This window comes from Rana temporaria, chromosome 2 (assembly GCF_905171775.1).
Source record: "Rana temporaria chromosome 2, aRanTem1.1, whole genome shotgun sequence".
NCBI classification, from domain to species: domain Eukaryota; kingdom Metazoa; phylum Chordata; class Amphibia; order Anura; family Ranidae; genus Rana; species Rana temporaria.
Window position 1 is genome coordinate 391,958,372 of NC_053490.1, and position 72,089 is coordinate 392,030,460.

A 72,089-nucleotide genomic window follows, 5' to 3' on the forward strand; every position below is an offset into this window, starting at 1 on the left:
AGTCTTATGTTATAAATAGATGGCGTTGGGCACTTGTATGGGTTATGCCCCAGTTGAAGAGCTCTGCCGCTCGAAACATGTCGGGTACATAGCTCATATGCTACTTGCTCATTACGCCATATTTTACTTGTGATCACTTGTACTCGTCTTTCACTGGGCTTGTACTTTTTTATCTATTTTATATATTTTTATCCAGTTTTTTGTCTATTTTGGCTTTTATTTTCTATGCCTAATAAAGGCTTGTTTTGGGATTAACCGCACTATGTGAGTACGTTTTCCCTTACATGGTTTCTACGTTTGGCCTGCATATCATACTCTTTCATCTGAGAACCACACCTGCACGAGCTGTCTCCTCTCATTGGATTGGACCCGTCCTGGCGGATTAAAGGCCGGCACATCAAACAGCTTCCCCACTGACATCACGGCTGCCTAGGAGCTCGTACATGCGTGTTTGACATACCGTCGCTGACGTGTATGTCCACACTTTCCGGTAAGAGTACCCATCTTTATACTTGTTTATTTGGATACTATTATGGATTGCCGATGAGGTTCCAACTGCTTATTAAGAACATCTGAGTTCCATACCTGAGAAGATCACAACATCTTCCATTCCTCTACAGTCATTTGGTCTTTTCCACAAAGAACTTCTGACCAACTCCAAAAAAAGGAAATACATTGCATATATATATTTCTTTGGACTGTATAGGCCATTTTGACCTTGGACTATCACATTTACATTTTGGAGTTACACGTTTAAATTATATGGACTTCATCTGAGGTTCTTATTATCATTTATTTTTGTGTTCCCTCACTTATCACGGTGTGTTCACATTACACATTATCCAGCTAGATCTCACTTTCTAGCTGCCTTTCAGGTTATTTACCTGTCACATTACTTGGGGGTGTGTCCCCCTTTTTTGTGTTTTTTTATTTTTTCTTTGATTTTTCACTGAATTTTGATTATTTACCATATTTTTTGATTCATTTCACTGAATATTCAGCGCTGCACTTTTTCTTTTTTATTCTTTGTACACAATATTGTCTTTTGTTGGTGCTAGCTGCTACTGGTTTACAATATTTACAGTTAGCGCAACTTTTTTCCTCATTTTATATTAATGCTTGCCACTTATATTAGTGGTTGTTAAGCCACTACAATAAAAACATCCCACCCCCTCTGTAACATAATGTTATGTGTCCCTGTGTCTGTGTTATATAAAAAAGCTGCCAATCTGTTCCCATATCAGAGCATCTTCCGGCACTCACGTGACTTCTCTGGTCTTTCCTTTGCCCGGCTGACATCTATATCGGGCGGGGCCGAGCACTCCCGCTGACATCAGCCGGGGAGGAGGGTAGGAGAGAGAGCCATGGAGTCACGTGAGTGCCGGGAGAAGCTCTGATATAAGTGTAGCGGTGCACTCTGGGCACAAGTTCAAAAGATCCACACATCACCTTGTCTGACCCTCCATTCATCCAGCTGTCACACTTCCATTTCTTTAGACACAATGAAGAGTCACTTGCTTTACCTTGCAGTATTTTTATTATTGTAGCGCTATCCCGAAGGAGCCGCTGGTTGATTTGGGATCTACTCTCTTTTGGCTCAGCTCACCCCTGTTTAACTAGCTCAAACCCTCCCTTGACACGTCAGAAGTCTGGTAAGTGGGATATTGTGACCTCTGCTGGGCTGGGGTCACAATAGCAAGCATACAATATGCAGTGACAATATAACAATGAATTACCTGCTGTTATGTTACGGTCCCTCCAGACAAGAAAATACACTCCACACAGTGAATATATTTAAATATAAGGAAGTAAGTTTACTGTATAGAAACTTAAGGAAGACAAGCATAGGTTTTAGACATAAACACAACTGGCAAGTAATGACTCAGTCTGATTCGCAAGGGCTCTTGCAAGAATCAGCAATTAATGTAAATAAGCGATATTTAAACCTAGGAATAGTACCATTCATCTAAACTAAACAGGCTCGCGAGCGCCCCCTAGCGGGCAGTTCTACAGAGCAGTCAATATCCGCGTTGCGGCCGGTTGGTGCACATTAAAATTATAATCCACGGGTGACAATTAATGAAAAGAACTACGTAACAAAATGTCTAGGACAGCAGAACATTGGTGAATTGATCGCTCGTCAGTGTCAATCACTTCTATGAAACACTGAGACAATTTAACTGGGTCTCTACGTTTCGGCTGAGGACCCCACATGTGTCTGTGGCCTGTGAGATGGCACTAGGTGTCTGTACTAAACAGAGAGTCAGAAGTTGAGCATGTGCTCTCTCACCTGACAGGCCGATCCGATCTGAGTTCTTCTCAGAAGGTGTGTTGATAAATCACTGCTCCACAGCACAAGGATCCTGGATGAGGGTTCTCCACTGTTTCAGTTGCCAGCTGGGTTGCCTCTCCGATCTCCGGGAACACAGGCTGGATGCTGAAGTCTTGCTTCCTTCCGGATGGCTGGTCTCTCAGTGAATTTAGGCCCAGACTTCTGGCCTAGCAGCACGGATGTGCTCTTCAGCAGCTCTCCCAGGAGAAGAGTGCATGTCCTGTGAGAGAGAAGTTAGCCCCTCCCTTTCCTTAAATAACTTCCCATGTCCGTTCTGACTGGCTGAGTGGAGTTGTCACGCGCTCCAATAACACAGGGCATTGTGAGAAGTGTAGTCTGTTTCTCCTAAGAGTCAATGGAGTCTATATCTCATGCTAATTGTAGTCCCATAATGCATAACTTTCACAACAATGTCTAACATATTTAAAAAATGTGAATGTAAGTCCAGCGGAGACGACGTCGTAAGGCTCTGACAGGATGACCCCGCTACATTATAAAAAGGGATTTCTTGGGTAGAGTTGGGTAAGGGTGTGATGACATGGGATGGCCATAGAAATTAGCACTTAGTAGATTAAATTCTGATGATAAGGCACAGCAAAGATTGTATTTTTAGTGAACTGCGTCACTGCAGACTATTGCTCCCTTCATGCTGCCCTGTTTAGAATAAGTCACTCTGAATGACTGGTGTGGTGATGAACAGTTATCCAAATGCCAGCCCTCTGTCTGGAAGGTATCTAGGACTACTAGGCCCAAATAGTCCAGTGTAATATCCTGTGTAGGACTGACCATGCAACATCCCGTCTAAGACACCCCCTTGTGACTTTCAGTTACTAGGGGCAACAGCAGATATTCTCAAGCCTCCTCTGGTCCCATCACTTCCTGTCATGTACCCACTGACCTGTTCCATGGTCCCCGATCCATGGAAGGGACATGGTTCAAACGCACAGCCCAGTAGTAACAGTTCCATGTTCCTTTCTCTTAGTATTGAATTCCTCCTAGGCGGTGTTGAAGAAAGGTGGTCCTCCATCAGGAGTTTCTCCTCAGCACCTGGTAGGTCCGCAGGCCTGGGGTCCCTCACACAGAGACTACTGCTCCATCTTCTTCTCTCTCACGACTCCCCCCCAGAGGCATGTTACCTCAACTTATATAGCAGGCCCACCTCCTGCCATCCCTAGTTGGGGATTGACAGAGCTGCCACACAAGCTGCCTTTCACTCAGAGACTCCAGCTCCACCCCCCTTCCAGAAGATTCTCCCAAAGGCAGGGGAGAAGTTCCAGAGCCTGAGCTCAGGTGGCCACACCCACTGCTACTCTGACACTCCCAGTCCCAGATCAAAACAACCAGGCCTAGCATAAGGCATAGACCTGACTGGATTTTGCCTGCACTGATAGTTTAAAACAAATAAACACTATTTTAGCACATACCAAAAGGTAGTGGGCGCTACACTAGGTATAATCAACAACTTTTTTATATAACACAGACACTGGGACACATAAAATTATGTTACAGAGGGGATGGGATGTTTTTATTGTACTTATGATAGCATCAGGAGGGGAAGAGGCAGACACTGACACAGAGCAGAAAGCCAGGGAGGGGAGGAAGAGGAGATCAGAAGAGGACAGAGCAGGGCTGCAGATGACAGAGATCACAATGTCAGGGTTTAGCAGCCATGATAAACTGTGGTCAGTTTACAGGGGAAAATGTATAGCCAGGCAGGATCAGCCAGGTTTTTTAGATGATAGAAGGGGCTGAATTACACAGTACAATCACTGTACTGTTGTTCATGCTTTAAGGGAACATGATGTTTTTTTTTTTTAGGGTAATAAACACTTTAAAGAGGAACTTTTTTATATTTTTTTCATCTTTCCATCTATTAAATCCTCTTCCCTTGTTGTTTTAAGTTTGGATAGTAAAACATTTTTTTTTTCTGCCAGCCCACTTCCTGCCAGCCCACTTCCTGTTTCTTGTCTGGAAAAAATCCTAGGCTTATGACCTCATGCACAGCTCTCTCTCTCTCACTTTCGTGAGAGTTTGCCAGGAAGGGAGGGGGGATGAGTCATAAGAGGGCCAATGAGAGCTGCAGAGCTGAAGGTGTGTCTGTGTACCTCTGCGTGTTTGTGTAAATCCAGGAAGTGAACAGGCAGCAGCTTCAGCTGCCCACAGTTAAAATGGCTGCAGCCAGACTCAGTGGAGGGAGACATATGGAGCATATTTGGCAAGTACAAAATCACGGTATATATAAAATAATATGCAAAGTGGTTGGAGGGAAGCTTCACAATGGCAAAGATGCTTTTATTGCAAATTATGTGAGCAGACTGCAGTTCCTCTTTAAGCACAATATACATATTGTATTTAGTCATTTTAAAAACTAACTTAATTGGAACATCCACGTGGGATTGGAAGTAACTCTCATCATGATGCGTTAACCGGAAAATGATTCCGCTTCCTCAGAAGTATGAATGAAGTATTTATTATTTTATAATCGTAATCATACGCTAGAACAATGCTGTCAAGTGCCTCAGGTGCAAGTGTCAGGACAGTGCCAAGGAAAAACAACAAGACTTAACCATATGAAGACCATGGACAGTCCATAGGATTTCTGGACCTAAGTATCAAGGGCATGCTGGATAGGCATGGCCTTAATGAGCCCTATACATATCATTGAGCCTCCACTGTTGCCATAAGTGCCGGTTCACACTACAGCGACATGAAAGTCGGCACAACTTTGCCAGGCAACTTGAGGCAACTTCGAGGCAACTTCAAGTCGCCTCCAATACAGGCAACTTTGCCAGTGGCCAATCAAATAATAATCAGTTTGCCATATTATTGAAGTGGCGCAATCCGGGGGCTCCTACTTTGGGCTTCTGGAAATGCCTAGTTAATTCTATGATGCCATATTATATATAAGTCAACGTATTTATCGAGGGGGTGCAGAAAGAAGTTTGATAAGGTGTGGCAGGCGTGGTATAACTCGGATTTGACTGTGGGTTGATGCCTGTCATTGGGAACGGCTGACTGTGGATAGATTTGCATGAGTATTGCTTTACGTTATTCAGTTGGGTTGGAAATAAGGAAGTCTCACCATGGAATCGGGAGCAGGTGGGGGTTGTGGGGTGGATATTGTTCCCGATACTTCATGGAGTTGGAGGAGGGAGTGCTGAGCTGTGTGGGGGGGGGGGGGGGGGGTTTACTGTTTGTTCTATTGTTAGTTAGGCAGCGTCTCTGTTAGATAGATGAACGTTTTTGGTGCTTTTACATGTATAATGGGCCATGTTGGCCTTTTTTCGGCTCAGTGATATACCGGGCCGGCTGCTGTTTTGTTTTTTCTATGTGCCTTTTAAATTAAATTAAATAAAAATTATTTTGCAAAAAAAAAACAATTATCAGCTCTGTGGAAGGGAGGGGTTTGCCTGAGAAAACTATTTTCTCTTCCTGTAAAGTTGCTTCAGTTAAGACAGTGATCCAACTTTGGAGGCGACTTCCATTGAAATCAATGGGTACAAGTCGCCTAGAAGTTGCCTTGAAGTAGCACAGGAACTTTTTCTGAAGTCGGAGCGACTTCAGTAGTGTGCATTAAGATGGCTCTCATTCACTTTAATATAATTTTTCATGTCGCGCGACTTGGGGCGACACAAGTCGGATCCCAAGTCACGGTAGGGTGAACGGGCACTTAGGGGTAATAAGCACCAGTAAACAAAAATAAACATGTCAGCTCTAAATCCCTCAAAGGGGAGAGGTTTTTTAAGAAGGCATTAAAAAATGGCAACACATGATTAGTTCATAATGTTCTAATGTGGTGGGCAGGATATATAAGGTGTTTTGTTATTGCGATTGGGGTTTCCCTCTGCATGTGGTTTTGATGTATATTTAGAATGTTTTTCAAGTGGAAAAAAATATATAACGATTTAATACTATAGTCTTTTGTTGTTCATTCTGAGGTTGTGAGCACCCCTAAAAGTCCCACATTTCCCACATTTATCTATATTTATGCTTGTTGACCTTACTTTAGGATGTGGTGCCTGTAATACCCACTCATACTCATTTCTAAAGCGTATATTACTCTGATCCTTCCTCCTCTTGTCTTTCCTTGGCACTGTCCCTTCGCTCACCCCCTGAGACACTTGGCAGCACTGTTCCAGCTTATTATTACATTTATGAAATAATATATACCTCATTCATAATCCTGAGGAAGCAGAATAATTTTCCGGGAAATGCGTCACATTGGGAGCTTCTTCTTCTTCTACCAGCTGGATGTCCCAATTATGTTATTATAATGACTAATCACAATATGTATACAATACTTAAGGATTAATATATGATACAAGATTATAGAGACTATGGAGACTGGTAGTGTGACTATACTGTCTGAATGAGGTCACTAGCTATCAAAGAGAAATCTGAACATTTCTGTTAAATAATTATATCAACAGTATGTTTTATACCCAGTTATAAATAAATAGCGAAGTTTAAACAATACATGTTGTTGAGTACCTTGAAAGTCCAGTCCTTTTTGTTTTCCTCCTATTGCCGTAGGATTTTTAAGATGCGGCACCTAGTGTCATACCAGCCCTTGTCTTGGTAATTTTTACCTACAGGTAAGCCTATAATAAGGCTTACCTGTAGGTAAAATTAATATATCCTAAACATGCACCATTATCGTTAAGATATCGTTATGATATTCACCCTGCATGCAGTCAGTGTGTCAGGTCCGGCATTCCTTGCTGGAATTTCAGAGCTTTGTGCTGTATCCAAGGGCTCCCATGCACATGAGCATGAGGAACATCATTACGGCTCTGGCCAATCAAATAGCCAGAGCTCGCAAACCGGGAAGAAAGATGGGGAACATGTCAGCCCCCCCAGCTGTGACTTTGCAGCGTGGGAGGGCTTTGTTCCAAGGTGAGTATTTCATAATGTGCTAGTATGCCATGCAGACACGTTGCAGGCGCGTGCTATGCTGCACGTACGCCCAAGCTTAGCTGTGAGGTTAACTCCCTCACAGCCAGAAAGTTCCAAATACACGACACTCTTCGCTCTTTAGTAAATCGCTACTCACGATTTCCGTTGCCAGAGGTAACAGCCGATAATCCCGGACGAGCCCCCACGTGTAGCGCTACCCCCGCAGGAGCTGCTGGTTGTTAAAAATCATTGAGCGAATGTCCAGTCCAAAAAATATGGTTTTCTCAATGCTTTATTTCCAGGCCCAACACGGCCAACATCAACATGAAGGTTGATGAAGAAAGAGAGAACTTTGCAGTATCAGGCCTGCATATGAACCGAGCAATCCTGCTCTTAGTAGTAGTAATTTCAGTTTGTCGCCACTCTAGCCAGAGTGGGTGAAGTGCCCCCGGACAGACTCCTGCCACAAGCCTGGCAGCCGAAGTGTCACTTTAGGTTGCTGGGAGGAACAGGCCTCTGCCACAGACCTGGCTCTAGGGCCTCTGCCACAGGCCTAGTACTTGAATGAGCCAAACGGATTGAGCGAATCCTCCCAGTAAATTAGGTCAGGGTCACCGGGTGACAGTTGAAATGTACCTGTCAATATCCCAGTCACCAGATCCCCGATGGTTCGTTCAAGCCCTGTTGGACAACCTGCCTCCGGGTTCTCCTCAAGCCGACCCCCCATCGAACGGCACACAGCCTGGGATCTCCTCAATAGAGAACAGCAGTCAGGAGTTGCCTCGTGGAACGTATCTTTGCACTTTAAACACACACATTCACCATGGCACACGGACAATGCATGCATGCACACCACTGTGGTCCCTAGCTCACACACACCACATCCACCTCACATTGGTTTAGCCCAAGTCCACCGTGCAGGACTTGGGAGCAGCAATGCCACGCCAAGGCCCCAATGATGTTGCTGTCCATTCATGCCACATTCACACGTTCGTGGGGATAACCTCTCCCTGATGAACTGAGGTGACACGCCTTGCTGGCAGGAATGTCACCCACACATACACACACTCACACACCAGTCACCCTGTAGCAGCACCGGGCAAACCCTGCCCCTGCAAACGGGGTGTCCGGGCACCACTTCTGCACTCCTCACCGTGTGCAGTAAAAAAAAGAAAAAAAATAGGGATCATGCCCTTACCGGAGGTTGGCACATACCTCTGTACACGTCCAACAAAAAAAAAATAATAAAGCTCATAATCTGAGCAAAAAAAAAAAGAGAGCAGTCATTTGCCCTCTCGTGGGCCAGGCCTGGTGCCACGGGTACGGCTCCTCAATTGTCTGGGGGAAGCCTCGGGTGGGGGGGGGGGGGGGGGCATCAGGAGGAGGTTCATCCCCTGGTCTGTCACTCCTGGCAGATGTTGGCTGCATGCCTTCCAACGCAACGGCAATGCGGGTGAGGACAGATTTAGTTTCCGCCTGCATCCGCAGCAGGCGGGTGGTGGTCTGCCGCTGGTGGTGCCTGTTCTGCCTTCCCTCCGCCTCGATGGCAGCAGTGTTGGCCTGTACAGCCACTCCAAGGCTCTTCACCTCCGCCACGAGGCCTGCTGCTGTGGCCTGCAGCTCCCCAATTGCCCTGGTATGACGCTCCAGGCTGGCCTGCACAATCGAGCCATGGTCCCCAGATGGTGAGGGACCCCCTGCCACCATGTGGTGACGCATGGCCTCAAGGGTCTGGGCTTGGTCACCCATGCATATCACCATGGCAGCACAGTTTGCGCTCACATCCTGCAGGCAGTCAGAGATCGAGCTGGTCTGCTCAGCCTGCTGTGTGAGGCACTGCTGCATAGCGGCTGTGGTGCCCTGCGCAGCCACTGTGCAATCAGCCTGGGTCTTGGCTGAGGAGGCCAGGCTGTCTGCCACACGGTGCAGGTCACAGGCTAGAGCACCCATGTGGCGTGTCTGCCTTGCCTGCTTCCACGCCATCCCTTCTTGGAGGGATTCGAGTACGCCCCTGGTCTTCCTCAATGCCTTCCTGGGGGATGGCGAGGCATGTGTCCGTCTGGACGGGGTAGCCCAGGAGGGGGTTCCCCTGGATAGGGTAGCCCTGGAGGGGGTTCCCCTGGATGGGGTAGCCCTGGAGGGGGTTCCCCTGGATGGGGTAGCCCTGGAGGGGGTTCCCCTGGATGGGGTAGCCCTGGAGGGGGTTCCCCTGGATGGGGTTGAGGTCTGTGAGGGTCCGGGGAAGGTGGAAGCCTCCTCAAAATAGAGGCATTACTCCTGGTGGAGATCCACCGGCTCCTCCTCTACTACCTCTAGAGGAGAGGTGTGGGCACTCCCCTCCACCGCTGTCTCCTGGCTTCCCAGGGGGTCAGGCTGAGGCAGATGTTCCGGGGATGGCGTGGGTCGGACACCGGCAGATGACGGCCCAGCTCCCTCCAGCACATCTGTGGATGACACAAAGCATTCACATGTTGGTGGACCCACACACTTGTCACATATTCCCTTCCACCCCCTCACATGCTACACACCGGATGGGGGATAAAACACACTTACCTGTCCTCAAGTCCTGCTCACTGGAGTCAAAGCCCTCCAGGCCCTCCATCTGCTCCCGCTCCAGACAGCTGGCGATCACCATCTCCTCAGCTGTCAACCTCAGAGATGAAGCAAGTCTGCCTCCCGTGCCCCTGAGGTGCCTCCTCACCTTGGCCAGCTTCTCCCTGACCCGCCGTCTCATGTCATTAATCTTTTTTATAATGTCCTTAGAGGTCCTGGTCTCATGCCCAAGGGCATTGACCTCCAGGGTGATCTTCTCGTAGATCTCCTTCTTCCGTGCCTTGCTGGTCGTGGCACTCTGTGCGCCATGGAGGTAGGTATCATACTGGCCTATTGCAGAGGTCAGGATCGCTTTCTCTTCTGATGAGAAGTTTTTCTTCCTCCTCTCCCTATCCACCTCAACATCAGACATGGCTGCGCAAAAGTACTGTGCTCCAGGGGAAAACAAGCAAACTGGTGTACTTTTGCGCTGGACGGGCGTATGGCTGGGCGTATTTATGTGCTTGGCGTAAGTCGGTGGGCCGGCGTAAGCCGGTGGGCCAGTGTATCTAAGGAAGTTTCGCCGGCATAGTTGTGAGCATGTGCATAGGGGTGCTGGGCATTTGTCCGCGTCACGGCGCATGCGCCGTTCATGATACGCCGGGCATAAAACATTGCACCACGCTCGGACCTTCATTTGCATGGGGTCACACCCACTTCCACCTACGCCGGTCTGCGCCTTCGAAATCCACGCCACGCCGACACAGCTTTGGGAGCACTGGCTTCCTGAATTCCATGCTTGCCTCTTTGCGCTGCGTCGGCGTAGCGTAAAGAAGATATGCTACGGCGGCATAAATATGCGCCGATGTCTGTGAATCCGGGCCAGTAAGTTTATGTCTACACATGGCTATAAGTTTAGGTCTATGGTAGTCCCCATAATGAGGACAGTGTAGGAAATTACTATATGGATTTAGTAAGTTACCCGAAGAGACTCCAGACCTTATTGAACATGTTGACCCCATTTTTCAAATTTTAAGCATTCATAATTATTGACTTATTCCTTATCTTCAAATGTAGCCTTGCATAAGGACATAGAGAAAGAAAGACTGTACCATTTATACCAGGGGTAGGCAACCTTGGCCCTCTAGCTGTGGTGAAAATCCCATGCCTGTGATTGTCAGGGTCTTGCAATGTCTCATGGGACTTGTAGTTTCAAAACAGCTGGAGGGCCGAGGTTGCTTACCCCTGATTTATACCAATAGTTCTCCCAGAAATGATCAAAGCTAGTCTGCTTCTGGGGGAACCTGTTTCCTATATATTTGTGTCCTGACCAAAACAAAGGCAGTCTCAGAATTCAGGGAATTTGTTAGAAATGTTAATATTCCCTTTTTTTATCATGACCAGTGTACTCGAGATATTCCCAACCTTCCATTTTTAACCCCCCATTAACCCCTTTCTTATCTCCCTTTCTATACCCTTCCTCTAACCATACCCCCTTCATACATAATAACAATAATAATAGACCACACCAGAGTTGGAGTATAAATGGCCATAACAGCCTTTTTATTAAAGTGGTAGTAAACTCTGTACTACCACTTTCACTTACAGGTAAGCCTATAATAAGGCTTACCTGTGAGTATAAAGAACATCTCCTAAACCTGTATGGTTTAGGAGATATTCCCCTCACAATGCCGCCCGACCTTGCCGGACAGAAGTTTCCTGCGTGCATGCGCGGGAGTGACGTCATCGCCGCTCCAGCCAATCACAGCGCTGGAGCGGCGATACTCGGAAGACACGCCGAGGCAAGATGACATCTCCCAGGTAAGTTCCCCTAACCTCGTTCCAAGGTAAGTGTTTCATAATGAGCTAGTATGCGGTACTAGCTCATTATGGCTTTTGCTTTTCAGGTATGAACAAAAATAAATAAAACAGCAGCGACTTTACTACCGCTTTAACCAATAATATAAAAACTCCAAATATTAAGATAACTTTAATCAAAATAACTTTCCATTAACATGTATTCACATTTTAAATCACAATTTCTTAAACTCCCAGTCTGTTGGTCTCTGATGGCACCCCAAAACTGTCACACTTCCCACTACTGCAGGACCATAATTGCACCAAACCAGGCCTCCAGCCGTGTCACCAGCTCGGAGACAACCCCCTCCCGCAGTGCAACCATAACCATATTCCAGCAGACACGGTTCCACTGGAATACAACAGAGGGGCACATACCACCGATGAGCCCCCCACCATTTCCATGACCTCTGATTTTGCCACCGTCATAGAGCAAAGACACCGCCACAGCCAACTAAGGGGAACCCCCTTACCCTTAGGGGCCCCTCCACACCCGCAGGGCACGCTGAATCCCATCCTGTAAGCCCTGCGCCCACAAATCAATCCCCACTGACGACAAATGCACCCCATCCCCATCAAGGTACAATCCCACGTTTACCTTCAACTCCAAGTGCCGTATCACCAAACTCCCTTTACTGGCCACGAACCGCCCAATCACCTTATTCACCCTCACTTTCGCCTTGTTGAGTCTGTCCACTGACCTTGCCATCCGCCAGTTAGTTCGGGCAACAATGTCGGACCACACTATCAACGTCTTGGGGAAAGCCTTCTGCAACGTCAGAAAGTCTGACTTTACAGCCGCTATCAGATACCCAATGGATCTGACCCCCAAGTCATTCACTCCCGCATGTAAAACCAGCACTTTGGGGGCGGTCTGTCTAACCGTGCGTACCGATATGCTTCCGGTACCACCCTGCTCCAAACCATCCCTGGGATTCCCATCCACCTAATGCAAGCCTCCTGCCTCGGGATCCCCAGTTGCCTGCCGTCCGACCTAGCGTCTGCCCTCTTGTCCCCCAAAAGACATACGAATGCCCAAGAATCCAGACGAGGCCCGATTGACCTCCATCTGAAACAAAACACAGAAACAAAGTAGAACCAATACCCAATGATCCAAATCAACTGTGACAACCCCCCCACCCCCTTTACTGATAGTACCCCATAACGACAGTTCCCCACAACAGAATTGATGACCACACCCCGCCCATTAAATGGGGGCACACGTAAGTACAAAACCTCCTGGATTTCCACCTCCCAATCCGTTTTATCGCCGCTTCATCCAACCCGCACCTGGCAGCCTCCGTGGCCGCCCCAATGCGGAAGGAGTGGGAAGTGAACTGTGTACCATCGAGGCCAGCCGCCCCGAGGCACTTGCGAAAAACGGCCACAAATTGAAACCTGGACAAAAAGGACCCATCCCCATGTAGCAGGAAAGGCTCCCCCCGACAGGTCGCACCTCCAAAAATTCCCTCGCTGCCCTCACCGGGCAAACTGCTGCCCCCGGCAACGTAAACAACAGAATCTCCACCCCCTTACCCTTCTGATCCGTTTTTGACCGACGTAACACCACACTGTTGTCGAAGAGGCCCACATCTCCCACCGCCAGGCCCCCCCCACCCTCCGAGATGGACTCACTAGCTCCCCACTCGAAAAAAGCGCACCTCGTAACCTGATGAACACACACCACCCAACTGCCCATTAATCGCCTGTAAAATCACGAACGAAACCGGCCTCCTCGTATCCCCGTGAGGATGAACCTTCCGATACCCTTTCAGCACCTGACGCACCCAAAAATCCTTTGTAAAATCGGGCAGGCCTCGCAGCTTGAACCAAAAGGCCAAACCCGCCAGCTTCCGCTCTATTAACGACACTGAACCTCCGTCCTCATATGCCTGGAAACTTCTTTAATTAAAAAGAAGTCAAATGCGCTTTTGGGGAACCCTGTCCCATGTGATAAACTCCAATCTTGCAGTCAGTTTGATGATACATATACCAGGGAGAGAGACCATAATAGTGTGATACCTTTTATTAAAAACTTAATAGATAAAAACTTTAGCCAAATGGCTGCTCACCGGATCAGGTGCCACAATCCCGGCACTGAGGCTGTAGGCATGTCATATGTCAGGTAGAACAAAGAGGGTCTCCGTTGCGGTGTGCTGTAGCAGCGTTACTTGCGAAGCGGCGTGCGTGTCAGCGCCGACAACCAACAGACCCGGAAGTGCGTCGTACGTGAACGGTGTACGCCTCGACGTACGTTTCGTAAGATTTACGTCATCAGGAGCCTGCCGCGGCTCCAAGGCAACCTCCCAAAGCCAACCCGGGCAGGGATGCCCCTCCTTGTCCTCTGCCGGCGCCCGTTCCCTGAATCTGTCCCACTAAAACCGAGACAGGGAATCAGCCAAAGTGTTATCAACTCCCGGTATATGCACCGCATACAGGAAAACGTTCAACTGTAAGCAACGCAAACCAAGGTGGCGCAGTAATCAAATCACCGGCTGAGACGACGCAGAGACCCGATTATTAACTTGGACCACCCCCATGTTGTCACAATTTAACCTAATCTTTAAGTTCTTACACGCCAATCCCCATAGCTCCATAGCCAGGACCACTGGAAATAGTTCCAACAAGACCAGGTTACCAAGCAACCCTGCCTCCCCCCAAGAATTTGGCCAAGCCTCTGCGCTCCACTGCCCCTGAAAAAAGGCCCCATAACCCGTCGAACCAGCCGCATCCGTAACCAGCTCCAAATCAAAGTTGCTCACTGGTCCCCCCATCCAGTCCGACCGCCCATTGTAACTCTCCAGAAACGTATGCCAGACCTGTAGATCAGCCATATGTTCCCTAGTGATTCGAATGAAGTGGGTAGGAGCCTGCGGTAGCTGCCAACAGTCATTGGCAAAAAAACCTGCCCATCGGAATGATCCGACACGCAAAGTTCAGCTTACTCAATAGGGATTGTAGCCCCCAAAGCTGCACCTTCCAGGGCCCCATCAAGACCCTAATCTCACTCCGCAACGCCTCCACTTTGTCCATTGACAGTCTACACTCCATGACTTCGGAATTAATCACTATGCCCAAAAAAACTCAGCTTCGTTGTTGGACCATCCGTCTTGTCCCCAGCCAACGGGACCCCAAACCTACCCGCAATGTGCTGCAACGTGGCTAAGAGAATCGCACACAAATTGGAGGCAGGCGGCCCAACAAACAGAAAATCATCGAGGTAGTGGATCACCGAATCCACGCCCGACACGTCCTGAACGACCCATTCCAGGAACGAGCTACATTTTTCGAACATGGCGCAGGAAATGGAGCAACCGATGGGAAGACAACAATCCACATAGAATGCCCCCTCCCATGAGCACAACAACAGCCAAAAACTGTCCGGGTGTACTGGCAGTAACCAGAAAGCCGTCTGGATGTCCGATTTGGCCATGAGCGTGCCCCACCCATAACGCCATACCCACTACACCGCTGCATCAAATGACGTATAAGACACCGTGCATGCCTCCGGATCAATTGAATCGTTAACCGACCCACCTTTTGGAAACGAGAGGTGGTGAATAAGGCAAAACTTATTCGGTTCCTTCTTAGGCACCGCCCCCAGTAGAGACACCACCAGGTCCCGCAACGGCTTTTTGTGGAAAGGCCCACCCATGCGTCCCAATGCCACTTCCTTCGCCAATTTTTCCAAAACCACCCCTGTATTCCCCAGTGCAGACCGCAAGTTCCGTGCCACAGGTGACACCACTTTCAGGGAGCACGGTATTCTAAAACCCACATAAAACCCTGCAGACAGCAAGCCTGACGCCTCCCTGTCCGGATACCTATTTAGGAAAAAACGCATCCTTTCCTCCCTCACCGGCTGTGATACATTTGCCTATATGTCTCAGTTTACTGCTCCCTGCTAGCCATGTCTGTATCGGTAGAAAGGAATTTCATGTGTGATTCATTCCTCTGACAGGTTATTGACGTGCTAATGTCCCCTCACTATTCTAAACGTTAATTGATCTATTGTGTTGTGTAAAGAAGATCTGTGTTTACCCTTAAAAGATGTGTATTGTATCATCAGGCTAAATGATTAGAGAAGTAGTATGTTAATTATTCTGATTGCTTCAGTGTAGTAATTAACTCCAGTGATGTCTTTATCTAAAGAAACGTGTCTGCAGGGTCGGCTCCGACTTGTCTCCTATAATCTGTATGGGAAACCCCACTGTGTGAGGGGGGCGTTCCTAACAGGCTGTAACCACATATAAGCTGAGTTTTTGTGTCAATAAAGTGTCTTGGTTCCAGCATCCAGTCTTGACTCATGTGTGGGGAATCCTGTGATGTTCTTGTATGGAGAGGAGGGAATGCTTGACGGGGATATCATACCGATACCGTCACAAATTGGTTGGCAGCAGCGGGATCTTCCCTTCTACTCTCCTTCACACCCGGATTCCAAGCAGACACTGGAAGAACTACTGGAAGGATTGCTAGCAACAAAACCAAGCGGGTCATCATAGCGGAATCAATGGAGATAGACCAGGAGGACGGGATTGCAGCAACGCCAGCAGTACAAGAGATGGATACACCAGTGATTCAGGAGGAGGAATCGCCAGCCAACAAGCTAATGAGAGAGAAGCTAGCGTGGTTCGGCCCGAACCCAACGCCGGATGTGGTGCTGAAAGTGATGGACCTGTTAGCGGAGGAGGCTAAACAAATAAGGGACGCAGAACTACAGAAGGCTAAACAAATAAGGGACGCAGAACTACAGAAGGATAAACAAATAAGGGACGCAGAACTACAGTTAAAACTGGCAGCAGTCCAACAAGCAGCCGCACCTTCTCCGAACAGTGAGTACAGCACAGCAGACGCAAGGAAGATTCCGTTTAGCGCTTTTAAAGCTTTTGATGAAAAGGACTGTGAAATTGATAACTACCTGGCGGATTTTGAGCGACAATGTAACCTGCACCGAATAGCTAGAAGAGAGTGGGTTGCAATATTGTCAGGCAAACTGTCAGGCAAAGCTTCTGATGCTTTCCGGACCGTGCCAGATCAGGATATCCATAGCTACGCCCGGGTTAAAGAAGTGCTCCTGGCTCGTTATGCAGTAACCCCAGAGTCCCACCGACAGAAGTTCAGGGACTCACGCAAAACCACGAAAGACTCTTACGCAGAATGGGCATGCCAGCTGTCCCTGTCGGCCTCTAACTGGGTTAACAGCAGCCAGGCCACCACCGCAGAGGACATTTTGCAACTAATGCTCCTGGAGCAATTTTACAATCACATCCAGACGGATGTCAAAGATTGGGTGAGAGATCGCAGGCCCATGACTCTACCAGAGGCCGCGAAGTTGGCGGATGAATATGCGGATACTCGCAAGACAAACCAGGTCACACCACGGGTACAACCTCCACGACCAACGGCGCCCTCACACCCACCAGCCGCTAGATACCAACCTCCTAACAGACCGGTGACATCTAGCCCTCGCTATCCACGCCAGGAGGACAACGAACAACGCTGCTTCCGGTGCAAACAGTTGGGTCACTTCAAGCAGAATTGCCCCATGAATGACAACACCAGGTCAAATTGGTCTCAACCTGGGTACCGCCCACCAGCAGCAGCCCATTGTGTAGACTCGGCTTGGGATCCCCAGGAGCGGGGTCGGGAAGAACCATTAGGCACCCCTTATGAAGCCCTCATGGTACAATCTGCTATTACGGACAACAGGGAACACCATTGTCAGCTGGTCATGGGCTCCAGCCCTGAGCCGGAGGGGCCCTGGAGGGAGCTGGGCAGAAAGAGGCACCGCCGGCCATCCTTCAAGAAGAAGAGGTCCTGGAAGTCATATAACCAGCGGACCTGGGAGGAGAAGAAGCGACTGGAGCAGAGGGAGTCGCAGCGGGCGTCCCAAATGCGGGCCGAGATGTTCGCCAAGGGCCCACCGGTGGCCCCTTACACCACCACCCAGTTCCTGATGATGAAGGACCACGTGGAGAGCCTGCAGGACATGAGCAAGCAGGATCTGATCCGTGAGTACATAGAGCTGGAGGAGTGCATAAGCCGCATGGAGGAGGAGAACAACCACCTGAGGTCACAGCAGGCTGACCCCCCCAGGCTCCATGAACTGGAGATGGAGCTGGAGAAGCTCCAAGAGGAGAACCGGCGGCTGCGGAGGGAGCAGGGGGTGGCTGACCTTATGGGGCTCTGAGTCCCCTCTCTCCCCCCCCCCCCCGGACTCTGAGCACCAGTGCTACAACAAATATAACTTTTCCTTTTTATGAATCTCCTGTGATTGTCACTTCAGAGCCATAACCTGCCCCCTCCCATAGCGGGACACCTAGACGGCGGCGCACAGACCCATTCGCTGTCTTCACACTGACTTCTGGTGACTTTGCAGATCGCACAAAGACTTGGGGACTGACCGGCGTGTGATCTGACGACCCGGTGACATACCTGAGTCTGAAGCAGTTGTCAAGGGAGGTCAGTCATGCCAAACGGAGTTAACCTCGGACTAAAAGCTCTGAACCCGTCAACCCTACTGGACCAGGGAAGGTCCAACCGGATTTGCCGGAGCAGGGAGCAAAAGGGGGGCCATTGTGATACATTTGCCTATATGTCTCAGTTTACTGCTCCCTGCTAGCCATGTCTGTATCGGTAGAAAGGAATTTCATGTGTGATTCATTCCTCTGACAGGTTATTGACGTGCTAATGTCCCCTCACTATTCTAAACGTTAATTGATCTATTGTGTTGTGTAAAGAAGATCTGTGTTTACCCTTAAAAGATGTGCATTGTATCATCAGGCTAAATGATTAGAGAAGTAGTATGTTAATTATTCTGATTGCTTCAGTGTAGTAATTAACTCCAGTGATGTCTTTATCTAAAGAAACGTGTCTGCAGGGTCGGCTCCGACTTGTCTCCTATAATCTGTATGGGAAACCCCACTGTGTGAGGGGGGCGTTCCTAACAGGCTGTAACCACATATAAGCTGAGTTTTTGTGTCAATAAAGTGTCTTGGTTCCAGCATCCAGTCTTGACTCATGTGTGGGGAATCCTGTGATGTTCTTGTATGGAGAGGAGGGAATGCTTGACGGGGATATCATACCGATACCGTCACACCGGCGTTGACCATCTTGTCAACAAGATCCCAGTTTTCCCTTTTTGAAGCATCTGGACAAGGGGTGATTCCCCCCCCCCCCGCATCCGGAGCATTCATGCTTGAAACGACAGGTCCTGCCAAACTTACAAGACCCCTCGTTAAACTGCCAGCACAACCCCCATTGTGACAGTCCAGAGGCATTAGTCTCCCCGACCCCCCCTTGAAAAAACTGGTTCGGGGACCGCGCCGAAGACATCAAGCGCTTTTAAAGGCTTATGTCCTTGTGATCCCACCTGAGCGATGGACGCACAGCCCTGCGTTGGCGGAACTGCTCGTTGTATCGTAGCCACGCGGTACCCCTGTACACTCTATGAGCCTCCCAATAGCATCCATGTAACAAAACAATGCAGAGCAATGTTCTGTTTTTTTTTACCTATTACACTGGCTAAGATAGCGAACGTCACAGGCACTGGCGATGAAAACGTGCGGCGGTGTAACGTATCTACGATAAGTTACGCCGCCGCACTTCTACGTGAATCTGGCCCATTTTTTTTATCATTTTATCACTGGTATTCTATTGGTATATCTGCTAAATGTCTGTGTTTGACAAACGAGCAGGAGCAGAATTGCGATCTCATTGCCATGTGTATAAGTATATATGATGCTAGCAGTTGAATCAGTCCACCAGGCTCCAGGTATATCTAAAATGCCACTTTTGGGTGGCTACCCCTAACAGTACAGTGGAACCTCGGATTGCGACTAATGCGGTTAACGAGCATTTCGCAATACGAGCACTGTATTTTTTTTAAAACCTAACTTGGTTTGCGAGTGTTGTCTCGCAAAATGAGCAGGATTTAAGCCAAAGCAGTGTGCAGTACCGCGTTTGGCCTGAGGATGGGGGCGTGGGAGCTGAGTGGAGCCGAACGGCAACGTTCGGAGCCGATCGGCGCTGTTCGGAGCAGTTCGGAAGGACTCGGAAATACACCGTTCCCGAGGCTTTCCGAGGTTTGCTGAGGTCAGCCGAGCTGTCCTCGGGCCTTTCCGTGTGTTCCCGAGGCTCTCCGGCGCCCCCCACCTCTGGCCGCAAGCGGTATATACCCTCAAGCATTTATCATGGGTCACATTGCTTGCATTCCGCCATTTTAGTTCTTCATATAGCAATGCTTTTCAATTTGCATATAAACAATGTTCAGGTATAATCAGGGCTTTTTTTTAGGGGGAACTTGGGGGAACTCAGTTCCACCACCTCTGGCTTAGACCCTTTGGTGCCCGCTCACCACAATCACTTGTAAACACAGAAGTCTGGTTTCTGTGTTTACAATTGACAGCTTTGTAAACCCCTGAACTCTGCACTCTGTATGTGATGCAATTCTGGTATTTAATGCCCATTTAAGACCCTTCTACTGTTTGTGAATCATTGGCAAGGTTGGATCTTAATTTCTTGTGCCTTGTAATAAAAAATCCCTCCCATCTTGTGTCAGATGTAAAAAAGGTAAAGAAATTGTAACGTTTTAATCTTAAATTTCTAGATAGAATGAGATGGTAAAATCTTATTGGCTGTCTGCTAAGGAAAGCTTCAGAATATTTTAAACTAGTGGGCTTATTATGAATAGGCAAATAGCAGTGTGTAGTAGCTAATTGCAACCAATCAGAAATCAGATTTAGGAGATCTAAATAGAAAAAAATTGATTCAATACACTGAGCACTTTGTGCACTTTTTACATGTTATCTTTGCTTTTAATTATGTGGTGATTAAATGGGAAGTCCATCCCTTATCATAAGAAAAAAGATATATGCTGTGGTAAAACAGAGAAATATTATACTAGCCTGCTGTCCAAAGAATGTTGTGTCATGCATACCCTGTGTAAAAAAAAGGGCATTCATCCAAATAGTTTTGCTTGTTTTAGACACTTTTAGTAACTACAGCTATAATTCTGAATACAATAACAGCACAGTAACTATTGTAAAGTCAAAGGAAATTACATGGTAGGGTGGGGAAGGAAAATATCTTGGAAAACAAAGTATTTTAAAGGGCTAAGCCTTCACACTAATGTTCACAGACCTTGATAGACATAAATAGAGGAAAATTGTAAAAGCTTTGATTATGTAACAGAACGTAAATAGATGTAAACCCTAACTGAATGACTTTGCTAAAGCACTGTTTGCCAAACTAACCATATTTTTGTTTCAATAAAATAAGTACATTTCACTGATTTCCATTCTATGTTGCGTCTCCGGACTGTTGATTTTCTTCAGCTGCCTTGTAGCCACTTCCTAACTAAATGCATGCATGACATTTCTCTGGGTTTTTGGATGGTGAGAAGTTAGAACAGTCTGTGGACCGGATTCAGATACCTGTGCGTATCTCTCCGGCCGGCGTAACGTATCCTAGATACGTTACGCCGCTGTAACTTTGGGCACAAGTTCCGTATTCAGAAAGAACTTGCGCCCTAAGTTACGGCGGCGTAACGTATGTGGGTCGGCGTAAGCCCGCCTAATTCAAATGGGGATGTGGGGGGCGTGTTTTAATTAAATTTTGCTTGACCCCGCGTATTTTACGCTTTTCTTAACGCCGCATGCGCCGTTCGTGAAAACATCCCAGTGCGCATGCTCGAAAATCTGCCGCAAAACGTCATTGCTTTCGACGTGAACGTAAATTACGTCCAGCCGTATTCGCGAACGACTTACGCAAACAATGTAAAAATTCAAAACTCGGCGCGGGAACGACGGCCATACTTAACATTAGCTACGCCTCATATAGCAGGGGTAACTATACGCCGGAAAAAGCCGAACGCAAACGACGTAAAAAAAACACCCTGCAAGACAAAGGCTAGTATGCATTATGAATTACTTACCTGAGATCGAATCCCCTGTAGGCGGTTCTTGGTTACCTCCTCTGTTGCCGCCATGATACCCGGAGTGACTTCCGGGTATTGCAGCTCCGACACTGTGACTGGCCGGAGCTGCGATGACGTCACTCCCGCTTAGTGTGCCTGCGCCCGATGTCTACGGCGCATGCGCTGTAGACATCTGTGCCGCTATTTCTGCAAATATCTCCTAAACCTTTTAGGTTGGGGAGATATTTGTTGCACCTTAATCTAGGCTTAGCTGTAGGTTAAAAAGGTTGTAATGCGCTTACAACCACTTGAAAGTGGTTTTAATGTAGATATAAACCTGATTTATTTTTTATTTTTATTGAAGACTTCTACCTGGTACAGTAGAGGACGTCAAATCATCTGTGCCCAGTCTTGCCACGAAGAGTTAATCCAGCTCTGCGCAGTCCTCTTGTCATTTTTTTACTAAGATAAAAAACGACACACAGATAGGTTTGTATCGCCACTTCCCCCACTGCTGAGACTGACATCTGATTTCTTTATCTCATGCACGAGCATGAGAGCAGAGAGTGTCTACGATTCCAGCTTCACATCCCCCCTCCTTTCTTCTCAAGCTCTCCAAGGATTGGCTGCTTCACACCTCAGCATGATTGGACATGCTGAGGTCATGTGGTGCTTTTCCTGAGTTTTGACTGGATGTTACTCATCATGGGGCGTGATCCATGAGATCAGCAGAAGATCAGCGTGACGAGGAGGATATTCATGGTGCAGTGGTGGGTTTGCATCCACTTTAAGGTTTTTCACCTTAATGCATTCTATGCATTAAGGTGAAAAACCGTCTGTGCTGCATCTCCCCCCAGCCTCACCCTTTTTCTTACCTGAGCCTGATTTGATCCAGCGACGTGCACGAGAGCGGCGGCTCTTGCCACTGTCTCCCTTCTCATTGGACAGATTGACATTTGGCTCTCGCTGCTGTGTCCCTCCTCATTGGGCAGATTGACATTTGGCTTTCTCCACTGTCTCCCTCCTCATTGGGCAGATTGACATTTGGCTCTCGCCGCTCTCTCCCTCCTCATTGGGTAGATTGACATTTGGCTCTCGCAGGCAGATGCAGGCAGGCCGGCTAGGGAGCAAGCACACATGGGTGCCCACATGGAAAGCGGCTTTCGATGGGGGTACCCGCTAAAGAGGAGGGACCTGGAGCACCAGCTCCCAGAAAAAAAGGATGGGGGCTGCTCTGTGCAACACCATTGCACAGAGCAGCCAAGTCTAGACACAATTGTTATTTTAATAAAATAAAAAAAATAAGGTTTAATAACACTTTAACGGCAGAATCACCAGGAATTATTTCAACAGAAAGAATATATTATAATAGAATATTTAAAAAAGGCAAAAAGACTCCTGAAATTACTTGTTACAGTCTATAGGGATTTGATAGATTGAGGTTACATATATTTTGATAAATGTTTATTTGTGATGCAGTGCCGCAGATGCAGCTTCGCACCAATTAGGACGGTGGCATTGCCGGCAAATGCTGCCGTTTTGACATGTCAAATAGCACAAGTGTGAACCAGGGCTAAACCTTGAAAAGTGATAGCTGTAAATAAAAAAAAAGTGCCATACACCAGTGTTTTCTTGAATTGGACTGAAATGATCACACTATCTAAATGTAACATGCGTGGACATTTGAAGTATACAGAACGGCATTCAGATGTTTTAAAAAAAATATATATATATTTTATAATGGTCCACCTTTAATAAGACACATGGCCACTTATTAAATTTAGAAAAAAAAGGTTTAACCTTAAACTGCGTAGAGGGTTCTTTACTGTAAGAGCGGCAAGGATGTGGAATTCCCAGGGGGGGGGGGGGGGGCATCGATAGTTTTTAAAAAACTATTAAATAAGCACCTGAAAAGGGATATACTATGTAATATTGACATATAATAACAAAAATAGGTTGGACTTTTTCAACATCACCTACTATGTAACTATGTAACTACCGTATATACTCGAGTATAAGCCGAGTTTTTCAGCACAATTTTTTTTTTGGCTTATACTCGAGTCACCTTTCCACGTCTGATTTCCCAAACCTGGCACACATGTAGCCCCACTCTTCCTCTACAAGTGCAAAGTTTGTTGTTCGGGGGATCTACAGCCAGGGAGCACCGATTTTTCAAAGCCGGGCACCCCTTCCATAGACTCCCATGGTAAACGGTAATTTCTCTGGTGAGTTTGGGGACCCGATACTGGCCGGTCGTAGGTCCCCTGGACCCGGAAATTAGCACACATGTAGCCCCATTTCTCCTCTATAAGTGTGCAAAGTTTTTTGTCTGGGAGACCTACGGCTGAGTGAGGTATGGGCAAAGTGAGGCATGGGCACAGTAAGGCATGAACATGGACACAGTGAGGCATGCACATGGACACATTGAGGCACAGTGAGGCATGCAGATGGACACCCTAGACTTATACTCGTGTCAATACGTTTTCCCATTTTTTTGTGCTAAAATTAGGTGCCTCGGCTTATATTCGAGTATATATGGTATGTACACCAGTGGTATCATAGGGAAATTAACTCTGTACATGCTACTACAAATGGACCTTAAAGATTCGTCAGAAAATAATGTTATATTCCATCAAAATAAAGGAGAGCTGTGTCATTGGCTGACCACTAGATCAGGGGTTTCTAACTGGTGGCCCCCAGCTGTTGCAAAACTACAAGTCCCATCATGTCTCTGCCTGTGGGAGCCATGCTTGTAACTGTCAGCCTTGCAATGCCTCAAGGGACTTGTAGTTATGCAACAGCTGGAGGGCCCCCAGTTTGAGACCCCTGATCTAGTGGCCAGCCAATGGCACGGCTCTCCTTTATTTACCCAGTTTGAGATCCAGTTTGAGACCCGGCATTAGATGATAAATGATCCTGTTGAATTTGGAAATATTGGGGTGCTAGATTAATACTACGAAAAAGGACCATTGGCCAATTGGATTTTCCCAGCTGAAAGTTATTGTTCTTCCAAAGGAAGGGTGGCGCCGGGAGGGGGGCCAAGGGAGTTTTGTAAATCTTGCAGGGTATAAAAAAACACAGTGCAATGCTCAGTTCATTGAATGTCTAAATGCCATTTTAGTAAGCCCACCTTAAAAGATATTCAAAGATAAGTAGAGTAAGTTGAATAGAAGGGTTTGGGATTGGACTAATAGCAAACACTCCTAGGATATGCAGACATTTGCACAGTCTGTCTAATGTATTTGTGTCAGGAAGCTGGCTGAATATTCCTGACAATCTGGAATTATGATCTAGCCACACAACAATGAAGAGTTTTTCAAAGGAAAGGCTGTTTCCCAGAGTGGGCCTATCCTCAGGAAATCACATACGTTTCTTGTGACAACAGATGTTATTGCAAGTTTCATTTCAGCTTCAAGCGCTCAGTGAATATGTTGTCGAAATTTTTGGGATTATCCAAAACTTGGAACTAAGTATTTCTACAAGACAAAGTATTGTAAAGAGGTATGTGCAGGCTACCTTTATAACAAAATATTTTAAGTTGGTGATTTCACTGTTTGTAAAGCTGGATACACACTATACAATTTGCTTTAGATTTGCTTCCTTGAGATTTACCAAAAGTATAAAATATGAGGTCATACCTAAACACTTTAAATTTGTATGCAATCAGGCAAGCCCTCACACTACATAGTTGAAGGTAAATCTAAAGGAAATCAAAACAATAAAAGTTGTATAGTGTGTATCCAGCTTTATTGTACATTGCTATAAGGCAACCAGTATTTTTTTTTTCTTCAAAGGCAACCATTCATATTTTGTATTTAACTGTTGTATCTATTTGTTAGATTCTACTGCTCTGCTGTTGCAATTATTAATATTCTGTTGGTCACCACAATGCAAATGTATGAGTTACCCATTTTTTACCATTAAAAAGAGATGAAAGGCAGTAAATGAGCCATGAAAGAAGACAGTTTAGAACAACACAATTGAAAGGCAAAAAAACCCCACAAATTTTGCAATTCACAAATAAAAAAATAAAAACATTAATAAATAATAATCATTATTGTTGTTATTATTATTATAAAAATGTATGCATTCGTATATAAATACAATTTCAGCTGTTATTTGCTTTTTTCCAGGTAATATAGATTTACTTGTCTAATTATAAATCAGTGAAAAGCAATGTATAAAATATAGTAATCCAATGTATAAAATATAGTAATTCCATAGCATCCAACCCGTTTTCATATTTCACACATTTAGCATAAGTAAAGCTAATTGATTACCAGTTGATTGCTTTGAGTAACTATAACACAACATTCCAATTTATAGGCCCATGAGTAATATTACCACCCTCCAAATGAAGTATAATCTTTTGCTGAGTCAGTGTTTTATGACACCACAATCAAGAGATTATTATAGATGATGGTGTCATATGCCAACGCATTATCGCATACATACGTTTAACAATCATAACTGTTCTAAAAAAAAATGTTACTTGGAATGCTGAAAATAAAGCATTGCTGTATAAGTTAAGATATGTGTTTGACATATTTAAAAACATGGGGCCAAATTCTCAAAAAGTCTGCGTAACTTAAATTTCAGCAGTTAAGTTACACTGACTTAAAATTTCTACCTAAGTGCCTGATCGTCAAAGCACTTAGGTAGAAATTACACGCTGTGTAACTTAAGTGCCGCCGTCGTAAGGCGGTCCTCCTCTCCTGGGGGCGTTTTAAATTTAAATGAGGCGCGCTCCCGCGCCGGCCGTACTGCGCATGCGTGTGACGTAATTTTCCCGACGTGCAGCGCGCGAACGTAATTAACGCCGGTCGGCTTTGAGAATTTCGACGGGACACTAAAGTTGCGACGGGTGAAAAAAAAAGACGCGCCGGGAAAACAAATAATTATAAAAAAAAATGTCAGCGTCGCTCAGCATGCATTCCTGAGAGGGAGAACTCCATGCCAATTTTCAAAGAAAAAAACGGCATGGGTTCCCCCCCCAGGAGCATACCAGGCCCTTAGGTCTGTTATGGGTTGTAAGGAGACCCCCCCACGCCGAAAAATTGACGTAGGGGTCCCCCTACAATCCATACCAGACCCGTATCCAAAGCACGCTACCCGGCCGGCCAGGAATGGGAGTGGGGACGAGCGAGCGTCCCCCCCCTCCTGAGCCGTGCCAGGCCGCATGCCCTCAACATGGGGGGGTTGGGTGCTCTGGGGCAGGGGGGCGCACTGCGGGCCCCCCCACCCCAGAGCACCCTGTCCCCATGTTGATGAGGACAGGACCTCTTCCCGACAACCCTTGCCATTGGTTGTCGGGGTCTGCGGGCGGGGGCTTATCGGAATCTGGGAGTCCCCTTTAATAAGGGGGCCCCCAGATACCGGCCCCCACCCTAAGTGAATGGATATGGGGTACATCGTACCCCTATCCATTCACCTGGAGGCAAAAAGTTAAATTTAGTAAACACACAACACAAGGCTTTTTAAAATAATTTATTATTCTGCTCCGGATGCCCCCCCTGTCTTCGTTATTAGCTCAATTACCAGGGGGGGCTTCTTCTTCCACTCTCCGGGGGTCTTCTCCGCTCTCCGGGGGGGGGTTTCTTCTTCCGCTCTCCGGGGGGGCTTCTCCGGACTCCGGGGGGCTTCTTCCATCTTCTCCCCTCTTCCGCTGTTGACTCGGCGAACCCCGGTTCTTCTGCAGCTGTCCGGTGCCTTCTTCTTCAGCGCTGGCTGCCTGCTATGTTTGTGTGTTAGCTCGATTTCAAACAGGCAGCCGGCGCGGTCTTCTGTGACGCCAGGGTCTTCTCCCCTCTTCCGATGTTGCCTCGTCGCCTGTTGTCGCTGTAATGATGGAAGCGCGCCTTGCATCACATTTATATAGGCATCACCGTCCCATCATGCTCCGGTAGGTACCCACGTGGTGGGTGCCTACCCACGTGCACCCACCACGTGGGTACCTGCCGGAGCATGATGGGACGGTGATGCCTATATAAATGTGATGCAAGGCGCGCTTCCATCATTACAGCGACAACAGGCGACGAGGCAACATCGGAAGAGGGGAGAAGACCAGAAGACCCTGGCGTCACAGAAGACCGCGCCGGCTGCCTGTTTGAAATCGAGCTAACACACAAACATAGCAGGCAGCCAGCGCTGAAGAAGAAGGCACCGGAGAGCTGCAGAAGAACCGGGGTTCGCCGAGTCAACAGCGGAAGAGGGGAGAAGATGGAAGAAGCCCCCCGGAGTCCGGAGAAGCCCCCCCCGGAGAGCGGAAGAAGAAACCCCCCCCGGAGAGCGGAGAAGACCCCCGGAGAGTGGAAGAAGAAGCCCCCCCTGGTAATAGAGCTAGTAAAGAAGACAGGGGGGGCATCCGGAGCAGAATAATAAATTATTTTAAAAAGCCTTGTGTTGTGTGTTTACTAAATTTTACTTTTTGCCTCCAGGTGAATGGATAGGGGTACGATGTACCCCATATCCATTCACTTAGGGTGGGGGGCCGGTATCTGGGGGCCCCCTTATTAAAGGGGACTCCCAGATTTCCATAAGCCCCGCCCGCAGACCCCGACAACCAATGGCAAGGGTTGTCGGGAAGAGGTCCTGTCCTCATCAACATGGGGACAGGGTGCTCTGGGGTGGGGGGGCCCGCAGTGCGCCCCCCTGCCCCAGAGCACCCAACCCCCCCATGTTGAGGGCATGCGGCCTGGCACGGCTCAGGAGGGGGGGGACGCTCGCTCGTCCCCACTCCCATTCCTGACCGGCCGGGTAGCGTGCTTTGGATACGGGTCTGGTATGGATTGTAGGGGGACCCCCTACGTCAATTTTTCGGCGTGGGGGGGTCTCCTTACAACCCATACCAGACCTAAGGGCCTGGTATGCTCCTGGGGGGGAACCCATGCCGGTTTGGAATTTAAAAATTGCCGTGGAGTTCTCCCTCAGGAATGCATACCAAATGCCGTCGCTGGAATGGGCCTTTACAAGGTTTGGCTAACTTTCCACATTATAAAACCAGCCCTAGTTTTGCGCCGGCAAATTCGGAACTTAAGCAGAAATCACAGTGATGAAATGCTTTGAAAATCTGCTTAAGTCCTCATTTGCATACGCAAAGCTGCATTTCAATGAGAAATGCCCCCAGTGGCGGATGCGGTACTGCATCCTAAAATCTGACCGTGTAAGTGTCTTACACATGTCAGATTTTCTGCCTAACTTTGGAAAAAGCCTTTTGAGAATCGTTTCCAAAGTTAGGCACAGGGATACGCAGGCTGAACAGCAGTTAAGTCTGCGTATCTCTTTTGAGAATTTGGCCCACGGTTTGCCTATAAGAAAAATGTGTTATGAAATGCACTTACATGAGCTTTTCATAAAACATGCCATAAATAAATTCTTTTTTTAGTCAATACAAATAAATTTAAGTGTAATGTAAAAGTAATCTAGATGCAAATCACCGGCATAGGTAAACTATCCAGCTATGCAATCTACTCTACAAATCACAAAGGTTCTAGTCCTCCAAAAATAAAAAATAAAAAAATGGCAATATATATATTTCCAACATAAATAAACAAGTAGTGTCTCTTTCCCAAAAACAACACAGAAGTAGATGTTCTTTATTTCCTTAAAGCGGGGGTTCACCCTATATAAAAAAAAAAAAAAAAAAAATTTTTCCTCTAGCATTAAATTCGGCATAGTAGCGCGAGCTACAGTATGCCTGTCTGTATTTTTTTATCCCCGTACTCACAGTGCTATTGTACATTGAAGATTCCGGGGAATGGGCGTTCCTATGGAGAGAGAAGGTGATTGACGGCCGGCCCTGGCACGTCACACTTCTCCGGAAATAGCCGAAATAGGCTTGGCTCTTCACGTCGCCTGCGCATAGCCTGTGCGCAGGCGCCGTGAAGAGCCGAGACCTACTCCGGCTGTCTTCAGGGAGCGTGACGTGCCAGAGCCGGCCGTCAATCATCCTCCCTCTCCATAGGAACGCCCATTCCCCGCGGCAGACGGAATCTTCAATGTACAATAGCACTGTGATTACGGGGATAAAAAAATACAGACAGGCATACTGTAGCTCGCGCTACTATGCCAAATTTAATGCTATACTGTTGTTAAGGAGGGTGAACCACCGCTTTAAATTCTTGATTCACTTGGTAGTAGATTAGTGTGGAATTGTAAAACAAATTATATACATACTTACCTACCTGATGAAACATTGGTCTGATATGGCAGCTTTCCCCTACTGACGCTAAGCCCGAGAACTGAGCGATCACATGATTGCTGATCGCTCCGCTCTCGGTCTGCACTGAGCAGAGAGGGATGACTGTAAATCACTGCTTTCTGCTCTGATCCTCCAGTGCTTGCTGGAATGCCAGGCTGTGGAGGGGTGGGAGTGGCTGAGAGGCCAACCTGCTGCTGGTCAGGAATCTAGGTGGATCCCAAAATTATTGTCAGAGACTGGAGCGGGTCTTGACATCAGCAGACTTTAGCCCATTGTTCCAAAAACATGCTTGTAATCCAAAGCACTTGTATATCAAAGCGAATTTCCCCATTAGAAATAATGGAAACTCAAATGATTCATTCCACACCCATTTATTCATAAGTCCTTCGTTTTATAGTCCATATAAAAAGATTATAGCAATGTGATAGGTTGTGTAACCATAAAATGTCCATCCACAAATGGAAGCCTCCACAAGGGGATTAGAAGCAAAATCTAGCAGGAACTACTGAGTATAAAAGAGAAGAGAGGCACCTCTAATGCCACGTACACACGATCGGTTCGTGTGATGAAAACGGTCTGATGGACAGTTTTCATCAGACGAACCGATCGTGTGTGGGCCCAATCGTTTTTTCCCCCATCGGTGAAAAAACGTAGAACCTGTTTTAAAATTATCTGATGGTTAAAAAAACGATAGAAAAAAACAATCGTCTGTGGGGAAATCCATCGGTTAAAAATCAACGCATGCTCAGAATCAAGTCGACGCATACTCGGTAGCATTGAACTTCATTTTTCTCAGCTCGTTGTGTTTTATGTCACCGCATTCTGACACGATCGGTTTTTTAACTGATGGTGTGTAGGCAAGACTGATGAAATCTGGCTTCATCGGATATCTGATGAAAAAATCCATCAGACCGTTTTCATCGGATGAACCGATCGTGTTGTACCTTCATTAAATGTGACCATATTGCTTCACTTAGAGGCGCTCCTCTTCCCTTTTATGCTCAGTTGTCACATGAGGCTACTTGTATATCAAGACATCGCTTGTATATCAAGTCAACATGTATTTACAAATGTTGCTTGTCTTGCAAAACGCTCTCCAACCAAGTTACTCTCAAACTAAGGTTTTACTGTACCTCTCTTTTAAGTAGTAAGTATGTGTTTCAACGTTTTGAATGTAACTGGCATGCATGTTGTTTAAATAATAGTTTTTTTCATTGCTGAATATGTGCAGTTGCATACATTTTAATAGAAAAAAGCTTTTGCAAGAAATAATATTATTAAAAAAAAGTCAGTGTATAATTTCTTATTGCACAAGTCAGTGCCCAAAATGTATCTAAAGTCCAAAACGACATTGGGGAATTGTCGCTGAAGTTTAAGGTCATTTTGCAGATCGGGTAGAGTAGGCGTTGCCTCTGGATCTTTGATATAGTGATAAGGGGAAAATTAGCCTAAGATGGGTAGGGTAAGCTCTGAAAACAACTCCCCATTAAATTACATTTATTTATACTAGGGTTGTCCCGATACCACTTTTTTAGGACTGAGTACAAGTACCGATACTTTTTTTTATGTACTCGCCGATACCGAATACCGATACTTTTTTTAAATGTGTCCCCAAATTCAGCCATGTCCCCCCCATATGCAGCCATGTCCCCCCCATATGCAGCCATGTCCCCCACATATTCCAGCCATGTCCCCCACATATTCCAGCCATGTCCCCCACATATTCCAGCCATGTCCCCCACATAATGCAGCCATGTCCCCCACATAATGCAGCCATGTCCCCCAAATAATGCAGCCATGTCCCCCACATATTGCAGCCATGTCCCCCACATATTCCAGCCATGTCCCCCACATATTCCAGCCATGTCCCCCACATATTCCAGCCATGTCCCCCACATAATGCAGCCATGTCCCCCACATAATGCAGCCATGTCCTACATACCTTGATGATGCCACACGTGCCGCCGTTAATCAGCGTGCGGGGAACATTACAGCTTTCGTTTGAATAGCTGTATCCCCGCCGCGTATAGACACTCCCCCTTGCGCGGGATTGGACAGATCATCCGTCCAATCCCGCGCAAGGGGGAGTGTCTATACGCGGCGGGGATACAGCTATTCAAACGAAAGCTGTAATGTTCCCCGCACGCTGATTAACGGCGGCGGCTTTGCGGTTTGCGGCGACGGCGGGGGAGGAACAAGTATTCTATTTCAGTATCGGGGGTATTTGCGGGAGTACGAATACTCCCGCAAATACTCGGTATCGGTCCCGATACCGATACTGGTATCGGTATCGGGACAACCCTAATTTATACACATTAGTCTCATTATTAAGAAGAAATGTAGATTGTACTCAAGTTTTGCCTTTAAAAAGAAGGAAACAGTAGCTAGCTAGATTTAGAGCAATGAAATAGAATAATGAAGTAACAACTTGCACATGTAAAATGAATAAAAAAAAAAAAAAAAAAGATTTTATTCAATCTGCTGCTTTAGTTTATTTTATGTGTTTTCTTTTATTGCAGGATTGACTTAGACTGAGGCTGGGTCTTCACATTTTCATACCAAGATGACACAGTCTATAAATATAAGTAATAATCTTCCAGGTAACATACTTTTTCAGCAATACTTGTTTTATGCAAAAGAACAATGTCATTTTTTTCACATAGTGTTTGTAGAAAAAACAGCTAACTATATATTTGCTTTTTATAGGGAAATATTTGATGGGCTGATGGTTAATATTTAGGTTCATTGTACAAAACTACACTATACTTTGTTCAATTTTGTGGGTAGGCTACTAATACGCAAATTACCTGAACTCCTTAAAGAAACTGTCCTGAGCAAAACATAAAGGCATGTCTGACTGTTATGCCGCGTACACACCATCACTTTATGTGATGAAAAAAAATTACGTTTTTAAAAACGTCACTTTAAATGACCGTGTGTGGGGGAAAACGTTGTTTTATGTCTTGTGAAAAACGACAAAAAAAAATTGAAGCATGCTTCAATTTTATGTGTCGTTTTTCAAAACGTCATTTTTTACTTCACAGAAATTGACTGTGTGTAGCAAAAAACGTTGTTTAAAACGACGTTTTTTCACCCGCGCATGCCCAGAAGCTACTTATGAAGCGAGCTTCAATGGAAAAACGTGGTGAACGTAACCTCGCTTTGCTAGAACATTGTGAGAAAAACGATGGTGTGTAGGCAACTTCGTCTTTGAAAATTGAAGTTTCAAAAACGTCATTTTTTACTTCACAGAAAATGTTTTTTTTTTTCATCACATAAAGTGATGGTGTGTATGCGGCATTACAGTGACTGTTTTGCTTTAAAGCTGAACTCCAGGCACATATAAAAAGGCACTGATTAATGCAGCCTGAAATTAATACAGTTGTGAATATATTTATATTTTTAAATGCAAGCATTGTAAGTGCCTGAATTTGAGTGGGTATCGGTTTCTTACAGTTCCCTGTACAGCAGAGACCCAATTGGGGGCAGCACAATTGGTTGTGCTGCAATGCATGGAGCATGATAGGAGGAAAGAGTCTGCTGCTTCTTATTTCACTGTCCGTTAAGAGGCTGGGGGAGTGTTACAACTTTGTCCCGCTCTTTTCCGGCATTGCTCTTTACAAGCCTTGTTCTAGCTCTCTCAGCGCTACTAGAGCTCAGGATTTCCTTTTTCATACAGTTCAGTCCTGGTTTACCAAGAGTACATGTTAATGACACTGGGAATGACCTAGAGGGTGTTTAAGCACCAACATGTTCAAAAGATACCAGTTAAGCAAAACAAATACAAAAAAAACAAAGGGCACTGTGGTTCCTAGTCATTATCTTTTGTAAAGACCAACTGGTACTTAAATTCTGCACCCTGGGCAAGCCCTTGTCACCTGCACCATAACAGGGAGGGACAAGGCCTGCAAGGGTTACTGAACTGCATCAGAGAATAAATAGGTCTCTTGCCCTGCCAGAGAGAGCTTTGCTGTGTGACTAAGTTGTGTAAATCACAGGACTGTATGGAAACAAATAACTTGGCAGGTGAAACAGCTCCCTTATATAGGGATGAGCCCGATGTTCGAGTCGAAACGTAAGTTCATCTCGAACTTCGGGTGTTCGCCTGTTCGTCAAATAGTGAACAATTTGGGGTGTTCGTGGCAAATTCGAAGGCAGCGGAAAACCCTTTAAAAGTCTATGGGAGAAATCAAAATTGCTAATTTTAAAGGTTAATATGCAAGTTATTGTTATAAAAAGTGTTTGGGGATCTGGGTCCTGCCCCAGGGGACATGTATCAATGCAAAAAAAGTTGTAAAAACTACAGTTTTTTTGGGAACAGTGATTTTAATAATGCTAAAAGTGAAATAATAAAAGTGAAATATTCCTTTAAATTTCATACCTGGGGGGTGTCTATAGTATGCCTGTAAAGTGGCACATTTTTTCCGTGTTTAGAACAGTCCCTGCACAAAATGAAATTTCTAAAGGAAAAAGAAAGTAATTTAAAACTACTCGCGGCTATAATGAATTGTCGGGTCCCAATAATACAGATAAAAGTAATTGAAAAAAAAACGGCATGAGTTCCCCCCCAGTCCATTACCAGGCACTTTGGGATAAATTCCAACGATGTGCTCTTTCTACAACCCGTGATATGGAAAAACACGCCACCACGATCGATTCCGCCTCCATGGACGCCTGCTGAATGACGCGAGACCTACTGTGACAGCTCTTAAATAGCTGAGGGCGGGGCCACCCGTGTAGTGCGCGTGGCATGTGTTGCCAACAGGGCAGGGCTAAAGCAAAAGTAGAGGAGACACCATGGGTGGAAGGGGTTCAGCTGGGGGTGCTACCAAATTATTATCTGCACTGTGCAGGTTTCAGCCATCAAACTGACTGCACAGGTTTTCCTGTGCAATCAGTGGAGTTCTGCTCTCAGCTTACCTAAACCTTTAATGTGAGGTCTGTGCTGTGTATCCTTTTAACCATGCCCACTTATCTTACTTTCTGGCTTCCACTTTTTTGAAAAAAGGACAGGAATTGTACTCTGCTTGCCACACACCACATTTCTAGCCTATCCTTGCACAGCAGAACATCCAATGGAGTTGATTTACTAAAGACAAATAGACTGTGCACCTTGCAAGTGCAGTTGTACTCATTTTGCCCAGAGCTAAGTGAATGTGGCGAAGCTTCTCTTTGTAAAAAATATCCAAACGAGTGCAAGGAAAATAGAAAAAAAAAATGAAATTTTCCTTGCACATGATTGGATGCTGGAAAAAAGCAAAGTTTCATCACTTTTACTAAGCCATGGGGAAAATGAGTGCAAATGCACTTGCTAAGTACACAATCTAAGCATGCAAATCATGCTTTACATTTTTCCTATATGTAAGTTTATCCTCGTTTTAGTTGTACAGGCCCAAACGGTAAAACAAAACATGCCCATTTGTGTTCGTCTTCATATTGTCAAAGCTAAATATTGTATAAGTACCTTGCCACTGTTAATATTAAACGCCAATCTCTATCTGTACCTTATCTACATGTTAAGTTGCTTTTGTACTACCTGTATATGGAGCACATTACATTTAGTGTTTTTTTTTAATACAACATTTAGCCTATTTTGAAATTTTTTTTTAATTATTTGTATGTAAATATTTTAAATCTGCATTTGCTTTCTTTTGTAATGTCAAATAAAAATGTTTTGTAATGAACTTGTGTGATGGAAGAACAAATAGGTGGAAATCTGGCTATATTTTTGCATGCTTCTTATAAATCACTCTGGTTTAACCACATCACAGAACCTCCTATATTCTGTTTAGTTGTGCTTAGAGTAGAAAGTGGAAATCCTAGGATCGGTAGACAGTGACTGTCATTTCTCCACCCTATGGAGATCCTACTGTACAAGTGGATACGTAAGATTTATCTGTCTAATTGCACTTTGGCATTGTTTCTTTGAATGTCAGAGCAACTTGTCCTGGTACTGATTGCAGGAATTTACTGGATACTAGTATAACATCATTTTTTAAAGAGTTTTACCTTGACTTTGACCTTTTTCAAGTTTTGATCCCTTAATATGATATATTTTCTTATTGTTTAGAGGTCACTCATTTGTAGATTACAGAATAATTATTTTGTTGCATAGCAGTATTTTTTTTAGGTGAAAAGGTGGTTTAGAACTTATACGTTAAAAGGGTAGTGTATTTTGTTCATTATGCAATGCATGCATCATACATACTAGGGGGAGTACAACTGGGGAAATCCATAGTGGAGAAGGATCTGGGGGTTTTTGGTAGATCATAAGCTCAATAATGGCATGCAATGCCAAGCTGCGGTTTCCAAAGTGAGCAAAATCCTTTCTTGTATTAAGAGAGGTATGGACTCCAGGAGAGAGAGATATCATTTTGCCTCTGATCAAATCATTAGTAAGACCTCATCTGGAATATGCAGTTCAGTTTTGGGCACCAGTTCTTAAAAAGGATATCGGGGAACTGGAGAAAGTGCAGAGAAGGGCAATCAAACTGATAAGAGGCATGGAGGAACTTAGCTATGAGGAAAGATTAGAGGAACTACATTTATTCACTGTTGAGAAGAGGAGAATAAGGGGGGATATGACCAACATGTACAAATATATAAGGGGTCCATATAGTGAACTTGGTGTTGAATTATTCACTTTACGGTCAACACAAAAGAGAAGGGGGAACTCTGTATGTCTAGAGGAAAAAAGATTTAATCTCCAAATATGGAAAGGTTTCTTCACAGTAAGAGCTGTGAAAATGTGGAACAGACTCCCTCCAGAGGTGGTTCTGGCCAGCTCAGCAGATTGCTTTAAGAAAGGCCTGGATACTTTCCTAAATGTACATAATATAACTGAGTACTAACATTTATAGGTAAAGTTGATCCAGGGAAAATCCGATTGCCTCTCGGGGGATCAGGAAGGGATTTTTTCCCCTGCTGTAGCAAATTGGATCATGCTCTGCTGGCGTTTTTTGCCTTCCTCTGGATCAACTGTGGGTATAGAATTGGGTATATGGGATTTTATGCATGTGCCTCCACTGTGGGGACGCTCATTGTTTAGTGTTAGGACCACAGATATTACAGGGTGCCTTGGCGCGGCTCTGTGGCTCACGCATGCGTTTGCAAATGCGTGCGGACTGAACCCCTGTTTTTAACGCATACTGTAGACAGGTTAATTGGTTTTCTGCAAGCTGGTCGGTAAGTAGGCTTGGTTTTTCCCTGGGCATTCCCCAGGTTTTTGTTGTTATCTGCTTTAGCCTTCCAATGCTACTTACTGTTATGGCCAGCTATAGACGGGGGCAGTGGACATGTTTATGCTTCACCTGTGGTGTTTATATTGGTCCATCAGTGCACCAACACCTTTGCAGCCATTGTGCTATATGCTGGGTGCTTGGTGTGCTCTTGTACCTTTAAAGGAGGGGTGGCTTCCCTTCAGTTCACCTGCCCCTGTGTCAGGGCCAAAGCGCTGTACTTCCTCCTTTAACACACCAGCGTAGTAGATTGGCTTCCCGGCGGCTAACTGGGCACTTTAGGCGTGTGCGCATACGCATGTGACCTCTCGGGGCCAATCACCAGCGTGACTGCCCTATTTAAACCAGCTCCTGTCAGTAGACAGATTGCTGGTTTATCGTCAGCTACTTCCTGAACCTGTGTCTCTGGAAACCATTTCCTGTTGGAATTCCGTCCGACTCACCTCTCACCTGGAACCTGACTTCGGATTGCTTCACCACTCTATTGAACTCTTCTGACCCCGACCTCGGCTTGTGACCTGGACTCTGTTGTTGTTTCTCCTGCCCTTGAACCTCTTGGCTTGTGACCCGGATCTGCTGTCTTCTCTGCTCCCCGAACCTTGGCTTGCACCCCGGACTTTCCAGTTTGTTTCTTGGACTCTTTCAGTACCGGTTATCCGGCTTCAGTATCGTTTGTTCCTGTTTCCGTCTGCAGTCACCCAGAAGCACCTGTCATCTACAACCGTCACCGGTCAACGCTTCTCCACTGGCACCGGTACCGCCTCGTGCTTCCGCCACCTGTTCCAAAACTCAGTGGGCGGGCGCGCTTGGTCGTAAAGGTGAACCACCCTCGGCAGTTCGGTCTCGGTGAGTACTTGATTCCTGATAGTATAAACCAGCCGAAAACAAAAAATGTCCGAGACCGACAGGGTGCGTTCACCTTTCGAGACACTTTGCCAGCAGGTGTCCGCGCTTACCGAGGCGGTGCAGAAACTTCAGGAGGGATATGTCCAAGTCGATGGCCGTCTACAACAGTTAACTGGGTCTCCTGGGGTAGCACCCCCACCTGCTGCATCTGCTGTCGGGACTTCCTCATCACAGTCCATTCCCAGTTCAGCTGTCGGATTGATCCACCCGGAACCTCGGGTCCCTCCTCCGGAGCGTTTTTCTGGCGAACGCCGAAAATACCGGGCGTTCAAAAACGCGTGTACTTTATACTTAGACCTCCAGCCTAGAACTTTTTTCTCCGAGGCCGTGAAAGTTGGATTTGTTATTTCCCTCTTGTCCGAAGAACCCCAGGCTTGGGCGCACAGCCTAATGGAAAAACGAAGTCCGATCCTAGATTCACTGGACTCTTTCTTTGATCATATGGCTCAGTTATATGATGACCCGCAGCGTATGGCTTCTGCTGAGACCGTCCTCCATAATCTAACCCAGGGGAGGCGTCCGGTAGAGGATTATACCGCGGAATTCCGCAAATGGTCAGCTGACACCGGCTGGAATGACGCAGCACTAAAATACCAATTCCGCCAGGGACTCTCAGAAACTCTCAAGGATGAGTTGGCAAGAACCGAGGCTCCCGCTTCGTTAGAGGCCTTGATCCAGTCCGCCACCCAGCTGGACCGACGTTTACGAGAACGACGCACTGAGCGCTTCCAGACTTCACGCCCTGCTTGGGTTCCACCCAGGGTAGTTCCAGCTGCATCCCCTCCTGTGGCTCCTCAACACGGCAGTCTTCCAGACCCGGAACCCATGCAACTCGGACTGGTTCGAACCCCTCTCACCAGTGAGGAAAGACTGCGTAGACGCCAGAATAACTTGTGTCTGTATTGCGGTGCCACCGGTCATTTTCTTCGCACCTGCCCCATAAGACCGAGTAAGTTCCCGATTCAACCCGTTTTCAACCTTCATGTCTCAAATAGTTCTCAAACTCATCTTGTACTCTTCGTCTCTTTACAGCTACCGGAAAAGACCATCCGCCTCCCGGCCATCCTTGATTCAGGTGCATGCAGTAATTTTCTGGACTCCAATTTAGCCCTTAAACTCCACATACCCCTTCGCAATAAGGATCAATGCCTGCAAATACATTTGGCCGATGGCTCTCTTCCTAAATCGGGACTAGTCTCACAGGAAACTGTGCCTCTTCTAGCCATTACCGATTCAGGTCATCAGGAATTTCTACGACTAGATCTCATTCCTTCACCGCTTTTTCCTATTATTTTAGGACTTCCCTGGTTGCAAACACATCAACCTTGCATCGATTGGCTGAAGAAAGAGGTCAACTTTACATCTTCCTTTTGTGCCCAAAACTGCTGCGCACCCACGGTAGCCACCTGTTCAACTGTGGTAACCTCACCTGAACTTCCACCTCACGTCCCCTCTGTTTACCATGAATTTAAAGACGTTTTTGATAAACAGCAGGCTGACTCTCTCCCTCCCCATCGGCCTTATGATTGCCCGATTGATCTCTTACCTGGCTCTGAAATACCTTTCGGCCGCATCTTCCCGTTATCTGAAACCGAGCTTGCGGCTCTTAAGGAATACATCGACGAAAACTTACAAAATAACTTTATCCGACCTTCTTCTTCTCCAGCGGGGGCAGGTATCTTTTTCGTTCAAAAGAAAGACGGCTCGTTACGACCCTGTATCGACTACAGAGAACTTAACCGGATCACCATCAAAAATAGGTACCCGTTGCCTCTCATACCAGAGCTTTTTCAGAGATTTCGAGATGCCCAGGTGTTTTCCAAATTGGATCTGAGGGGTGCCTACAATCTTGTTAGAATCCGAGTCGGGGATGAATGGAAGACCGCCTTCAGGTCACGGTTCGGTCATTTTGAATATCTCGTCATGCCATTCGGGCTCTGCAATGCCCCGGCCACCTTTCAACATCTGGTCAATGATATCTTTCGTGAGTATTTGGACGATTTTTTAGTTGTATACCTGGACGACATCCTCATTTTTTCCCCTTCTCTTGAGCTTCATAGGCACCACGTCAAGAAAGTTCTTACTATCCTCAGGAAACACAAATTATTTTTGAAAGCCGAAAAATGCGAATTTGAAAGAACGACGATACAGTTTCTAGGTTTTGTCATCTCTACCGGCGGGGTCGCCATGGATCCCCAGAAGATCAAAGCCATCTTAGACTGGCCGACACCAGTGGATAAGAAGGCAGTGCAGCGGTTTATTGGCTTCGCCAATTTCTACCGGCGATTTATCGTCGGGTTTTCTGCCATCGTGATTCCTATCACCAAACTTACCCACCAAGGCAGCCATTTTCACTGGTCGCAGGAGGCTCAGGAAGCTTTTGAGAAACTAAAAAAGATTTTTTCTTCAGCACCTGTCTTACGGCACCCTGATCCAAAGTTGCCCTTTACTTTGGAAGTGGATGCCTCTGAGACAGCCCTAGGAGCCATTCTTTCACAAAGGCAAGGGTTAAAGTCCCTACTCCATCCCGTGGCCTTTGCCTCCAGGAAACTAACAACTCCAGAGAAGAATTATGACGTAGGGGACAGAGAACTCCTCGCTATCAAATTTGCCCTCGAGGAGTGGAGGTACTTGTTAGAAGGAGCAATTCACCCGATTATAATTTTTACGGACCATAAAAATCTCGAGTACTTGCGCTCCGCAAAACGTTTGAGACCTAGACAAGCTCGATGGGCTCTTTTTTTTTTACGATTTAATTTCCATATTACTTATAGGCCTGGTTCGAAAAATGGAAAGGCGGACGCACTTTCCAGGATGTTCCCAGAGACTCCTTGCACAGCGGAACCAAGTACCATCCTGCCTTCCCGGAATTTTCTCTTGGTTTCTGAAACTGATCTGTTAAATTCCATCAAAATTGCATCCAGACAAATCTCGGACCCAGTATCATCGTCACTAAAGGAGCGCGATGGCTTATTTTGGCTTCAAGACAGGATCTACGTTCCCACCGAGATCAGGCAATCAGTTCTGAGCACCTTCCACGACCGTAAGTTAGCCGGTCATTTTGGGGCAAGGAAGACCTCTGAACTACTTTCCCGTTATTTTTGGTGGCCAAAATGGAAACAAGACTGTAAAACTTACATTTCTTCATGTGCAATCTGTCAACGCAACAAGGGTCCTAAAACCAAGACCTGGGGGTTACTTAAGCCTCTGCCAGTTCCAGAACGTCCGTGGGCTGATATTGCTCTAGATTTCATCGTAGATTTACCTCCATCGGAGGGCTTCACGACAATCCTGGTAGTCGTGGATCGCCTGTCTAAAATGGCACATTTTCTACCCATGGTTGGAACCCCTTCTGCTGCCGAAACGGCGAAAATTTTCTTCAAAGAAATCGTTAGGCTTCACGGGGTCCCCAAAACCATTGTCTCAGACAGAGGGGTCCAATTTACCTCTAAATTTTGGAGAGAGCTTTTCAGATCCCTGGAAGTCAAAACATGTTTGTCATCGGCCTACCACCCGCAAAGCAACGGGCAAACGGAAAGGACGAACCAAACTCTTGAACAATACCTCAGATGTTTTTGTTCTGCCTCCCAAGATGATTGGTCATCTCTATTGCCCACTGCGGAGTTTGCCTACAATAATTCTGTTCACACTACCACCAACCAAACACCCTTTTGGGCTAATTGCGGTTTTCACCCGGCCTTCCTGCCAGACCCTCTCCCGGAGATACCTGTCCCAGCTGCCCAGGAACGTATAACCACCTTACAGTCTAACTTTCGGAAACTCAGGGATGTAATGCAGCAAGCCCAAGAGGATTATAAGAAATTCTATGATAAGGGAAGGAAGGACTGTCCCTCTTTTGAAATTGGGGAAGAGGTCTGGCTCTCCGCGGCTAATTTGAAGTTGCCAGTTCCTGCCCGGAAGCTAGGTCCGAGATTCATTGGCCCGTTTAGAATCAAACGCAAGATCAACGAAGTAGCTTTTGAACTTTCATTACCCAACTCTTATAGAATCCACCCGGTTTTTCATGCCTCCCTCCTAAAACCTACCATCCCGGACCCTTTTCAGGGAAGGGCAGCTATTCCTGCACCACCAGTGGAGATTGATGGAGAAGAGGAGTTTGAGGTCGAGGCCATTTTGAGCTGTAGAAAAAAGGGGAGACAACTCCAATACCTGATCAAATGGAGGGGCTACCCTCCAGAAGACAACTCATGGGAACCTTCAAGAAATGTGCATGCCCCTCGGCTAATTCGTGTTTTTCACCAGGAGCATCCGGAGTTGATGGCCAGTTTGGGCGTCCGGAGTCCGCCCCTTGGGGGGGGGCACTGTCAGGGCCAAAGCGCTGTACTTCCTCCTTTAACACACCAGCGTAGTAGATTGGCTTCCCGGCGGCTAACTGGGCACTTTAGGCGTGTGCGCATACGCATGTGACCTCTCGGGGCCAATCACCAGCGTGACTGCCCTATTTAAACCAGCTCCTGTCAGTAGACAGATTGCTGGTTTATCGTCAGCTACTTCCTGAACCTGTGTCTCTGGAAACCATTTCCTGTTGGAATTCCGTCCGACTCACCTCTCACCTGGAACCTGACTTCGGATTGCTTCACCACTCTATTGAACTCTTCTGACCCCGACCTCGGCTTGTGACCTGGACTCTGTTGTTGTTTCTCCTGCCCTTGAACCTCTTGGCTTGTGACCCGGATCTGCTGTCTTCTCTGCTCCCCGAACCTTGGCTTGCACCCCGGACTTTCCAGTTTGTTTCTTGGACTCTTTCAGTACCGGTTATCCGGCTTCAGTATCGTTTGTTCCTGTTTCCGTCTGCAGTCACCCAGAAGCACCTGTCATCTACAACCGTCACCGGTCAACGCTTCTCCACTGGCACCGGTACCGCCTCGTGCTTCCGCCACCTGTTCCAAAACTCAGTGGGCGGGCGCGCTTGGTCGTAAAGGTGAACCACCCTCGGCAGTTCGGTCTCGGTGAGTACTTGATTCCTGATACCCTGTCTATCCATTAAAATGCATGTGCCTCCACTGTGGGGACGCTCATTGTTTAGTGTTAGGACCACAGATATTACAGGGTGCCTTGGCGCGGCTCTGTGGCTCACGCATGCGTTTGCAAATGCGTGCGGACTGAACCCCTGTTTTTAACGCATACTGTAGACAGGTTAATTGGTTTTCTGCAAGCTGGTCGGTAAGTAGGCTTGGTTTTTCCCTGGGCATTCCCCAGGTTTTTGTTGTTATCTGCTTTAGCCTTCCAATGCTACTTACTGTTATGGCCAGCTATAGACGGGGGCAGTGGACATGTTTATGCTTCACCTGTGGTGTTTATATTGGTCCATCAGTGCACCAACACCTTTGCAGCCATTGTGCTATATGCTGGGTGCTTGGTGTGCTCTTGTACCTTTAAAGGAGGGGTGGCTTCCCTTCAGTTCACCTGCCCCTGTCTATCCATTAAAATGCATGTGCCTCCACTGTGGGGACGCTCATTGTTTAGTGTTAGGACCACAGATATTACAGGGTGCCTTGGCGCGGCTCTGTGGCTCACGCATGCGTTTGCAAATGCGTGCGGACTGAACCCCTGTTTTTAACGCATACTGTAGACAGGTTAATTGGTTTTCTGAAAGCTGGTCGGTAAGTAGGCTTGGTTTTTCCCTGGGCATTCCCCAGGTTTTTGTTGTTATATGGGATTTTACGATATTTTTTATTTAATTTTTTTTTTTATGGTTGAACTGGATGGACTTGTGTCTTTTTTCAACCTGACTAACTATGTAACTATGCAATAAAATAATGTGTCCGTAATATTCAAATTTGCAAATACAATTGGTTTAATCAATAAAAAAATACAGTATATAAAAGGACTCAAAACTGAGGAAAATGTCACAATCAAGGGTAACAACATATTTACAGGCATACCCCACTTTTAAGTACACAATGGGGTTTATTTACAATAGCTGGAGAGTGCAAAATAAGGCTCACTTCTGCAAAGAAACCAATGAGCTTCTAACCCTGGCTTGTTCAATTAAGCTTTGGTAATAAAACCTGAAAGCTCATTGGTTTCTATGCAGAAGTGAGCCTGATTTCGCACTCTCTGGCAATAGTAAATAAACCCCATTGTGTACTTAAAAGTGGGGTATGCCTGTATAACACTTTAATAAATAACGAGATGTAAGATTTTAAAACTTATTTTTTATGTGTTCTTTTCAGTGAGACTGAGCTCGTCATAATAGTATACTGATATATTTGTATTTTATTTTAACAGATCTAGGAGCTCCCTTCTTATACTGGGATCGTAATGAAAGTGACAAGGCTTCCTACTGTGTGGAAACACCATATGGATTCCAGTTGGATTTGGACTTTCTAAAATATGTTGATGATATCCAGAGTGGTCAGACTTTGAAGAAAATGTCTCTAAGCAGAAAACTAAGATCATCACGGCGCTCTACATCATCTTTAAGAAGCCTGTCCAGCCAAACTGGAATTTCGGTTTCAACAGAGTCTTTGGATTATAGTGAGGATGGCACCTCATCAGACTCAGTTTTTTTCTCAAGAGATGTTGTAGATAACAGCTACTCTGGTGCGGCCAAACAGGCATTGGGTTTAAGAAAGTCAAATCCAATATCGCCAACACCCTTCTTTAAACTTCTCCCACCTCCACCAGCAAGGTCTCTTTTGAACGCTCGTGTTGAAAAAGCACTTGAGGGTAGAAAAAAACAAGAGCAACTAATTGTAGATTATGAAAAGTCTTCAAATCTTTCCAAGCTTAGTTCTGCTAGTAGAAGTTCACCCAATCTCACCCAAGGATCTTTATCAACTTTGCAGTATAATAAAGGTGGAGACAGACGTGCAGTCCTAAGTCCAACCTCCACCGGATCTATGAAATTCAGTCCTGTGAATTCTGGAAGAAATACTCCAGCTGATAATTCTTCTTCAACTCATCTTCAGTATATTCGGGAGCAGATGGCTGTTTCATTGAAGCAGCTGAAAGACCTTGAAGAACAGGTAAAAGTAATTCCTCTCTTACAGAAGCAAATGTATGCACTTGAAAGAGAGAAAAAGCAGCTTACAGATGAACTGGAGAAGCAGAGGGCATATGCCATTGGAATGCCATCAATGGCTAACTCTGGCCTCCATGATATTGATTTAAAGAAAAAGCTTGACGCTATATCTGAAAATGAGATTAAAACAGAAACGATAACATCTAAATCTGAAATTAGATTAGAGTCTGGATTATCTAAGCCAAGTAAAATTACAGAGCTAAAAAGACTCACAGAGAAATTAAGTGATACAGAAAGAAAAAGCCATGAAAAAGCAGCAACTGACAAAACATTTGTTCGTTATCCAGCAGTGAAGGAAAAGTCCAGAAAGTCTGTATCTGTTGGTGAGAATATTCCTATGACAGAGTCTGTGTTTTACTATAGATCTCAACGTGAAAAAAAAGATGCTGCCGTACAATATTCAACTGAAACATCAGATGTAGGTGTTTGGGTAATGGAACCATTGTTAGGACTGACATCCGAAGCTGAGAGGGAAATACAGATTTTGGAACATACAATAGAACATCAAAGAGCTGTTATCAAAATTCTTGAAAATAATCTTAAGGCTGCCTGTGATGAAATGGATGAGCTAAGGGTAGCTGTCTCCACCAGAACCATCATAAATGTGCAACCAAACCCAGTGGAAGCGTCAGCAGATGCAAACGGTCCAAAACCATCTGAAGAATACTTACAAATGGTGGACACAAGAGCGCTTTTTGCTCCAGAAATGTCTGCAAGTGGCAGTGATATTGAATTAAATAGATTAGATCAGTTTGAAGATGAAACTGTTGTGGATATGATGACTGAATGGAAAGAAATAAGTACACATTCTAAAGGACAGTTCAAACCCGGTAGTAATGGATTTGACACCATAAGTGTACCGATTTCTGAGCATGAACTGGCAATCTTAGGAAGAGATGAGGTGGATAGTCCCGACAATAAAGATATTAAGTGTGATATATCTAAAAAAGATATCAAAGATGCTGAAACATATGCCACTGGGGCTTATGCAGGAGAAAAGAACAAAGCGATAATGCATCCTCAGAGTTCAGAAGAAGTGCAAGAGGATAATGCAGGTGAAGATACAGATGAAAGCAGGACATTAAAATCTTTAGATGAAGTCAGTAAGTAACTTTATTATTAAAGCTGAAGCTTAAAGGGGTTGTAAAGGTATGTTTTTTATTTTATAAATAGGTTCCTTTAACCACTTGAGGACCACCTAACGCCGATATACGTCGGCAGAATGGCACGACTGGGCACAAGCACGTACAGGTACGTTGCCCTTTCAGTGCCCAACCGTGGGCTCGCGAACCGGTCCGAAGCTCCGTGACCGCGCCCACACGACCCGCGAACCCCGATCGCCGCCGGTGTCCCGCGATCGGGTCACAGGAGCTGAAGAACGGGGAAGAGGTGAGTGTAAACAAACCTTCCCCGTTCTTCTGAGTGGCTTGTCACTGATCGTCTGTTCCCTGTTATAGGGAACGACGATCAGTGATGTCACACGTCCAGCCATGCTCCCTACAGTAAGAATCACTCCCTTAGCGCACACTTAACCCCTTAGCGCCCCCTAGTGGTTAACCCCTTCACTGCCATTGTCATTTTCACAGTAATTAGTGCATTTTTATAGCACTTTTCGCTGTGAAAATGAGAATGGTCCCAAAAATGTGTCAAAAGTGTCCGATGTGTCTGCCATAATGTTGCAGTCACGAAAAAAAACCGCTAATCGCCGCCATTACTAATAAAAAAAAATTATTAATAAAAATGCCATAAAACTATCCCCTATTTTGTAAACGCTATAACTTTTGCGCAAACCAATCAATTAACGCTTATTGCGATTTTTTTTACCAAAAATATGTAGAAAAATACGTATCGGTCTAAACTGAGGAAAAAAATTTTTTTATATATTTTTTGGGGGATATTTTTGGGGGATATTTATTATAGCAAAAAGTAAAAAATATAGAATTTTCTTTCAAAATTGTCGCTCTATTTTTGTTTATAGCGCAAAAAATAAGAACCGCAGAGGTGATCAAATACCACCAAAAGAAAGCTCTATTTGTGGGAAAAAAATGATGCCAATTTTGTTTGGGAGCCACGACCGCGCAATTGTCAGTTAAAGCGACGCAGTGCCGAATTGCAAAAAGGGGCCAGGTCTTTTACCTGCATAATGGTCAGGGTCTTAAGTGGTTAAGCTAGTGCATTGTTGTTCACTTACCTTTTCCTTCGATTTCCCTTCTAAATGTTTTTTTTCTTTGTCTGAATTTCTCACTTCCTGTTCCTCCTCAGTAAGCATGCCCCATCATCCGAGCCGTTCTGGCTGGGGGTTAGTCAGCGTGCTCGCCCCCTACCTTGGGACTACATCTCTGCAGGGAGACGCTGTAAGTGAACCAACAATGCACTAGCTTAAAGCGGAGGTCCGGCATTAAAAAAAAAATTTAAAGTCAGCAGCTACAAACACTGTAGCACTTACCTGTCCAGGGTGCCTGCAATGTCGGCAGCCAAAGCCGAGCAATCCCTAGGGTCTCGGCTGCCCGGCCGCCATCCTCGGTGAGGGAATCAGGAAGTGAAGCGTTGCGGCTTCACTGCCCGGTTCCCTACTACGCATGCACGAGTCGCGCGGTGCTATATGAATGGGCGGATGTCTCCTGGGACACACACAAGGTCCCAAAAGACACCGCTTCCCATTTCCCAGGGGGCAGCGTGAGAAGGAGAAGAAAGAAGACCCACCGCGGACGAGGAAGTGGCAGATTAGGACGATCTGCCTAATATCAGCTACTTCTGGTAAGTATAAGTTTTAGGGTGGACCTCCGCTTTAACCTATTTAGAAAATAAAAAAAAGAACTTTTACAACCTCTTTAAACCTTATATTTTGCCTTCCCTGGTTTACTCATTTCCCTCTCACCAACCTGCTAATGTAATGTTTTCAGTACATACCTCATTAGACCTGGCGATGTTATCACGAGTTCTGTTGCTTCTCAATGCAATCCACTAAGATCCTGGCTGGTGGTAGCGGTTGGCAGGTTGCTGTACTTGAAACACAAAGCTGGCTAATTCCCACATATGGGGCCAGATCCTCAAAAGAGATACGCCGACTTAACTGCTGTTCAGTCTGTGTGTAACTTTGGAAACGATCCTCAAAAGGCTTTTTCCAAAGTTAGGCAGAAGATCCGGCATGTGTAATTGAATTACACTGCCGAATCTTAGGATGCAGTACCGCATCCGCTGCTGGGGGCATTTCGAGTCGAAATGCCGTTTCTAGTATGCAAATTAGCACTTAAGGCGATCCACAAAGCTTTCCAGCTTCGTTTTTTCGCCGTAAGTGTTATTTTGCAAGTGTAAAATTAGGGCTGGTTCTACAAAGTGTAAACTAGTCACACCATGTAAAAGCCCATTCCAGCGACGGCATTTGGTATGCATTCCCGAGGGAGAACTCCACGGCAATTTGTAAAGACAAAACCGGCATGGGTTCCCCCCAGGAGCATACCAGGCCCTTAGGTCTGGTATGGGTTGTAAGGAGACCCCCCCACGCCGAAAAATTGACGTAGGGGGTCCCCCTACAATCCATACCAGACCCGTATCCAAAGCACGCTACCCGGCCGGTCAGGAAGGGAGTGGGGACGAGCGAGCGCCCCCCCCTCCTGAGCCGTGCCAGGCCGCATGCCCTCAACATGGGGGGGTTGGGTGCTCTGGGGCAGGGGGGCGCACTGCGGGCCCCCCCACCTCAGAGCACCCTGTCCCCATGTTGATGAGGACAGGACCTCTTCCCGACAACCCTTGCAATTGGTTGTCGGGGTCTGCGGGCGGGGGCTTATCGGAATCTGGGAGTCCCCTTTAATAAGGGGGCCCCCAGATACCGGCCCCCCACCCTAAGTGAATGGATATGGGGTACATCGTACCCCTATCCATTCACCTGTAGGCAAAAAGTTAGTTAGTAAACACACAACACAAGGCTTTTTAAAATATTTTATTATTCTGCTCCGGATGCCCCCCTGTCTTCGTTATTAGCTCAATTAGCAGGGGGGCTTCTTCCGCTCTCCGGGGGTCTTCTCCGCTCTCCGGGGGGGGCTTCTCCGGACTCCGGGGGGGGCTTCTCCGGACTCCGGGGGGGGCTTCTCCGGAGAGCGGAAGAAGCCCCCCCTGCTAATTGAGCTAATAACGAAGACAGGGGGGGCATCCGGAGCAGAATAATAAAATATTTTAAAAAGCCTTGTGTTGTGTGTTTACTAACTAACTTTTTGCCTACAGGTGAATGGATAGGGGTACGATGTACCCCATATCCATTCACTTAGGCTGTGGGGCCGGTATCTGGGGGCCCCCTTATTAAAGGGGACTCCCAGATTCCGATAAGCCCCCGCCCGCAGACCCCGACAACCAATGGCAAGGGTTGTCGGGAAGAGGTCCTGTCCTCATCAACATGGGGACAGGGTGCTCTGAGGTGGGGGGGCCCGCAGTGCGCCCCCCTGCCCCAGAGCACCCAACCCCCCCATGTTGAGGGCATGCGGCCTGGCACGGCTCAGGAGGGGGGGGGGCGCTCGCTCGTCCCCACTCCCTTCCTGACCGGCCGGGTAGCGTGCTTTGGATACGGGTCTGGTATGGATTGTAGGGGGACCCCCTACGTCAATTTTTCGGCGTGGGGGGGTCTCCTTACAACCCATACCAGACCTAAGGGCCTGGTATGCTCCTGGGGGGGAACCCATGCCGGTTTTTTCTTTGAAAATTGGCATGGAGTTCTCCCTCAGGAATGCATGCCGCTGTCATTTTTTTTTTCCTGACGCAACTTTTTTAAGCCGTCGCGATCCTCAAAACTCGGCGTAACGTAACTTCGCGCATGCGCAGTACGGCCGGCGCGGGAGCGCGCCTCATTTAAATGGGACTCGCCCCATTTGAATAGGAACGCCTTGCGCCGGCGGAATTTTAGTTACACAGCCTGAAATTTCTAGATAAGTGCTTTGTGGATCGGGCACTTAGGTAGAAACTTTAAGGCAGTGTAACTTAAATGGGATTTTTTAAGTTACGCCAGGTTTTTGTGGATCTGGCCCATGATGACCGAAAAAACAGAAATCTAATGAATGAAAGGGTGGGACAAGACCAATAAGGCAGGAAGAAAAGAGCTAGATGATTTTTATGTCTTCAACTTTTATTTCCCAGTGTGGGAGGCTTACGATGTGCAGTTAAATCAATGTAAGAAAAGTACAAAAGAGGTGCCTGTGCAAATGAGCAGCGAAGGTAAAGCTGACGTTTAACTTTAACGTGGTTGTAATCCTCTGTGATGAAAAACGAACAGAGCAAATCCCTCCATAGTGGGTTTTAGCCTCAATCCACAGCATCGACTGTGATTTCTGTCTTCCCTCTGCTTTCCGCATTAGTCCCTTTTGACAGGCTATCTTGATTTGACGCAGTCCACAGAATCTTGACAGACAGCACAGAGAGGGTGAATAACAACATTGGCTGTGCCTGTTTCTCTATGAGACTGTGTAGAGGGAGTGTATCCTTATCCTCCACTCAGGCACCAATTTACACTCAGTGCCCCACTCTTTGCTGTGCTGTGACATCAGATTCCTGCCCCTTGCCTGGAGCTGAGAAATAGCTTTTGATCTGTGTGTTTTAGAAAGCTGTATAGAAGAGAGAGCTGCAAATAAACAGGTACAACTTATGTACGAGGATTTGTTTAATCTCTGCATATCTCTGCATATCACCTGAGGATAGTCACTTCAGTGGGTATATGTAAGAGTTTACAATAACTTTAAATGCATTAATATTACTAAGATCATTTTTACTGAGCAGGTGTGACATTGAGGACATGGTATTTGCATAGAAGACTAACATTATGAAGCTTATTACTTATACAGTATATCCACATTTAACTTGCTTTAGTTCTTCCATCCCATATGTGCTCAGTAAATGCACTACATATAAAAAAATTCCACCGTTTATTTTAAACAAAAACATTCCCTGTAGACCACTGAGTTACCTTAATATCTTTCTTTATGGTTGAGGTATTTACTGCATCTTAGTTCTACCTTGCCAAGGTGTACATCTATTAAAAAGGCAATTAAAACAATTGTCTACAAACTATGGGATATTTATTTTTATTTGATCTTTTTACTAGTAATAGTGGCGATCAGCGATTTTAAGCGGGACTGCGACATTGCGGCAGACAAATCGGACACCTGACACTTTTGACACTTTTGGGAACCAGTGACATTATTACAGTGAACAGTTCTAAAAAATATGCACTGTTATTATTAAATATATAGCTATTTAATACTTAGGCCCCTTTCACACGGTCAAACTGTTTAGGTCTGCCTGTCAGTTTTGTCGGCGGACCTGAACGGCTGCTCCATGAAATCATATGGGGCATCGGATGTCAGCGGACGTCCAACCCGATCCGATAAAAATCAGACGTATGGCGATATGTCCCCATCTGTCCATGGCGAATTGGATCGGGTGAGATCTGATGAAAACGGACATGCTGTTTGTTTTTATCAGATCTCGCCATAGGAGACAGTGGTGCTGCACAAGCCCCTCCTCGCTCAGTGAGCAGAGAGGGACTTGTCATCCGCTGTCTCAGCGGAGATCAGCAGGGAGATCTCCCGCTGAGTGACGGAGTCCGCCTCGTATGAAAGTAGCCTTATTGGTTTCATCTTGTCACCATCCAGGATTTATTGTCTATGAAACTTTAAAACAATAATTAATCGTATTGATCTGTATCTTATATACTATGAAAATGTAGCTCTTACCCCCGAAGGAGCCGCTGGTTAGTTTGGGACCGGGTTTCCAAGTTGCCTTCTTGACTTGATCTAGGGGTGACTTGTGTGAGTGCGAATGAAGAGCAAGTGTCCAGACACGAATTTAGCTTTAATGCTTTAATCCAAGGGCCCAAACTGGCCAACATCAACATGACACACGATAGAGAAAGGTTGATGAGTGTAGAAGAACTTTAGTATCAGGCCTTGGATTTCAGGAGAGAGCAAGCCTGCTCTCAGCAATAGTCAAACTCAATTCCTCGCCACCCAATCAGGGTGGGTAAAGTGCCTCCGGACAGGCAACTATCTCAGGCCTGGCAGCCGGAGGGCCACTTGTAGATCACTGGGAGGATACAGACCTCTGCCACAGGCCTGGCTCGGGCCTCTGCCACAGGCTAGACAATTTAGGATTTGTGAAAAACAGTTTGAGCAAATCCTCCTAGTTAGTTCAATCAATGTCACCCACTGACAGCTTGAGCATACCTGTCATACGGTGTGGTGACTGGATCCCCGATGGTTCGTCTAGGTCTCCAGGACAACCTCTAGTTCTAGGTGCTCCCGAGCCAACTCCCCACCGTACAGCTCCCGGCTTAGGATCCTCTCAGCAGAAGGTTGGGACCCAGCAAGTCGCTGGAACCCCTTTCATCGTTAGGGTGAGGCTCTGCATGATGCCTGAACTCAGCCTGGCAGGACACGGTGGCGGGGCCCATGGATGCGCGTACCCTGAAGATGGGTACCGCACCTGGAACTCGGGCCCTGCAAGAACAATCCGCCAAAAGCGGCCGCCACAGATATATCCCCCCTCCCAGCATGCCCAATGAGGGAGAAACTCCTCTGATTGGCTGCTGGAAGAAGGTGGGTTCCCCAGAATCCCTCTAGCGCCAACTGCCGCCCAGGGGTGATAACGCACCCCTGGAGCGCAGACTGACCTACAGGACAAATTCTGGAAATGGCAGCAGCCTAAATTTCCAGAATTAGTGAATGGGAGTAAATTAACCCTCCCATTCCCCACTAATTTTAGTATAGCACCCGTACTGAAAGTAGGGGGGGCGCTACATAAATAAAATATATTAAAAGAGAAAAATATGCACTGTTACTGTATTAATAACACTGGCAGGGAAGGGGTTAACCCCAGGGGCAATCAAAGGGTTAAGTATGTCCCTAGGGGGTGCTTGCTAACTGTGTGGAGGATGGACTCACTGGATGAACACAGAGATCTGTGTTCCTGTTTTGCATGAACACAAGATCACGGTGTTCTTCCCTGTCAGAACTGGGATCTGCCTTGTTTAAATCACCATTCACCGTTCTGTCTCTCCGTGGAGCAATCACTGGTGGCTGACCAGATTTCCAAACTACCATTCAGGGACACCCCCTACCCAAAAATCAGCTTGTGGCGTAAGGAATCCCAGGACAGTGGTTGGACACAAGAGGGGGGATTTATAATTTCTCCAATCACAAGCAGGGGGCGGGATTGTGCTCCTTTAGGCATTCCCGGCCAGGACAAGTACTGTCGGTGAGTAAAGCGGTGATGTGGCGGCCTTTTTTTGGGGCATTAGTTTGGCTTGGGGGGTGGCTGTGCCAGTTTCATTCCGGGACACTGTATTGTCCTGGAATTAAGGTGCCCGGGACAGACCTGCAAAATGCGGGACTGTCCCGGGCAATCCGGGACATGTGGTCACCCTACGGGTGGCCGGCTGTGTATTGCACAAAATGACTCGTAATAGAGCCAACCTGCCACAGTATATGTACTGCGACAGGGGCGGCAAGTGGTTAAAAACAGTGTATGTGCAGGAGCCCTTAGCCACATCAATGGACCAATAGTAAGACTTAGATGGCAGAGGTGAGTTTGTTCACTCGGGAATCTGCATAGCAAAGAAAATCAGACATTCTGTGCATCTGGAAAGCTTAAAGTGTCTGTAACCCTAAAACAATGTTTTATCCTGTTCCTATAAAGGATGCATAACAGCACAGTGCTTGTGCATTGTAATTTGGCCCCTTTTATAACCTAAAATACCTGGCTGATCCTGCTTGGTTCTGCCCACCCCCTTGTAAACGTACCACATTAATCATGGCTGCTGAGCCATGACACAATGGTCAGTTTTGTGCCGCCGCTATCCGTTGTCTCTCCTCTGTTCTCTCCTCTACCTGTCAGCTCATGTCAGTGCCACTCTGCTCCCTGCCCCTTCCCTTCCTGCTGCTGTAAAAACTGTGTTATATTCATACAATCCCCTCTGTTAGATAACGTTATGTGCCCCACTGTATGTGCTTTATAAAAAATATGCCAATTTTAGAGCACCTCTCGGTGGTCACGTGACCGCCCGTTGCTCTCCTTCTCTACCCCCCCTTTTTTTAAAAAGCAGATACAGTAGGGCACATAATGTTAGCTGAGGCCTCTTACACACGACCGAACATGTCTGCTGAAACTGGTCCGCGGACCAGTTTCAGCAGACATGTTCGGTCGTGTGTACGGCCGACCGGACAAATGTCCGGCGGATCGGACAAGTTTCCAGCGGACAAATGTTTCTTAGCATGCTAAGAAACATGTCCGCTGGAAGCCTGTCCGTCGGACATGTTCAGTCGTCTGTACGACTTACCGGACATGTCCGCTCGACCGAAAGCCCTCGCATGTGTCGAAGTGATTTGACGCATGCGTGGAAGCATTGACCTTCCAGGGTCGCGCACGTTGCCGCGTCATCGTCGCGACACGTCACCGCGTTTGTTTTCCGTGGGGATTTTGGTCTGATGGTGTGTACAGCCATCAGACCAAAATCCGGCAGCGGCACCAGATCCGCTGGTGTGTACGGGGCCTAACAGAGAGGATTGTATGAGCATGACAAAGAGGCTTTACAACTCAGGACAGGCCTGATTTGTATGCTCTCAGAGGTGCGTGTGCTGACAGCTATGGATGCGCAAGGACTTTCCACTGCATGTTTACTACAATCTGCTTGGCTATAGAAAAGGCAACATACAGTATATTGGTATATTGCAATATGTTTAAGCTGCTATGTTATGGTCTTTTTTCTTTCTTTTTATTCTAGTTATGAGCTGCGCTCAGGTTCTTGCCAGCTAAGTATTTAAAGCACTGAAGATGTCAAGTGGATAGTGGACTCATTTCATTGGACACATTACTGATTCCCATGGTAGTGAAGACCATATTTTCCAGTTACTGATGTGTTTCTAATAATCTTTGTAATATACTTTTGTGCTTCTTTGTATTCTTGTTGGAATGCTTATAAAATCTATCAGGTGTTAAACCAAATCATGACTCTTGTACATATTGCTAAACATTTTCCCAACCCTAGCGTTAGATGCACTAGCAGATTTAATTAAATGGACCCGACTAACAAATTCAAGCGGAATACCAGCTACCACTTTTTAAGCAGTTACAGCAACATGTTTTTTCCATTTGGGATAAAGGTTTTACATAAATGAATAAAAGCTGATTGTTGTAAGCACCTCTGGCAAAACAATAGATATTGCAGCTTACCTTTATAGATACTCTTTTTCTGGAAATTGCAGCACAAAAATCCTTCTTGACTCCTTTCACACTGGGGCGGTTTGCAGGCGTTTTTGCGCTAAAAATAGCACCTGCAAACCGACCTGAAACAGCTAACAGCTAACTGAAACAGAAACAGCTGTTTCTAAAGTGTGTAAGCCCGAGGGCTTTCACACTGGTGCAGTGCGCTAGCAGGACCGCTCCAAAAGTCCCGTTAGCCGCATCTTTGGAGTGGTGTGTTTACTGCTCCTCCACCGCTCCTTCCCATTGAAAGCAATGGGAAACCGTGGCTATACCGCCAGCAATGCTCCTCTGATATTTTTCGGCCGCTAGTGGGGGGGTAAAAAGCCGCAATTCCGACAGTAAATCGCAGCTAAAACCACCACCGCACCTCCCGCCCCAGTGTGAAAGGGGCCTTAGGGCTTGTTCACACTTGAATAAATTTCTAATGCTTAACAAATGCTCCTATAGCGTTAATCGGGGCATCAGACTCATGTTAATGAGATATAGTATAGGCGTTAGACTGGCGTCAATGATCTTTAGTATGAGCATTAGACTGGCATTTTACAAGCGTTAATGACAACTTTAAAATGCTCCTCAAATGCCCTATGGCCAGTTTTGAAGCATTTGATGAGCTTAAGGTGAGTTAAAACTGCTCCACAAATGCCTATTCCGTTACAGTTAATAAACAAATCTTAACGCCGTGAAACCGCACCAGAACATTACCATAGACTTGAATAAGAGGCATTGAAAGGCTTCAAACGCCTCCTGACTTGACATGAGGCTTAAATTTTAAAGCAATGGACTTGATGCTAACACTTCATGTTTTGATAGTGTGAACAAAACTATGTGCTGTCTATTGTATCATTTACATAGGCGTCTTTAATGCCTGCTTTTAATGGAGTATGAACGTAATTCTCTATTGCCTGGTACACACAATGAGATTATCAGACAAATGATCGTCGTTTTTATTGTGCATGCTAGTCTCATATCGAAAATAAAAGAGGTAACTAAAGTAAAGAAAATTCTCATATGACAGAATAAAAATTCGGAAGTCATGTAATGTGTTTTCGTGTATTTATGTTGTATTTTCAAACAACAACTGTACTGATTAAACGAAAATTGTACGATCTGGTATTGTGGGAGAAACATTTTTGTGCCTGTCCAATTGGAAGAACTGTAGTGATTGGCTCTCGAAAGCTGTGTACTAACGATCAGATAATTGGACGATCCCTTCGGAAGCTGGATTTTCTGATCATGTGTACAGGCCTTTAATTTGAGAGGGGTTGGAAAACTATGTCTGCCAAAATTAACTCTGTCTGTACTGCGTTGGCAGATCATATTCTGTAAACTAAATTTGAACATTGTTTGTTCTAACAAAGGGGTAAAGATTTAAGAGCAGGCTTTCTTTATTGTAAAGAGAAGACATCCTGTCCTAAGCCTTTCTATTAGGACAGACTCACACTAAACATGTTCAGAAAGTTTTGCAGTCAGCCATGGCCACCTCTCCTAAGAAACATCTAAAAGGTAAGAAGTTTTTTGCAAAAAAAAAAAAATTCTAAGGTGTGCTGTGTGAATGGGAAAACCTATAGTGGCCTTTTTTAAAATTTGAGTGCAAAAAAACACTTTTTAAACATAACGTTATAGTTAAAATTGCAACTTACCATATTCAATCACAGATAAAGGGGCCAGAAAAATATTTCCTGAAGTTATTCATAAAAATATACACAGTTAGGTCATAAATATTTGGACACAGGCAAATGTTTTGTTTTTTTCAGGTATTTACCAAAACATATTCAAGCTATAGTTATATAATGGATACAAGTGCACACTCTCAGGTTTAATTTGAGGTATATACAGGAAGGGTTTAGGAATTACATCTCTTAAGATTAGCCATCCGCCTCCTTTTTCAAGGGACCAAAAGTAATTGGACAATCTAATCAAAAGTGGTTTCGTGGCCAGGCGTGGGCTACTCCTTTGTTATTTCTTCATCAATTAAGCAGGTAAAAGGTCTGGAGTCGATTCTAAGTATGGTATTTGCATTTGGAATCTATTGCTGTGAACCTACATCATGCTTTCAAAGGAGCGGGCCTTGGAAGTGAAACAGGCCATTGTAAGGCTTCAAAAATTAAACAAATCCACCAGAGAGATATCAGCAACATTAGGAGTGGCCAAATCAACAGTTTTGTGCATTCTGAGGAAAAAGAAGGCACTGGTGAGCTCAGCAACATAAAAGGCCTAGACATTCATGGAAGACAACTGTGGTGGATGATATGGTAAAGAAAAAAAAAACATTTACAACATCTAGACAAGTGCAAGACACTCTCCAGGAGGTGGGCGTATCATTGTCAAAGTCTACACTCAAGAGAAGACTTCACGAGAGCAAATACAGAGGGTTCAAAAAAACAAAACAAAAAAAGTCTATAAAACAAATTAGACTTTCAAAAAACATCTAAAAAAAGCCAAACAAGTTTTGCAAAAACGTTCTTTGGACGGATGAAACTAAGACTAACCGCTTGCCGACCAGCCACTGTTATAGCAGGTGTGCGCTCGCGCCCACTGCACGCTGCATGAGCGGGTCGGACTCAACTCGATCGAGTCCGCCGGTCGCCTATTACACAGGCAGAACAGGGAAAACAAGGCGATTCCCCATTCTTACAGGGGATATGTCAGAGATCTACTGTTCCCAGTGATTGGGAATAGTGTCCTGTCATGTCCCTGGTAGCCCATCCCCCCCTACAGTTAGAACACGCTGAGGGAACACATTTAACCCCTTGATCGCCCCCTAGTGTTTACCCCTTCCCTGCCAGTGACATTTCAGTGGCTATTTATAGCACTGATCACTGTATAAATGTCAGTGGTCCCAAAAAAGTTTTAAAAGTTTCCGATCTGTCTGCCGCAATGTCTCAGTCCTGCAAAAAATCGCAGATCACCATCATTACTAGTAAACAAATTATAATAATAAAAATGCCATAAACCTATCCCCTATTTTGTAGACGCTATAACTTTTGCGCAAACCAATCAATATACGCCTATTGCGATTTTTTTTTTACCACAAACATGTAGAAGAATATATATCAGCCTAAACTGAGGAAGATTTTTTTTTTTCATTTTTCTTGGGATATGTATTATAGCAAAAAGTAAAACATACTGGCCCGGATTCAGGTAGATTTGCCCCTTAGTTACGGAGGCGCAGGGCAGCGTTTTTGCCCTGCGCCCCCGCAAATTTCCTGCGCTACCCGCGATTCACGGAGCAGTAGCTCCGTAAATTGCGTGTGCGCTGTGTAAACTTGCCCTGCGTAAGGGCGCTTAATGTAAATGATCCCGTAGGGGGCGGGAATCATTTAAATTAGGCGCGCTCCCGCGCCGAGCGTAGAGCGCATGCTCCGTCGGGAAACTTTCCCGACTTGCATTGCGGCAAATGACGTCGCAAGGGCGTCATTTGCTTCAAAGTGAACGTGAATGGCGTCCAGCGCCATTCACAAATCACTTACGCAAACAACGTAGATTTCAAATTTCGCGACGCGGGAACGACGGGAATTCTTTAGCATTGGCTGCCCCTGCTTTTAGGATGTGCAACCTTACGCGAAACCCGACGTACGCAAACTACGTAAATTGCGTACGCAGGGCTCGCGCAACGTTGTGAATCGGTGTTAGTATGCAATTTGCATACTATACACTGAGCACAACGGGAACGCCACCTAGTGGCCATCGCTAGAATGCAGCCTAAGATATGCGTGGCATAAGAGCCTTATGCCACGCAGATTTTAGGCTGCAGTCGGCGTTACGATGTTCCTGAATCAGAAGCATTCGTAATGCCGGGGCAAGTAAGCAATTGCGCTGTGTAACCTATGGTTACACAGGCGCAATTGCTTCTTGAATCTGGGCCACTGTTTTTTTTTTAAATTGTCACTCTTTTTTTGTTTATAGCGCAAAAAATAAAAACCACAGAGGTGATCAAATACCACCAAAAGAAAGCTTTATTTGTGGGGAAAAAAAGGACATCAATTTTATTTGGGTACAGCGTCGCACAACCAGACAATTGTTAGTTAAAGCAACGCAGTGCTGTATCGCAAAAAATAGCCTGGTAATTAGGGAGGCAAATCCTTCCAGGGCTGAACTTGTTCATCTGTACCAGAATGACGGGAAAAAGGCATAAAGTAGGCTTGTAACAGCTCATGATCCAAAGCATACAATGTCATCTGTAAAACATGGTGTAAGCAGTGTGGTGGCATGGGCATACATGGCTTCCAGTGGCACTGGGTGATTGGTGTTTATTCATTATGTGACAGAAGACAGAAGCAGCTGGATGAATTCTGCAGTGTTTAGAGATATACTGTCAGCCCAGATTCTGCCAAATGCAGCAAAGTTGATTGGACAACGCTTCACAGTACAGATTGACAATGATCCAAAACAGAGTGCAAAAGCAACCCAGGAGCTCTTGAGGGAAAGGAAGTGGAATATTCTGGAATGGCAGAGTCAATCACCTGATCTCAAACCAAATGAGTATGCATTTCACTTGCTGAGGCCACAACTAAAAGGCAGAAAGACCTACAAACAAAGAACAACAGAAGACATCTGCAGTTAGAGCCTGGCAAAACAGCAGAAAGAAGGAAACCCAGTCTTTGGTAATGTCCATGGGTTCCAGACTTCAGGCAGTCGTTGCCAGTAAAGGATTCTCAGCAAAATATAAAACATTTATTATTTTAATTAATATTATAATTTTATTTATGATTATATTCATTTTTCCAATTACATTTAAGCCCCTGAAAACAGGGGGGCTGTGTATAAAAAATATTGCAGTTCCTAAAATTTGTACTTGATATTGATGTTCAACCCCTTGAATTAAAGTTGAAAGTCTGCACTTTAAATTTGTTTGGACTGTTTCATTTTTATTTTATTCTAGTGGCATACAGAGCCATAAGAATGCCAATTGTCCCTGTGTCCAAATATACAGTATATTGACCTAACTTTGTATTACATTCCAGGAGTTTCGTACACATTGTACTGTCCCTAGAGCCACCTCACCCTTAGGCCCCGTACACACCATAGAATCCATCCGCTGAAAAATCCCAGCAAATGGGTTTCAGCGGATAGATCCTATGGTGTGTACACTCCAGCGGATCTGTTTCCGCGGATATTTCTCCCCTGGGATGGATTCCAGCAGATCGAATATTTGCTGACATGCCAAACAAATCCATCTGCTGGAATCCATCCCAACGGATGGATCCGCTGGTCTGTATAGACTCACCGGATCCATCCGTCCGAAGGGATCCCCCGCATGCGTCGTAATGATTCGACGCATGCGTGGAATTCCTTATATGACAGCGTCGCGCACGTCGCCATGTCATAATCGCGGCGACGGCGCGACACGTCATCGCCAGAGGATTTCGGCGCGGATTTCGGCGCGGATTTCAATGCGATGGTGAGTACACTCCATCGCATTAAAATCTGCTGAAATCCTCGAGAGGATTTATCCGCGGAAACGGTCCGCTGGACCGTATCCGCGGATAAATCCTCCCGTGTGTATGGGGCCTAACAGTATGTCGATGGCTGTTTTTAACCCTGAAGGCTCTGGCGATACATCAAATGCAAGTCTTTGTAAAATGTCTTATGATCTCAACTCCACATTTCTTTTTTCTTATTAACAACTTTTAGAAGGTGCCAAGACACTTGAAACACCCCAATGAAGTGAAATGAATACTAGAATTTAAGATGCCAGAGGGGTAGGTAAAAGTAGCAACATCTTGGTGGAAGCTGTGTACAGGTGCCCTTTGAATCATTGCTGTTTTGTTTTGGCCCTTGATCAAAGAAAGCTGCACTTAGCAAGGGGGGTTTCCCCAGAGTATAGTAAATAAGGTGAAGCTCTGCTGAGTCCTGACTTCTATCAACCATTCATGAACAAGAAAAAAATATTTGATTGCACCAAATGAACAACTCTCTATGGAAAATTCTCCTGCAATGAGCAACTTCCCTTACAAAGTAATCAACCAAATGATGCCCGAAACCTGCTAATGAGCACAATATCATATAGAATTGATTTTGTATAGATATGTATTTCTAGTTGCACTTTAGACACACTGAGCAGCAGCCTACCTTACAGAGCAGCAGTCTATGGAACAGGAATATCAATTGAAAACAATATTTACTTGACGGCCAGGTGTATCTCCATAACCCCCAAAGGAATCCGCACTAACTGTTCCTGTGCTCCCCACACTGGCCTTCGTGTAGGGTGACCACGTGTCCCGGATTGCCCGGGACAGTCCCGCATTTTGCAGGTTTGTCCCGGGCACCTTCATTCCAGGACAATACAGTGTCCCGGAATCAAACTGACACAGCTACACCCCCAGGCCAATCTAATGCCCCCAAAAAAGGCAGCCACATCACTGCTTTACTCACTGACGGTACTTGCCATGGCCGGAAATGCCTGGACGAGCACAATCCCCGCCCCCTGCTTGTGATTGGAGAAATCATAAATCCCGCCTCTTGTGTCCAATCACTGTGCTGTGATTCGTTACAGCACAAGCTGATTTTTGGGAAGGGGGGTGTCCCTGAATGGTAGTTTGGAAATGTGGTCACCCTACCTTCGTGGCAATAGCCCCCTCGATGGCCTCTTACCTCTCTTGCAGTGGGATCACCCGAGCAACTACTCCTTTTGTTAGGGACACCTCTTCTTTCCAGAAACAGGCAGGTATCTCTTCCTGCCACTCTATAAACACCTGAACAAGAGGGAATTCTACCTCTACATCCAGAATGTAGGCCCTCTGCTCTGGAACTTAAGCTCTTACCCACTGTCAGATCTCCTTCTCAGTGCACTCACTGAGATCTCCAGAACAGTGCTTCGCTCCATTTGAGCTCCTTGTGCTCTCCCCCAGATGACTGCAGCAGCTGAGTCCATCTCCCTGTCGGGGTGAGATGAGATAAAAAAAATTTGCTGAAAAAACAAATGGTGCCTTACAGTATATTACATTTCAACAACCAACAGTATTCTCCTTCCTTGAAAAGGGCAGCTAATTTTTAAATCATGTAAGATCATAGGCATGCGCACAGGGCCTGGACACACCCTAATTACCCCATGTGATGCATATTCACCCTGTTTAGACCTCTGATATTTCACCAAAGCCCTCTAAGAAGACTCCCAAAAAAATTGTAAAAGTAAAAACGTAAAGAAATAAAATTATAAAAAATAATAAAATAATAAAGATAAAAACTACTGACACTGTCTACTGCCCTACGGACACCAATCTCTGCCCTACTGACACAGGGCCATATTCTCAGTAGAGTTACAACGGAGTATCTCAGGAAACTCCGTCGTATCTCTGTTTTTTGACCCGCGTATCTATGCGAGTGATTCCTAGAATCATTTTCGCATAGATACGCTGAAGATCCGACATGTGCAAGTCACTTACACTGTCGGATCTTAAATGTAATTCGCCGCCGGCCGCTAGGTGGCGTTTACGTTCAGGTCTCATTTGTTTATGCAAATGAGCCTGATACGCCGATTCCCGAACGAAATCGCGTCGCGTAACCGTTGCTTACGTCGTTTGCGTAAGCGTAAGGTTACCCCTGCTATATGAGGGGTAACCTTACGCCAGTCCCACGTATGCCATGTTAAGTATGGCGTCGGGTCCGCGTCGTCTTTTCCCGTCGGGTACGTCGTTTTCGTAAGTCGTTCTTGAATACGACTTTACGTCAATGACGCACACGTCGGCGTCATTGACGTTTTACGCCGAGAACTGGAGCATGCGCACTGGGCTATTTTTAGCCTGGCGCATGCGCAGTTCGATCGGAACGGGGGCACGCCTAATTTAAATATATGCCGCCCCCTTTGAAATACGCGGGGATACGCCGGGCCTTTTACACTATGCCTCCGCAAACTACGGAGCAAGTGCTTGAGGAATATGGCACTTGCTCCAGTAAGTTGGGGCGGCGTAGTGTAAATAGCTTACGCGAGGCCGCCGCAGATTATTAGAGAATCTGGCCCACAGTCTTCTGCTCTACTGACACCATCCACTGCCCTACTGACACCGTCCACTGCCCTACTGACCAGGGGTCAAGTCCTGGGGGAAAAAGTGTGGGAACTCCCACCCAACATCCACTCCCCCACCAGAAAAAAAAAATGATACGCTCATATGCATAATTACTAAACCACATTTTTTAAGCAAGTTCTTTCTAAATCTCGTGGTAACTCGCGGCAGACCTCCGCAATGTCTCCTGGGAACAATGACAAAAGCTCCCAGGAGACATTGCGGCATCGAGGAAGTGACGGAATACCCGCACACTACCCGATGAATCCATATACAGGAAGCGGCCAGTAACATAAAGGATTACTAAGGTTCGCCTGCCCCTGACAGTGATTTGAGCTGGGCATCGCTGCTTAGTGAAGGATTGGCTCGGGCGGCTCGGCTGCTCTAGTCCTGCAAAGGGAACTGCGTTCCTGCTGTGAAAAAAGTGCAGGGACTTCGTTCCCACGTGTTCCAGCATGACTTGAGCCCTGCTACTGACACTGTCAGTATACAGTATATACACATGCAGACACACATATGTGTTTGAGCTTTGGGGTGCACACCTAATGCAATAGGCTATGCGCACCTATTTGTAAGATCAAGGCAGAAAGAGCTTTGATTGTATCACAGTAGATGAATTTTCATTTGTTACACCTACTCAGCTATAATGAAATAATAGTAGAACAATTAAAGCTGGCTATACATGTATTCAAAATTCAGCCAGTTTAGCAGGGAATGTCTATGTATGGGCAGGCTGATTGTACCAAAGTCCATCCATCAATTGACTTTGATCTAACCTTTTACATACAGTAACTGCCAGTGGCTATAGTTGCTAGCAGTAACAATATTATTTTGTGAGCCAGGAATGCTCTCCATGCCCCCCACTGGCAGAAAACAATAGTGCAGCAGATGGCATTCCCTCGTCAACACTGACTGTGTTGATGGGGGAATCAAGCGATTTTCTTTCCTTCCACGGGTGGAAGGAAAGAAAATCGCATTGCCTATGGACTGCAGAATATTAGGATCCCACTACTAAACCATGCATAATACATAAAAGCAATGTGGCAGCTAAATACAGGTGAAACTACTCATTCTTTATCACACAATAGTGACACAAAGTTTTGAAAATGTGGTCAAGCATTGACATCTACAGGAGAAATAGTGGTAATACACAGGAACTCAGATTCAAATCTCTGCAGATGCATTTTGCTCTAGCAAAGACTAGATTATTATTGTACAGGATTTATATAGCGCCAACAGTTTGCACAGCGCTTTACAACATCAGGGAAGACAGTACGGTTACAATACAATTCAATACAGGAAGGATCAGAGGGCCCTGCTCGTTAGAGCTTACAGTCTATAATCAGCCCTTTTCAACCAGGGTGTTTGGGTATCTTGGAGTACCCACTGAGTTCTTCAGGATTGTTTTGGCAAAATGTAAAAAAAATTGTTCTAAATTGCCAACAAATTGTGCACATGCCATTGGGTGAATCAAACCTATTTTTTGTTACATAAAGCCCCAGGTTTTCATTATGCAACGTTATAAGGTTGTATAAGGTTGCAAGATTGCCCCAGGTTTTCATTATGGAACTGTGCATGTGCAGGCCAGCCACCAGTGTCCTAACAACTGCTGATGTCATTGGTTGATAGGAAAGATTTCATTGGGCACACCAATCACTTTTTGTTGGTATAAAGACAGTCCAAACAGGATAGGAAACACAAGCGACAGCTTAAACTAACGCGTTTCACACTCATGTCATGTCACAACTGAGTATAAAAGAGAAGAGAGGCGCCTCTAAGTGTAGCAACATGGTTACATTTAATGAAGGTACAACATTTAGCAACATATTGCTACACTTAGAGGTGCCTCTCTTCTCTTTTATACTCTGTAGCTCCTGCTGGATTTTGCTTCTAATCCTTGTGGAGGCTTCCATTTGTGGATGTACATTTTATGGTTACACAACGTTGCTATAATCTTTTTATATGGACTATAAACGGAAGGACTTATGAATAAATGGTTGTGGAACAAATCATCTGAATTTCCATTATTTCTTATGGGGAAATTTGCTTTGATATACAAGTGCTTTGGATTACAAGCATGTTTCTGGAACGAATTATGCTTGCAATCCAAGATTTTACTGTACTACCTGTATCTTGCACACAGCATCCTTGTTTGACCCCCCACCCCTCTCTGTCAACACTGGGGTCATGTTAGGTGCATGGAGGGGGGAAGAAAATGAGGAAGAAGAAATGCTGGAATACTCATCAGTAGCTGTGTGCGTGCTTTATATTCCAGTGTGGTCTGTGCTCTCTGTACTACAGTTTAAAAGGTCAGATTATTGCCCTGGAATTGTTGTCTTGTTATGCCTCCTTCACATATGTCTTTGTTAACATTCTACCGATAGTCCTCTTCCATTGTCTCCTATTCTTCATGCACAGACATGTTGGTGTGGAAGAGGTGCCAAGCACAGGATAAACAATGACATAACTTTTTTTTATCAATAGTGAACAATGCGATTACTAGATGATCCATGTGCCCTGCTTAGGGCCACCAAATAAGGGGCTAACACATGCCCTTCTTCAATTGAACAGAAGGGTCCAGGTAGCTGACAGCAGGGGGAAGGTGACCGTGGACAGGAGGGGTTGATTCCTGAAATGAATCCCCCTGTGGCTCCACCTGGCTTCTTCTCCTCTTCCTTTGGCAAGCTTTCTGAAGCTGCAGGAGGAGCCACAGGGGATCAATTCCACTAATTGTCCACACCCCTACACCGATCACCCTCCATGTCCAAGATCCAACTCCCCCTTCTCACAGCTACAATCCCACAGCTACCTACTGCAGCCTCTCTGATGCTGGATTCCAGCAGGATGGACACTTCTGACAACCAGGACAGGAGTAGGAACATCTGTTTGCTTGCATCCTTGGTCAGTGGCGGCTAGTGCTCAACATTTTTGGGTGGGTGCAAACAAACGAAAAATAAAACCCATCAATTGCAGTTTTACTGTGCCCATCAATTGACGCCACTGTGCCCATCAATTGCTGCCACTGTGCCCATCAAACGCAGCCACTGTGCCCATAAAAAGCAGCCACTGTGCCATAAAATTGTCGCCACTGTGCCATAAAATTGTCGCCACTGTGCCATAAAATTGTCGCCACTGTGCCATGCCATCAAACGCAGCCACTGTGCCATCAATTTTTGCCACTGTGCCCATCAATTGTTGCCACTGTGCCATGCCAAACACAGCCACTGTGCCATCAATTGTCACCACTGTGCCATGCCAACTGCAGCCACTGTGCCATGCCATTGTCGCCACTGTGCCATGCCAATGTCGCCACTGTGCCATGCAATTGTCGCCACTGTGCCCATCAATTGTTGCCACTGTGCCATGCCAAACGCAACCACTGTGCCATCAATTGTCGCCACTGTGCCATGCCAAATGCAGCCACTGTGCCATGCCATTGTCGCCACTGTGGCCATCAATTGTCACCACTGTGCCATGCCAAACACAGCCACTGTGCCATCAATTGTCGCCACTGTGCCATGCCATTGTCACCACTGTGCCATCAATTATCACCACTGTGAAATGCCAAACGCAGCCACTGTGCCATCAATTGTCACCACTGTGCCATGCCAAACGCAGCCACTGTGCCATGCCATTGTCGCCACTGTGCCATGCCATTGTCGCCACTGTGCTCATCAATTGTCGCCACTGTGCCATGCCATTGTCGCCACTGTGCCCATCAATTGCTGCCAGTTTACCCCCCCTGCCTTCGTTTGGCACTTACTTTTCTCGGTCAGCCATCCTCGGATCTTCCTCCACGATCCCTCAAAGTAGTCCCGTCCTCTATGTCGCTTCAGCCAATCAGGTTCCCGGTAACCAGAACCGGTGAACCTGATTGGCTGAGACGCCTGTCAGTGTTAACCAGGGAACACACACCCCCTGCATCCCCTGGTTAACTATTTGGAAGCCGATTACAGCCCTATCTGTAATCGGAAAGCCTATCAGAGCCGCTGGCTCTGATAGACACTTCCAAAACCAACCAGCTGCCGTTATTCAGATGGCCGGAGCTCGCCAGGGGGCCGCCCATCTGAATAATGGGCAGCTGCGACAATACATAGATTCATGCAATGCATGAATCTATGTATCGTTTTTCAGTGGCGGTGCAGGAGTGAGAGGGGGCGGCGCTCCTGCGCCCTCTATTGATACACCGCCACTTTCCTTGCTATTTAGCCAAACAGGCTATTTTTTCTCTTTGTGCAGCTTTGTCGCTTAAGTGGCAGGCTGGATGATTACTGCTCTGCTGTCATAGGGTCTATTAGTGTCACTTGCATTTTGTGGGGATTTGCAGTGACATGGTTGACATTAAAAAAAAATTGGAGCGTCCTGCTTTACCTGACTCTTCTTCACAGAACTTTTTTGTATGCACAAGTTGCAATGCTGTACTAGATGCTAATTACAAGGTTCTTTGTCACTTGTATTGTCACCTCAGATCAGTGGCGGTGCATCTATAGAGGGTGCAGGAGTGCCACCCCCTCTCGCTCCTGCACCGCCACTGAAAAACGATACATAGATTCATGCATTGCATGAATCTATGAATTGTCGCAACTGCCCACTATTCAGATGGCCGGCCCCCTGGTGAGCGCCGGCCATCTGAATAACGGCAACTGGTTGGCTTTGGATGTGACTATCAGAGCCAGCGGCTCTGATAGGCTTTCCGATTACAGCTTGAGGGCTGTAATTGGCTTCCAAATAGTTAACATGGGAAGGCAGGGGGTGTGCGTTCCGTGGTTAACACTGACAGGCGTCTCAGCCAATCAGGTTCACCGGTTCTTGTCACCGGTAACCTGATTAGCTTAAGCAACATCGAGGGCGGGACTACTTCAAGGGATCGTGGAGGAAGATCCGAGGATGGCTGACCAAGAAAGGTAAGTGCTAGGTGGGGGCAATCTGGCGGCATTTTAGGGGCAAACTGGCGGCAATTGATGGACACAGTGGTGACAATGGCATGGTACAGTGGCGACAATTGATGGGGACAGTGGCAACTACGGATGAGCCGAACACCCCCCCATTTGGTTCACACCAGAACCTTTGAACGGACCGGCCGTTCGCACAAACATTTAGAACCACATTGACGTCTATGGGACTCGAACGTTCGAATTAAAAAGTGCTAATTTTAAAGCCTAATATGCAAATTATTTCCGTAAAACGTCTTTGAGAGCACGGGTCTTGACCCAGGGAACATGTATCAATGGAAAAAAAGTTTTTTCTAGAGCAGTGATTTTAATGATGCTTAAAGTGAAAAAAATATATGAAAAATTCCTTTAAATATCGTACCTGCTGGGTGTCTATAGTATGCCTGTGAAGTGGCACGTGTTTAGAACTGTCCCTGCACAAAATGAGATTACTTTAAGAAAAAAGTAATTTAAAACTGCTTGCGGGTTTAATGTAATGTCTGGTCCCTGCAATATGGATGAAAATCATTGAGAAAAATAGCACAGACACACATGGGTGTCCGCTGAAATTTTTTCAGGGGGGGCACACTTCGGCAGCGGTGATACACAGTCACATTTTACCCTTTCTTCGACCGCTAGCGGGGGTTAAAAGTGCACCCCCCCAAATTAAAATGTAAAAACACCCCACTGTGCCCCCTGCTTCTTTCAATATCTCTTTGTCACTACTGTGTACCCCCTCTCCACAACTGCACCTCTGGACCCCTTTACATTACACAGCACCTCACAGCTCTGGACCCCTTTACATTACACAGCACCCTGCATCACTGGACCCCTTTACATTACACATCACCCCACAGCTCTGGACCCCTTTACATTACACAGCACCCCACAGCTCTGGACATCTTTACATTCCACAGCACCCTGCATCACTGGCCCCCTTTACATTACACAGCACCCTGCACCACTGGACCCCTTTACATTGCACAGCACCCTGCACCACTGGACCCCTTTACATTGCACACCACCCTACACCACTGGCCCCCTTTACATTACACAGCACCCTGCACCACTGGACCCCTTTACATTACACAGCACCCCTTTCCCTTGACTGAAACACTACACTATATTGACAGTATATTTATTTCAGGTCTAAAAGAGGAACCTTTTGGAATGAGGGACAAATGGATTTGATTCCAGAAGAGGGACAGGCACTCTAAATAAGGGACAACTAGAAACTATGCCGTAGGCTACAACTCTGTGTTGTGTTTGCTCTGCGTTTCCAGACTTGCTTAAAACACATCAGAAAATAGTCTAGTGTTACCTGTGGCAACAGATGTTGGCACAAACAAAGCACAGGCCTGGTAAACAATATAAATGGCGCTCCCCTCCCTCTGTTCTCTGGCGCTCGTATGATATGTAACGGAGCTGGGTCTGTGTGCACGGTCCCGCCCCCCTAGTTTGGCTCGTGTGATAGGCGGAACACTAGAAGACTATCAGACGAGCCGAAGACCTTGCACACAGACCCAGCTCTATGACATACGATACGAGCGACGGAGGACAGAAGGAGGGGAGCACTGCAGTCGCCACTTAAAGCGGCCCCAGGGCCAGTTCGGCCCTGCTCCTGGCTCTCCCTGGCGATTCCAGGGGGGGCAAACGACCCCCCTTGCCCTATGGAGCAGACGCCCATGCAGACACAGACAGTACACACACCACATAACTTTAGGTGCACACTGCAGAGGACATGGGCAGTACACACCACGTAGCTTTAGGTGCACACTGCAGAGGACACGAGCAGTACACACACCACATAGCTTTAGGTGCACACTGCAGAGGACACCACGTGAGCATACTGCAGCTAGCACAATTACCTGCCTGCCAGTAAATTAGGGAGTGCGGATCTAGCTAAACTATACAGTGTATAAATATATGTACAACACCTGGGATGCATATATATCCTCTACACACTGTGGCCCAGATTCACGTAGAATCGCCTATCTTTAGGCGGGCGTAGCGCATCTGAGATACACTACGCTGCCATAACTTAGAGCGGCATGTCCCGTATTCTCAAAGAACTTGCGCTTTAAGTTACACCGGTGTAGTGTAACTGGGCCGGCGTAAGCCCGCCTAATTCAAATGTGGAAGTGGTGGGCGTGTTTTATGGAAATTAATCGTGACCCCACGTTATTGACGCTTTTTTCGAACGGCACATGCTCAGTATCACGTCGAATTTTCAAATTAAATTGCCTAGTCGACGTGAACGTAACTTACGTCCAGCCCCATTCACGGACGACTTACGCAAACAACGTAAAACGTGAAAAATTCGACACTGTTCCGACGTCCATACCTAACATTGGTACGCCTCATAGAGCAGGGGTAACTTTACGCCCAAAAAAGCCTAACGTAAACGACGTAAAAAAAAAAAGCGCCGGCCACATGCACGTACATTTTGAGAATCGGCGTATCTAGCTCATTACCATATTCAACGTGTAAATCGACGGAAGCGCCACCTAGCGGCCAGCGTAAATATCCAACTTAGATACAACAGTGTAAGAGACTTACGCCGGTCGGATCTAAGACAAATCTATGCGTAACTGATTCTAAGAATCAGGCGCATAGATACGACGCCTCAAACTCAGAGTTACGACGGCGTATCTAGAGATACGCCGGCGTAACTCCTACGAGAATCTGAGCCTGTAACTTTAACTGACTAGCCAACCTGCCTGCCTGCTCTATCTACCTACTAAAAATTACACTCTCTCTCTCTCTGTGTCTTCTCTCTCTTAACCACTGCAACACACTACACAAGGCCGACCTGCAGGCGGCCTTTTATAGTGTGGGGCGTGTACAAAACCCCCTGAGCCATAATTGGCCAAAGCCACCCTGGCTTTGGCCAATTATGGCTCTCCGTTTTTTACAAGCTGTGATTGGCCAAGCATGCGGGTCATAGTGCATGCTTGGCCAATCATCAGCCAGCAATGCACTGCGATGATCACCTCTGCGGCTTTTATTTTATGCGCTATAAACAAAAATAGAGCGACAATTTTGAAATAAATTCAATATTTTTTACTTTTTGCTATAATAAATATCCCCAAAAAAGATATAAAAAATCATTTTTCTCTTCAGTTTAGGTCGATACGTATTCTTCTACATATTTTTGGTAAGAAATAAGCAGTTATTGATTGGTTTTCGCAAAATTTATAGTGTCTACCAAATAGGGGATAGTTTTATTGCATTCTTATTAATAATGGCGGCGATCAGCGATTTTTATCGTGACTGCGACATTATGGCGGACACATTTGACACTATTTTGGGACCATTGTCATTTTCACAACGAACAGTGCTATAAAAATGCACTGGTTACTGTAAAGATGACACTGGCAGTAAAAGGGTTGACCAGGAGGGGGCGCTGTAGGGGTTAAGTGTGCCCTAATGTGTGATTCTTACTGTGGGGGGGGGGGGCGTGGCTGGGCGTGTGACGTGACTGATCGTCGTTCCCTATGACAGGGAACAGACGATCAGTGACAGGCTCACTAGGAAGCACGGGGAGAGGTTTGTTTACACTTACCTCTCCCCGTTCTTCCTCTCTGTGACCCAATCGCGGTACACCGGCGGCGATCGGGTCCGCTGTTTCCACGCGGACGGTCACGGAGAAGAGGACCGGGTCGCGAGCGAGCTGGGATCTTAAAGGGGACGTACATGTACGCCCTTGTGCCCAGTCGTGCCATTTTGTCGATGTATATTGTCGTGCGGTGGTCCTCAAGCAGTTAAAGAAGAATCTTACAGGAGGCAAAAATATCCTTTTCACATTCACAAGTGGAAACCTGGACGCTCCTTCTCATCTTTGATTTCTAGAGGAACACTAAAAAGAGATCTAAACTTTCTTGGCAGAACAAGTCCTCCAAAGGTCTCTGACAAGCATACCTCTGCATGATAGTTTGCCCCCACCTGCACCAGACAGGATGGCAGGTCGGTTTAGTTCACGAAATAT

The 72,089-nt window shown here is 46.1% G+C and overlaps 1 protein-coding gene across 1 annotated transcript; it reads left to right on the plus strand.

The window, feature by feature from the left end:
- The first annotated feature begins 24,646 nt into the window (after positions 1–24,646).
- Positions 24,647–54,906, plus strand: LOC120927387 (KN motif and ankyrin repeat domain-containing protein 1-like). Its single transcript, XM_040338025.1, has 4 exons — positions 24,647–25,034; positions 32,253–32,333; positions 44,130–46,028; positions 54,686–54,906. Exons 2-4 carry the CDS (start codon positions 32,297–32,299, stop codon positions 54,715–54,717), a joined length of 1,968 nt encoding a protein of 655 aa, XP_040193959.1. The 5' UTR covers positions 24,647–25,034; positions 32,253–32,296; the 3' UTR covers positions 54,718–54,906.
- Positions 54,907–72,089: the final 17,183 nt, after the last annotated feature.

Bases quoted from the DNA above. Each gene is read 5' to 3' on its own strand.
- LOC120927387 (XM_040338025.1), top strand. From the start codon at position 32,297: ATGACACAGTCTATAAATATAAGTAATAATCTTCCAG. The intron at 32,334-44,129 runs GTAACATACTTT...TTATTTTAACAG, and splicing joins TATAAGTAATAATCTTCCAG to ATCTAGGAGCTCCCTTCTTA. The intron at 46,029-54,685 runs GTAAGTAACTTT...TTTTTATTCTAG, and splicing joins AAAATCTTTAGATGAAGTCA to TTATGAGCTGCGCTCAGGTT.